This window comes from Styela clava, chromosome 2, assembly GCF_964204865.1.
Source record: "Styela clava chromosome 2, kaStyClav1.hap1.2, whole genome shotgun sequence".
NCBI lineage: Eukaryota > Metazoa > Chordata > Ascidiacea > Stolidobranchia > Styelidae > Styela > Styela clava.
The window spans coordinates 10,631,289-10,697,566 of NC_135251.1; the positions used below are offsets into that span (position 1 = coordinate 10,631,289).

The 66,278-nt window shown below is 36.0% G+C and overlaps 4 protein-coding genes across 5 annotated transcripts in view; 2 read left to right on the forward strand and 2 right to left on the reverse strand.

Moving 5' to 3' along the window:
* Positions 1-5,158, forward strand: part of LOC120336867 (V-type proton ATPase subunit H-like) — a 12,021-nt gene extending 6,863 nt beyond the window's left edge. For both annotated transcript variants that reach the window (XM_078110081.1, XM_078110082.1), the window contains 7 exons: positions 960-1,152; positions 1,945-2,040; positions 2,433-2,515; positions 2,927-3,052; positions 3,448-3,549; positions 3,896-4,009; positions 4,554-5,158. In XM_078110081.1, the coding sequence (XP_077966207.1) occupies positions 960-1,152; positions 1,945-2,040; positions 2,433-2,515; positions 2,927-3,052; positions 3,448-3,549; positions 3,896-4,009; positions 4,554-4,587 (748 nt within the window). In that variant the 3' untranslated portion in view covers positions 4,588-5,158. The remainder of the gene's footprint in view (positions 1-959; positions 1,153-1,944; positions 2,041-2,432; positions 2,516-2,926; positions 3,053-3,447; positions 3,550-3,895; positions 4,010-4,553) is intronic.
* Positions 5,159-5,288: 130 nt separating this feature from the next.
* On the reverse strand, positions 5,289-18,482 carry LOC120336866 (uncharacterized). The gene is made up of 2 exons (XM_039404632.2): positions 17,610-18,482; positions 5,289-8,158 (listed from the first exon to the last, which is right to left on the reverse strand). Exons 1-2 carry the CDS (start codon positions 18,394-18,396, stop codon positions 6,915-6,917), a joined length of 2,031 nt encoding a protein of 676 aa, XP_039260566.2. The 5' UTR covers positions 18,397-18,482; the 3' UTR covers positions 5,289-6,914.
* A 19,445-nt stretch (positions 18,483-37,927) lies between these two features.
* On the reverse strand, positions 37,928-52,134 carry LOC120336021 (uncharacterized). The gene is made up of 8 exons (XM_039403628.2): positions 51,979-52,134; positions 45,484-45,724; positions 44,645-44,794; positions 44,066-44,230; positions 41,767-42,431; positions 41,096-41,259; positions 40,093-40,659; positions 37,928-39,702 (listed from the first exon to the last, which is right to left on the reverse strand). Exons 1-8 carry the CDS (start codon positions 52,095-52,097, stop codon positions 38,690-38,692), a joined length of 3,084 nt encoding a protein of 1,027 aa, XP_039259562.2. The 5' UTR covers positions 52,098-52,134; the 3' UTR covers positions 37,928-38,689.
* A 6,062-nt stretch (positions 52,135-58,196) lies between these two features.
* LOC120336351 (thioredoxin-like protein 4A) lies at positions 58,197-60,674 on the forward strand. The gene has a single exon (XM_039404021.2). It carries the CDS (start codon positions 58,323-58,325, stop codon positions 58,749-58,751), a length of 429 nt encoding a protein of 142 aa, XP_039259955.1. The 5' UTR covers positions 58,197-58,322; the 3' UTR covers positions 58,752-60,674.
* The last annotated feature ends 5,604 nt before the right edge of the window (positions 60,675-66,278 follow it).

Here is a 66,278-nt window from a genome sequence, read left to right on the forward strand (position 1 = left end):
ATATGTACCAGGTTAGGGTTAGGCCATAATTTCAGGTACAAATACTACGGGAGTCATTTGGCTAGTCACCAAACTCGTAATAGAACTAAAATAAGGAATAAAATTATGGCCTAACCCCAACCTGGTACAGTGCTACACATACTACGTTCCGGTGTCCACCATCTTGGTGCACATACTACTGGAACGCAATTTTATTTTGGGTAACTAGAACTTTGGTGTTCTAGAATATTGAACTTTAATTATATAGACATCCCTAATCTCAGTTTTATCAACAACAATATGAGCTTTATAAGACTTTCCTGAGGACATGTATGAATTGATAAGGCAGATAATTTATTGTCTCAGCTTTTATTTTGGATTTGATTGATGTTTTTAAAATCAATAGACAAAAGGGTTTGACTGTAAAGAAAAGTAATTGTTCTGAAATAACTGTCATTTAGACTGAAGGTCATCTGATAGTAAGCAGCTGTTGCATCGAGCACCTACATCAATATAGTTTGTCATTTGTCAAAGTCAAAGTCAAAGTGGTTCTGAATGCAATTCCCCATCGATATACGATGTCTGCTTGTACTAAACCCAACTTTCATGGCCTAGTCGGGTGAAAGTTCTGAATGATCTTAGATAAGCTGAAGTTTGATTGTGATATCTGAATGTAATACTGGTGTTGCGGCTCGATAACCAGTATTTGTTTCCTGCGTCTCCCTTCACCCTGAAATGCTATTTTTACTCCTTTTTGCGTTACGATATTTAATCACAAAGTGTATTTTATGTTTGGTGGAAAAATACTCGATACTGGCTAAATCAATGTAGGGAAATTTGACAGTGGTATTAATATGGATATAATGACCAATTTTTAGCCAAAGTTCATTGGAATGTACCAAATTAATAAAGCGTCCCACCATATGATATCTATCTACACTAACCAAACATAAACTGATAATATAATATTTTTTTCTCAGACTAATGCATGTTCTACATTCTAAATGTGGATTCCAAGTTCAATATCAAGCAATATTTTGTGTATGGTTGATGGCATTCACTCCTGAAATTGCAACCAATATAAACCGGTATAATCCAGTTCCAGTACTTGCTGATATATTGGGTGAAGCAGCAAAAGAAAAAGTTACACGAATTGTACTTGCTACATTTAGAGTGAGTTGATTTGTTCTTGATTTCTATTTTTGAACTGTTGAATTGTTCACATTCCCATATTTTATGATATTAATTTATTCCAATTCATAGCTGAGTTTTAATCATAGGATAAGATGTTAGTTAGTTATTTCTTTTCGGATTCAGAAACATGGACTTGCTGGCGGAGGAAGCCGTAACCGACCTGTGGTTATGTGAACCACCCTACATACATTAATCATAATGAGGATAGGGGGAATCTTATTATGACAGTTATTTCTAAAAAGTTTGATTATGCGCTTTCCACTACCTCATAGCTGTTTTTCCGACAGCTTTGTCTTGTTACTGCTTCATACTCGCTTCAAGTAATAGCAAGTAATGCACCACTATAAATCAGTATAGTTTCAGTAGCACCGGGCTTTTTAGTAGTCCTTGTTGCTCTGCTCAAAGATCCGTCTCCCTTGCTTCTCAGCAAGGTGACGCTTGACCTTGCTTTGAAAAAATTCCTCAAAAGTATGGTAGCACCGTAGCAGTATCAAGATATTTTTCAATCTAATTATTCTGTAATGCATCTTGAATATCCAGTAGTTGGTAGAGCACCAGCATACCATTCCTTCGCACTTATTACATTGGTACAATATTTTTAAGAATAGATTAGAAATATCCTACCTTATTTAGATTTTGAAAAATATGTTAGTGAATCATCTATCTACATTAAATTTATGTGTCAATAATAATAACACAATTCCAGCCTTGATTAGTTCTAGTTCAGCTGTTCACGTCTAACTTATGATATCAAAACAATAAATTTTCCAGAATTTCATTGAAAAAGCTGAAGATCCAGATGTTGTTAAAATTATGTCACTCGCTATGATTCACTGTAAAGTTCTAAAGAATCTGGAAATATTGCAGGTATTGTAGTATATTGTATAATAATATCTATCTAACAGAGTTCGAATTAGATTATCAATATTTGAAACATGGTGTCATACTCACTGTCATACCAATATTGGAATTTTTGTTCGTTTAGAGTGAAAATAGCCCATTAGAGCAGTGGTTCTCAAACGATGGGGCACGCCTCACAAGCGGGCCGTAGACAATTTTTTAAAAGGGCGCGAGACTAAATAATTCATTGAAATTCGTTAAAATATTCGTTAGATTTGATCTTGCCCGCCATATTTCCAAAACTTTTTCATTCATTTCATTATTTACATTTCATCCACATATTTTCAACGTGTTTTTTTGAATAAAACATACTTTTGTCTTACTTTCAGCCCCAATTCCTATTTCTTTTCTTTTCTCAGGACAAGCAGTTTGTTGATGAAGACCTTGAGGATGACATTGAATACTTAGCTGAACATTTAGCATCTTGTTTACAAGATTTGAGGTAGAATATTTCACTATTAAAAGTTTTGAATCAGTTTTTAGAGTGAAGAAACTTAAAATTTATTTATATGTTTGCGCAAAGCAAATCCTTGGACCTGTACTTTTATTCAAGTGGAAAAAATATTGCTGGAAAATCGCAAATAATTGCTGCTTCACTGTGTTTTGTTTTTGGCATAGGGACAACAGCTAGAAATGTAATTGTTACTAATTTTATTGAAGGAAAGTTTTAAATCAGACGTTTCTGGCTTATCCCTCTGGCAGGGGGGTAAATAGAATGGGGTGAAATTGTCTAGAAATGAACTGGCATGATTATTTCTATAAATATCGATTCCCCATTGTAATGCATCAATATAGGATTACGGTGGTCCATTACACGACTTTTGCTGATTTAATAAACTTTTTCCTATTTTAGCTCATTTGATGAATATTCAAGCGAAATAAAATCTGGAAGATTGGAGTGGAGTCCTGTTCATAAATCTGAGAAATTCTGGAGAGAAAATGCAATCAGACTCAATGAGAAAAATCATGAGTTATTGAAGTAAGACTTCCTATATCGGAGGAAGTTTATTTGTAGTTAATCATTTAGAAGTTCTCAAATAGTAAATTTGAATAACAGTATTCCTTTGAACATTTTTTTTTGCGAGTTACATGAGACCTTGGTGCTGTGTTGAGAGTATTCTGTGTATCTAATAGGCGACATTCCTCTGCACCAATTAATCTTTAGTCAATTTCAAAATGGCTACACAATTTGCTAGGCAGCAGGGACCAGTTTTATTGTTATATATTACCTATTGGCCTCTGATATAAATTTCTAAATGACACCTACACTAGTATTTTCAAAATTTCCATATCACTATTAATTTTCATAACCGATTTTGCAAAGCCTATAAATTCTGGATCTCTGTCATTTAAATAACTGTTCAATTGTTTCAGAATTCTTACGAACTTGATGGAAACCTCACAAGAAGCTCAAATCTTAGCTGTTGCTACTCATGATATTGGAGAATATGTTAGACATTATCCAAGAGGAAAAAAGTAGGTTTAAGTCGATGATTGAACAGTATGATGTTGTGGGTGTATTCAAGAAATGGTGCTCGCGTAATGTGTGTACCAGGTTACAGTCAGGGCATAATGTTATTCCGGTTTTTCTCATTTTAGTTCTGTTACGAGTTTGGGGACTGTCTGTGTTAGCCAAGTGAATATACGCCCTGCCTATAGTTTCAGTCCCTTTACACAACTTGATGTAAAGTAGGCGAACAAAATTAGTTACCTCGCGCGCCCAATAAATAGTACTTTATGGTAATAAAATTCCCCCCCCCCCCCGCTAATACATTTCCTAAGAGGGTTGATCGGAGGGTTGATGACATTTCTTATTTTCTAGGATTATTGATCAACTTGGTATCAAGCAGATGGTGATGCAACTTCTAGGCCATGAAGATTCACAAGTCAAATACAACGCTCTTATTGCAGTTCAAAAACTAATGGTCCACAATTGGTAAGTTTATTACTTGATTTATAATTGCTGTATTGGTTGGTTATACTGGTACCTTTGGCTGTTTAGTGAAGAAATAAAAAATATCGTTTCGCATGTTATTAGATATAAGTTTATATCAAGTTGCATGTTCCATTTTTTAGTTCATAACAGATTAGACATAATCATGGTATGCTATTCAAAGACTCTTACATATAAAGCATTTGGATATGAATTGTTGAAATCATTGTTTGAGGACAAAATAGGACCAAAAATAGTGAATTGTAATCTTAATTTTCCTAATTGTTTACTTCTTTAACCACATTTAAAAATCGCTGTCTCATTTTTATATAAATATTTAGAGTTTGGTTTGAATTTGCCTTCCTACCATAGTATCATTCACATATTGGAGTTCCATTTTCTTCCCTTATCTGCGTAATAGTATAGTATGTATTATCTTTGATCGCATGTCTCATGCTAAAATTCACTATCTATCCGCAGAGCTCAATTGTTTTATATTTCACTATGCTTCAAGCTAACTTTAATGATCCTTCTTTAATTTTCTAAGGGAATATCTTGGAAAGCAACTTGTTTCTGTCTGAAGAAGGATATTTCCATTTTGTTTTGTCATAATAGTTCCTATGAATCGTGTCAGTGTACAGATATATTATTTATTACTGGTATTATTATTGTTATATGGAATTTTGTCACTTCCAATTGGCTTCAGCTCACCAGATTTTTCCCATGAATGCCATTTCAAATATTATTTTAACTATGGTAGGAAAAAATATGTTCTCGACTCTTGCGTCAAGAGAATAATGAACCCGCTCAATAATGAATTCTACATTATTCCAAGTTGAGGGTAATATATATCTTTATGCAAATACGATGCATCACGATGGTCGCCTGAGTCTCCTTTGTATAGTGCGCCGCGATCTTGTTTTGAATAATATAAATGTTGTTTTAAGCTTGTCGAAATGTATTAGCAATAATTGCATATACTAGTTCAACTTATTCTATTAACCGACCCATGTATTAAATGCTCACTGCTTAATTTTGTCTCCACAAATGGCATTTCCTATAAATATCAAACACTACTAACATTTGTCATCCTAAAGATATCTGATTGTGTATATTCCATTTATTTGTGCAATAAATGTCTTTACCAAGTGGCGTGATGCTTCCCTGTGGCACACATTATATTATCGTCTTTAATATAGAAAGATAAGTACCTAGTTTTAATTACCGACGAGAGAAAGTTTATCGTGGGCCTCGGCCGAATGCAACTGATTCGATCTTCGACGTATGTCCCCAATCGTCATGCTTCGATGTGCGCTATTGGGCTGCCAAATAGACGGCATATGTGATTATTGCCCTGCACTGCTCACTAAGTGCATTGTTTTATATAAATACTTGTACTTTATTAAATAATTCAAAATAACCTGAATGATGTTGCACTAAGACGCCAAGAGTTAGTCGCACCACATGTGAAGCAGACACCCCATTCAAATAATGAAATAAATTATTTATATCAATTCAATATAATTAAGTTCATCTACAAATAGAATGCAACAAATAGGATGCAAAAACTTTATAGTAATAATAAACATATGACTCTTATATAAAACACTTCATTTATCCGCCAATGCCTATTTATACTAGCAAGATCTTTCCAAGTTTGTAAATGAATAATGAAACAAGATCGATAAAAGTCCTGCTTCATATATTTCTATTGAATCTTCGGCCTCAAACCAAGATGTAATAAATTCTGTAGACAAGTGGCAACTTGAACTTTATGAGATTACGTATTCAAGTGACAGCTTCTTCGGATCTATTTATAACGCTGACTCGCGTTTTTCACTATGAACCGGGTCCTGTACAAGCGGCCATTGATATCTGTCGATAGGTAAGCAGTTACAAATTCTAAATAAAATTCCAAACAACCGATATATAAAATATCTCAAGTTGATATTCAAAATAATAATCTGCTTTTCGATTAGTCCGCCAATTTCGAATATTTAAAGTGTGCACGGATTAAGAACATTAACGAAAAAATGCTTGAAGTGTAGAGTTTTTACGTTCATATTTATCCTAGGGGCGAAAAAAGTCGTTAAGGAAGTCTAATGACATAGCGAACCAAGGCCTATCGTCCAGTAACATTTCCATATCGTGTGTTGGAATTGGTCGCCAGATATTTATTAGTTTCAGTTCAGATGCATGGACTTGATAAGTTAGTTAATCGGCCAAGTTGACCAAAATATTGATCGAAACCTGCTAATTGCACTTAAATGAGCATGACGACACAAGACTATGTAAGCACCCATTTAAAACCTCAGCCGACATTATGGAAAGAAACATACAATGTCAAATTCATCACGGAACTGCAGGATACTACTTACGTTAACGGATTTTGAGAATATGAACATCGAGTAAAAAAACATATTACCCAAATACAGTGAAAATAAAGAATTTTAGCACGTAGCTAATCTGTGTAAATTTTGAATTCCCGTTGTGACATGAAGACCTTTTTCGAATCAGGTCAGGTATAACACTTTGTGAAAAAAGCAGAGAGTATTAAATAAATAATCGTAAATTTGTCTCATTATCGTTGACAATTTGTCCTCTGTAGACGAGCGAGCCGGCAGATCACGGGCAATTGAAAATACTTTTTCGCAAGAGAATAACTCAGCCTCCACCATACAAATAACATATATCAATTCTTTCGCTGCCAAATACATGATATCTCTAGTAAACAGCATATCAAGAACGCTTGTGTTGTATCCCTTCAGAGCAAATCCATCTCACGTATACGGCCTCCAACGCCACTTCACTTGGCGAATCGTCTCAACACCAAGATCCACCCTATATATTGCCATCGAACGTGCTTCAAACGAGCATGCACTTTTATTGGTACATTTTGCCTTGTACACTACACCACCTCCTCGACATAAAACGACCGGCGTGATTTCGTTTCAACTTGCTGTACCACAAGACAAAATCTATCATTGTTAAACGGTTTCCGATCTTCTTTCCATAGCCCGCTCCTCGGTTTATTATTGTTATTATTATTTGTAGACAAAGCGCCTCCACCGAATTTACCACCGGCGACCATTCCCCCACCTGAAGTAGGCACCACAGTCCGGTTGCAATCTGGACATAAGGTTAAAAGTATCGGGGTACAGAACACAATGACAATTCCTATGACAGTGACGTGGTTTTCAGTGAGTTGGCCGCCAGTGTCGTCGTTTTCGTCTTTGCAAATTTCACCGAATGTTTCATCCTGATTCATAATTTTTTTGACCGATTCGCTACTTTTGATAAGTTGGCAACACGTTTTTTCGATATTAATTTGCTGTTTAGGGGTTAGTCTTCCTAAATCGTAGCCGCTGAATTCATCATTCGAGTCACAAGGCAATGTAAAATACCACTTGACGTACTGGGGAACTGCTGCATTTGTGATATTTTCCGATGTATCTCTCTTTACAGGTTTCAAATCGCCTGATGTTTCGTTGATTTCGTTGTAGCGAAAGATTTCAAATACCTTATTGTCGTTTTCATCAAATTCTGACGTCATGATTGATCTGTACAAACGCAAAAATTGAACAAGGCAAAACTGTGAGTCGCACTTACATGACCAAGGATTGTGTGTTGCTCGGAGAATACGAACAGGCGATTGTTCTACGATCGGGCCCTCTTCGCTTGCTTCAGAATCCGCCGCCAGTTCGCCTTCTGGCTTTATTTTATTATCTATGGAAAAACCGGGCGAATTGGGAACAGATTTTTCATCTCTTTTCGAGTGTTTCGTAAAAGTTCTGATTTTCCCATCTTTTTCCTTCGCTTTTTCGCACAGCGGATCGTTTTCCAACTTAGTTGGTGCTCGTAGAAGCCATTCCTTTTTAGGAATCCTGAGTTTGTTATGTCCCAGTTCAATAGATAATGTGTAAGCTGATCTGAAATGCCGCAACGCATGTGGTCCTACATCATCAATTTCATTGTAGGATAAGTCAAGAGTTAAAATGGATTTGAGTCCGCAAAACATGGAGTTTTGTACGTAAGATATTTCGTTGTGATGTAGGTGAAGTACTTCAAGATTACTTAGGTAGTTGAATGTAAGACTCGGTATTGCTTGGACTCGATTGTACGATAAATCCAATTCACGAAGTTCGGAAAGGCCTGCAAGAGAAACATAAATATATTTAGGCAGAAGCACGTGATGTAATATGTAGTTCTTTGGTACCTCCACAGGTGGCACATCGTGTATAGCAGGGATGTGCAACCTTTAATTCAGGAAGGCCAGATATAAATAACTGGGTGAAACCGCGGGCCGCATTTTGTTCAATGTAGAATTTCTGGTAATTGCAGGCACAAACATTTTAGTTATTGATTTTATGACATGCGTTTTTCGCTTCGAACAAACTAGCTGTTAGGGCAGGGGTCGGGAACCCATGGCTCGCGAGCCATATATGGCTCTTTTGCTGACGGCATATGGCTCCCAGAAAAATCTAATATTCTAAGACTAAGCTTACGAGATCCCAAACTCTTTTATAGCCGAATTTGGCAGGAAATTCCCAATACGTTTCAAAACACGCGTCCAGCACATGTCTATGTTATGTAAGATATTTACTAGACAGGCATTGTGACAAACAAGGGGATTCCGGAACATATATTGTGACATCACAAAGCGATATAGTTTTAGAGAACTACGGAGATGTCTAAACGAAAAGGGGTGATGAGTATCGTAGATTTCCACATTGGGCTGCAGGTGAGCAACCGTTCAAGGTCCGCAGCGCTTACATGCAGCATCAGAAATCACATTAAATGTATAATGACATTGTATGTGTTGACTTTCGAGTAAACATTTCAGGTCTGATTAATTGAAGAAATGTTATATGGCTCGCACGGAAATGCAATTGAAAATATGTATATTTTATGGCTCTCTTGACCAAAAAGGTTCCCGACCCCTGTGTTAGGGCATTGTTACGGCATAGATGTTAAATTGGACTCCGGTATACGCTTTGCGACGCAAAGGATTGGAATTACTCGCACATACCAGATTAAACTAAATTAAAAACTCGTTTTGTGGGTCGCACATCATTCACAATTTTTCCTTGAGGGCCGATCAAATGACGAAAACAAGTTGATATTTACATTGTTATGATGCTGGCTAAAATATTATTGGTTACACGAAAATCGATTAGCAAAGATATTTTCACCATCGCCTTTCTTGCTTTGATACATGAAAAGATAAGATAGCATAATGATAACATTCACAAAACATAAACACCTTTAAAACATATCAAATGGCGTCGTATCTGACACTGGATAACGATACACACAAACATAACGATGCATATATAAACAATTTAATGAACTATATCATCAATGTCTGACATGAAATATGATTCCAGATTCTTCGATAAGGATGATTCATGATAGTCCAACAGCGAGTTTCTTGCATCTATCGAATTATCATATAAATCTGGTTCTAAACATCCAAGTGTTTTTGAGATGTGACCCATGAAAACTTTTTTCTATACCTTATCGCTGTGAATTTTCTATGCTTACTTTAAGCAAAAGGACACATACTTCTAAAATCATTACTCCTCGTCATATTTTAATTACAGCAATTTGATTAAATAAATTTTGGGAACATCAATCAAAATTGTCAAAAAAAACGCAAAATAACAAAATCGATTCGATGTTTGCAACCGTGCCAGAAAACTCTGCCTACGTGAGAGAGATGTCAACTGTTACGTCACTGTAAACACATTACTGATTAGTCATTGTTGCGGAAGTCAACACAGAAGTTCATCCTAAGGGAAACATCCATTGATAGAAACTGATATGTTTTTATGAAACAAAAGATTGTGGGGTCGTATGACGAACTGCCTATCTGCGTTTCTGGATCTATATGTGGCGTGTGTCTCAATTCACAGAATGCTTGGAGTAAGATGAGTCAAGAATTTAAGTAACTGTGTCTAAATTTAAATGAATATGAAACTTACATATCCTTATATATTTCACCACAACTTTAAGTTTATAAGAAAAGCACAATCTATTTTCAATTTTAAATAAAAACAAATATATTATCTCAGTGAACGGCGATACTCGAACACTATCAAAGGCCCACCATCCATAGGCGCTTATATGCCTTGGATAACTTCGACAGCTAAGTGCGGCTGTAGAGCGATTACTTAAGATATTGTTAGATGTCAGTGGCTCCTTATACCTGGCTTTGTTTGGAGCAAAAGGCACGAGTGAGTATACAAAAAAAATTTGCAACCCCCATTTTGCTACGCTCTTGCCGCCACCAGGACATTATATTTATACCAAAGTTTCTCCATAATCTCCATATATTTTTACACAAACGTAGCGATTATAATTTATTTTTATTTAGTTCATCTGTTTTTTATGAATTTTGTCAAATTTATAATTAATGCTAAGGTTACAGAATCTTGGAAGTAATCGATATTAAGACGAAAAACTTGAATTTTTCGCTTTTTAAGTCGATAATACACTCAATAACGTTTATATGCAGTCGATATAATACATGCATATAGTTACTGTTCGATTTTTGATATCCAAAGCTCATTTTCAATATTAATTCTATGCTTTTAAATAATGATCCCAATTGCTTTTAAATGTTAAAATAGCTGGTTAATTAAGTTTTATAAATGTGTACATAGATGTGAAAACACAATTTTTAAATTTGATTATTTTTACACTAATTTGAATTACCATCAAACTCATATAAATTTTACAGTGATTTGTAACAGCAAAGCATCTTCAAGTTCACAGACGCACGAATTTAATCGATCTATATTGAGGTAATCATCCCAGACCAAAACAATAAGAAAATAAATTGGTAAACCCGGCACGAAAATCAGACAAAGCCAATTATCCGAGACAACGAATCCGTTTCGTTTAAAAAAATTTGCAAAATTGCAAGATTTTTGATGCTTATTTTGAAAATGTTTCTGCTGTATGTCCTTTGGTCCTATAGATACAGGCAGGTGACCGCAGGTACTGATAGCTAATATTAACCGCAGCCAATTTTTAATTATCGCAACTAAACTGAAGATCCTCGGAAGACATACACACAATATTTGGATTAAACTCTTTCAACATCACCACAATCGGATTTATTCGGTGAAAATAAGAGAGAACCGCGCGACACTAAGTAACTTAAATCAAAAATCCACCTAAAACAAGCACAGGCGCGTATGTGCTGTAATATGGATAAACCAGAGAATCAATTTATTATACATGAGAGATTCAAATGTATTCTTGTAGGCAAAGTTTGTGTCGCATCTATAGAAAAAAAAAAATACTGTAATCTGTTCTTGTACATTGCCTAGGATTATTTTTTTTTATCATATACCTAATATCAGTAACCGACATTTTAACTTTTCTGCTCATGGTTATAATCAGGTACAAATATGTAATATGGTTCAAATTCGACAAGTAAACAAATTGACTATACCCACCAATAATATATACTCCCATAGCCAATCAAAGTTTATATCGCATTTGTAGAGTATAATTAAAGGCACTCTAGAAGTGTGTGTGCCAGGAGGTGACTAATTTTGTTCGCCTATTCTATCTACATCAAGTTGTGTAAAGGGACGGACGCCATGGGCAGGGGGTATATTCACTTGGCTTACACAGACAGTCCCTGAACCTGGCACACACACAACGGGAGTGCCTAATTAATTAATAATGAAGATTAATAATCATGATCTGGTCTTGTACAAGCTGGGATGATTGATTTATTTAAAATGCCACTGGTCGATCATTTCTTTTAGGTATTTGAAAATGAGCTACAAAAAGCATTTGAAAAATGTCGGAGAGGTTTACTTAATTGTTACACTAAGCTAGTCGAATTACTTGGTATAGGAATTGCTTGAGTAATAATAGTACACTAGACAACATTTACGGTCGTCTCATATAATCTCTATGTCGAGTCACTCCAGTCTAGTGGATGCTATTAGTGGCTCAGCTGCCAACACCATTTTCACTTATAATAACGGTATTCTAAAAACTTAATTTCCGACCTTGGAAATTAAATTAGATATTGAATCTTGGGTGTCGCTGCTCGATAACCAATCTTGGTTCCCCGCGACTTCCCTTCCCCTGTAGAATGTGTGTTTAATTTTATTTTTTGACAATTTCGTATGTTTTTTTTTTTACTGGATGGAAAAAATAATTTTGACTATGACTATGACTAGAAAATAAATGACTAAATTTCGAGGATCAGATAATTATGAATAAAAATTAATTAAAAGCACCAAAAATAACAAGGAATCACTCTTCAATATTGTAAAAAAAATTATTTGATTTTTAGTTCAATTTTTTAGGTTTTCAGATTTTAATTTACCTCCTATTTAGCCTCATATAATTGAGTGGTGTCAAGATACTCTAAAAAGGTAACGTTTTGCCAATATTGTTTCGCTAAAGCACCATCTGCTATGCAGCCAGAGCCAACCACTTTGACCATACTAAATCATTCCTCAAGATTTTATTCACAATATGAAATTAAATTGAATTAAAACGAAATTTCAAACAATTCTGTCGTTTTATTTTTTTGCCAACCTTCTAATTTGTGATGAATTAGTGGAACACTTCCATCTTCCATCTTCCACACCAGTTCGAAGATTAATGATTTTTTTTAAATTTTCATGATTTTCGGATTAAAGATTTCGACTTTATAGGCTCATATTGGGTTAAATCAGGGACGAGGAAACTACGGCCCATGGGCCATAATATGGGGCTCATTAAAGCATTTTGTGCTGTCCCCAGGTCTTAGAGAAAATTGTGAAAAGTTTTTTAGCTAAATACAAATTTTAGATTTATTTTCAAACTTTATTTAAAATAACTAAACTGTGAATTGTTATTAAAATAATATTAATTTTGTTTATCTCCGGCGCAACAACGTCGGCACTTTTGAATTCGACACTAAAGGTAATTAACGTATATTGCATATAAGCCGAGTTTAATATTAGAAAAAAAATTGCCAGACTGAGGGGTCGTCTCGTACGCGCATAACCGTGATCACACTCAAACGAAATGATATTATGCTAATTTAATTCCAACAGCTATATGCGGGGATATAAGTGTGGCGATACAAAATTGAGAAGTGAGGATATGGCGATATATGATTAGGTACTTTTCCGAATGCGGGCATTGCAAAAATCTTTGCCCACTCATGGTTTAAATCATTGTATTCTGAAAAAGTAATGGAATGTTTCGCTGATACAAAGTACATTTTGGGATGGTCTTTTTTTGAATAATGCTGGCTTCTTTTATTTTAACCAAATGAAACGTTATATTTATCAAAATTGAAAGTGGCATCACAAGAAAAAGGCGAATTTGTCGTAGGAATCATCCATCGCTCCCAATTAACTTAACGTAAAGTAAATTTTGAATTTTTTTTCCGTAATTAAATTACTTAGTAGCAAACTCATTCACGTTCACAAAAAAGTTCACTCAACGCAAAGAAACACCAAGAAAGAATAACGAAACCCGCGAATACACGCGACATATTCAATTACTGGAAGTACCCTAAGTTTACTCAACACGGACCGTGTGCTCGTATATTCAATTTCGGATTCTTGTTATTTCTTGACATCTCTAGTGTTTTTCTAATCTTGGACGCAATCTCATAACATAATAGAAGTCCTAAATACATAATTCATGTGTGACTTTTCGACGCAAGGGTTGACTTTTACTGTTAGCAAAAATAAGTAAAAATCATCAAATATTACTGTAATTTCTATGTAAAAAGAATGTACTTGTCAAGCCTTAGATGTTTAAAAACCACATCGGACATTGTATCGTGAATTTTGAGAAATTCCCAGTATTATGGTGAAATCCCGTTAATTTTGGTATTTTTTCACAGTATTTCGTTTTTACCCCATTTCTTGAGTTGTACAAGTCGTATTTCAGAAAAAGGAATCAATATATTGTGAACAACGTCTTATTTTCAGAGATGCAATGTCAATTGAATCTCCCGTTTCTTATGTCAAGACACTCTGCGAATTTCAAAGATATTCGACGAGTTTACCTAATTCATCAAATTTCAGAGGCTATTTTTGGTTTTTACCTATCCTGTCACGTGAATCATATGTCACAAATGTATATAGCATCACCATTTCATATTCTTTTTAATCTCAAACACCCAATTTCATATCAAGCTGTTTCCGTTAAGTATGAATATCAGCAAATTTGGGGGTGAAATACCTAGAACTCAAAACTGACAAAATGTAAATTTAATAGCTATCTAGCACTCCAGCCATTTTTGTACTGAACATGTAAAATCGATTTATCCACTTTTGTGTATATAAAAAGTCAAATGAAGATGTGTCGGTGAATTATAATCAAGCGAAATTTTATTATGAATTATCGCATTCCAGTATTTATCAACCTATGGGTCGCGACTCAAAACAGGTTGCCTGAAAATTCACTTGAGTCGCTAGTTTTTTTTTGTTTTGTGAAATCCCAAAAGTGCTGATTTTACTTTCTAGTGATTTTCTTTGATAATTTATTATTTGGTATTGATGCATTGCTCAGTATATGTGGGAAGCAGTGCGGAAAGGTTGGGGACCACTGCCATATACTACTCATGGGGAAGTCGAATAAAAAACCAACGTATTAGCTTTTTAACGCTTCCTCCATTTCGAAATTACTGAAAATTGATTGCTTACGAAGAAAAGCGATTTTTCTCATAATAACAACAAATCACCGCCAACAACGACAGAATGATCCAAAATGATCCAAAAGTACACTTCGCGTCCATTAATATCACAACAATATAAAGGTTCAGTTGGTGTCTGGTATGGCAACATGTAACTCGCATTCCTGCGATAACGAGAGTCCAGAAATATAATGATCATTAATTACTCCTGGCAATCCACGATAAATCCGCCGCAAATCTGTATACAAATATAGCAATACACATTGACAAAAATATTAATAACAAGACGTATCTAAGCAGTGAAATCCCGATACATGGTCTGGTCACTCAGCAATATTTAGGGTTTTAGGAAAAATTTGGATAATAAATTGCAAAGTAAACTACAGTTTACATTTTGGTTTTCCAGTAAATTAGTGTTCCCATTTTCAGTAAAAGAAACCTGTTTTTGATCATGTCATTGGACCACTGTAATACATTATTTATGCAACGCACTACAGGATGAATTCGTCTGAAATCTTGACGTCTTTTAAGATTTATTACCCTCAATTGTTTGCCAAGGATAATTTGTCGAATAATCAGAAACGGGAAACTTCAGTAATTTTAAATGATTACATCAACTATATAAAATGTTATTCAGATTGGGGTTTAATTTAATTTCAATCGAAGACTGCGTATTATTAATAATGCCGTAAACAATATCGGTAATTCAGTAAGACACATCACTTATTAGTTAATTGTATGAACGTTTGAGATGCAAAATCGACATCTTTATGATGTAAATAATAATAAGGAAAATAGTCTAATGAAAGGGAGCTGTAATTTGGACTAAGCAAAAATCAAAAAAAGTTCCCGACTTTTAGACCGAATAGTAATTTGTGGCGATGATGACCGGCTTTGATTCAATTAATGGCGTCTTAGCAAAAAATACATTTTTTTCACTGAGAATTTCAGAGCAATTGGTCCAGTATTTAAAAGCAATTTCTTCATGACACTCATTCAGAAATTGGATAGCATGATATTTGAGCAAAGCTACTGACACTTTAACGAAAAATAGTGTGGAGTTGAGCGTTCGTAAATACCGATAGGCGATTGGCTTGGTTACACAGTTTTTCAGTTTAAAGTGATTAAAGAAGTCAGACGAAACTTTGTGTGCAGCAAGAATCTTTAATCACTTAGGATAGTTATTACTTATCGATCTTGATCGGTAAGTATGTTGATAGGTATTCGTCTGTTTGTCTGTCTGTCTGTCTGTTAGATGCACGCGATATCTCACGAAAGCAAGATTGAATCTGCTCCAAATTTTGCATGTGCACTCATCATATCTCGGACCAGAAGCCTATCGATTTTGGATGTATCATGTCGTAGAATTAGCGAGTTATTAATCAATTAGTGATGGGACACGCGGTGTCACTATAGAGTTTCGATCGATAAGTCTTCGGTCTCCGACCGATATTCTCGTCTTTACTCTTGCTACAGCATCCTTGCATTATATGCATACGTCTCCACCGGCACAAAAGCTTGATCACATTGTATTGTCAATTTAAATTGCGAATTTCCTAATGCTTCCTAAATATTGATTTTCAATGCGCTCCTGCTCACCCATGTCAAATCAAATTAAATAGATCAAATTTGTTGTGATATTTAAATAATTTAATTTCCCATCGACAATCTCAGCAAGCAGATTAGACAAACGATAAATCGATTTCAGGGTTGACAAAATCCGGAAGACTTTTCTTTAATCTCGTGGGATTAGAAAATTTTGCTTATTAGCGGAACGTAAACAATGAGTGACTGAAATCGTGACAAAGTCTTGTACGCCTTTTCGAACTGTTTTTTTTGTTGATTTGGTAACTAAGGAATAATCAATTTTTACAATATCATAAATTTTCATAGGAATTCTAGCTCATTATAATAGACTACGGTATGTAATTCACTATGGTAAGTACCAGGGTACTTTTGAGCCTGGACAAGCTTTTTCAGAAAACCGTTGAATTAAACATAACTCATGCATAATATTCTTGTGATACATTGGTAAATATGGAGTAATACGAGACCATATGCCTATCTATGTTTACAACACCAGCCAAAGCTTTCGGAAATATTGCCTGCCCCTCGATGGCCTATAAATATTTTAAAAAGCCAGATTTATTTTTTTTTGGAAAAATTCCTACCGTGTCTTGAATTTCAACCACGAATTAACCTCTACGTACTGATCAAACAGAATAAATCTGAATATATTAGAATAATCGTTTTCAAATGATCGAAAAATCAAATTTTCACCATTATCAACTTGAAATTTACTTGTGTGATATGTCTCACTTGCAATACCAACATGGAAAACCAGAAAACCGTGTTTTAGTTTGTAAAAAAGTGCTTCCGCTTCAACTCTGGCACAAAATTCAATTTTGTGACCACAGTTACAAGTTACACTACATGAAATGAGCTTGCTAGACCGCGAAATATAAACATTCAAAATTTTCATCATCTTGAAATTTTCATGGAAGATATTCAGACCGCAGCGTATTATCAGCAGAATGCCCGAGAGCCTATGACTCCCCTACCACATCAATATGAATAGACAAGGCAATTAGTTAGCTAATGTACCATGTCCCTGGACAAAACAAGGATTGGCTTACTTATATGAAAATTACACACATATGAAGGTCTTTTTTATTTAATTCAAAAGTCTTGTGCATGACATTGCGTTTCTTGTCACAGTTGTAAAATGCTTGTCTGAAGAAGTCTGACCGAGGTCAGAAATACATTTGTTTTAGTGTGCAGCAAGAATTTTGAATTAAATAAAGTTGTCATTTTTACTGTTGCCACAGCATCCTTGCGTTATACGCATACGGATCCACCTGCGCAAAGGCATATAGCAAGGAAAAGTTGTTAGTTTCACGTAACCCCAACTGTTAGTAATAAAGATCTTACCTCGAAATGCATCGATAGAGAGGTAGGAAATTTGATTATGTTGGAGATTGAGTACTTTCAATTTATTCAGTCGATGAAAAGATGATCCTTCTATGGATACAATCCCTTGAAACCACATTCTCAACTCAGTGACATCATCGGGTACGTCAAATTGCGTTATGACGTCACGAAGAGCATACATGTTAGTTGGGCTGAGAGTTGTAGTGTTCGGAGTCATAGAACCTCCGGATACCACTTGTGAAGTTGGTTCCACTACTAATACTGTCGGCGTAGAATGAGAAAGATCAACAACCACCGGATTTAGTATCTGTGGCACGCATTCATAGATAACCGGCAGTTTGGGAATGCGTGGGGTAATAACACGGCAAGTATGTGGCCAAGTATTAATTTCATTTACAGTAGGACTTGGGTTGTTGGCAATGTTTCTTCGCAGTCTTGACCTTGCTGTTTTTAACCTTTCAATTAAGTTATTTTTCCATTTGTTTCGATTTATATATAAATTATTTCCGTTTTGTGTCCATGGTGAAACTCTTTGCATAGAATCATTGGCTACCGGCCTGTATGTTTGCTTGACTAGTCCAATGTCGTTTAAATACACTTTGTCAAGAATTGCCATTCCACTCGCCAAGCCTAACGTCAAGGTGATTATATAATGAATAAACATAAATTGAAGCAGTATTATCCAAAGTCTTGTATTTCCACAGTTTAAAAGAAATATTTTGCTTGAATGACTTCGACAAAATTTAGAAATAACTTTCCAGGTGACGGAAATGTTATGAAATTGCATTATTTCATCATCTTTGACTGACGTCACATGCCGTTTACACAATGATGGCGTTTTAGACAATCTTAGAAAACAGTGACTATAAGTATAAACCTGGAACAATATTGAAATACATGAAAGTATATATTATTTGGTTTAATTAAGAGTCGTCACAGAAAATTGTTTTAGTGTGCAACAATCAAATAGAACAGTCATCTTTACTCTTGCAACAGCATCCTTACATTAACGCATATGGATCCACGGGTACAACTACAAGCCATAGAGCAGGGGTCGGCAAACTTTTGTCGTTCGCGGGCCAAATTTAAAGGTTGCAAGTCATTGGCGGGCCGCACATATTTTTAGAAAGTTAAAAACCGAGGGAATGACCAATGAATAACATTTTTTCACATAGATTTCAGTTAAATTTCAAGCAGCGCGCGAAGACTGATTCTTTGAATATTTTCTGCGCCATTAAACCATTTGCACTCAGCATCAATTTTGTCACGTTATGTTGCCATTTGTCTAAATATATCAATTTATCGGCTCAATATAATTTAGTGTCTCAAAACAAATTCTGTTACGTAAAGAATATAATCGTGTCAATACAGTTGTTTTGTTAATATAATTCAGTGAAGCGTCTGGGGCCGGATCTGGCCCGCGGGTCGTAGTTTGCCGACGCCTGCCACAGAGCAAAGAAAGCAGTTAGTCCCGAGTAATCTCATTTGATAATTCAGTAAATAAATTATATAAAATGGAAATACACACTCACCGATCCTTCTCAAAATGCTATTTATCACACCATGGATATATAATTATGTCATCGAAATAAAGTTTTATAAAATAGCATCCCGTTTCAACTGTCTCTCTTTCTAAACCAATCTAATATCAATCGGCAACTGTCTCCATCTAAACGAATTTCTTGAGCGAAAAGTCACAAAAATCATCAAAAATTCCGAGGCTATATAAACCCGCCAATGGCTAGAAAACCGTAACTACGTAAAACTTAAAAGTATATTAAATAAACATAGAAAACTCCGCTTACCGGTGCTTATCAATATTCAACATTTTACAACATAGATTGTTGAAGATAAGTTGCTGCGGTTGCACGGAACCAAATACTTTTCCTTGCTGTATACTTTTGCGCAAGTAGATCCGTATGCGTATGATGAAAAAAGGGCGCTCTGGAAGTATTCGTACCAAGATGACGCACAACCTGAACAACCCTAACCTGGTACACACACTATGTTCAGGCTATGCGCCATCTTGGTACGAATACTTTGGGAGCGCCGAAAAAAGGCTGTAATAATGATTATTCTATTTGATTAAAGAGTTTTGATAGTGTGCAGCGAGAGTTTTGATAGTGTGCAGCGAGACTTTTGAATCAAATAGAAAGATGAACGAATCACCAAAATCCCTACAAAACAACAAAATCACATCTGAACAATACTTATGAGCGACAAGTTCACCGCAAATATATGATCCAAAATTCTGAAACTATAAAACATGCCAAGGGCTATTTATCGTTTCTAGAATCCAGACATAAAACCGCACTAGACAACAACTATTTCGCATTACACAAGAATCTGGTACAATCTGGCTTCTATATATCGTTTAACATATTTAACTATTCTAAAATACATTTTGTTTTGTTATCGTAATGGAAATTAAATGACGTATTTATACGTCATTATCTCGGAACAAGTCTCTACACATGCAGAATGGACGTTTTCGCGACCCTTGACCCCTGGAAATAACACGTAAAACTACCAAAAAATGCAATGTTTACAACCACGCTTGAATATCTGTCTGAGCGAAAGAAGTGTTTTAGCGGCCGTATAAATTCCGACTGTTGCGTCATTGTCAACTTATTGCTGATTTGTAATTGTTACGGAAATAAATAAGGAAATTGATGCTCGGGAAAACATTCATTGCTAGGTTAGGAGATACTATAATTTCTATAGCTTAGCCGTACCAAATGTTTTTTACCCATTATAGGCCAATGCGTCAGCAACGAAAGTCGCAACAATTCTGTGTGAGTGCACTCCTTAAATATATCTACCAATACCACACAGGATTCAAACAACTATTTAATTTGCTATGTCTGGATTGGAAATTCTTGGAATGAAGAGTTATTGTGTTCATTGTCTCTACATTCAAGCTGGAATATAATATTTCCAAGAACATCTTGCAAGGCGTGGAATAAGACTTGATTTTGACATAGTACAAAATGAACGATCTAGGACAGGGTGGTCCAAACCCAGGCCCGCGGCCATATGTGGCCCGCCAGTTCATTATCTTTGGCCCGCGTCGCATTCGGAGAGGAATCGAAAAAACGCATTTCTTGTTGTTTCGTCATAAAATTAACCAAAAAATCTTGACATATTGTTGCATCACTAATGTCACTGAATTGACTAGTGTTATTGCTATAGGCTTGCTGAGGCAACTAGCGAAGTTAAACGAGCGAAGTTCTTGGCACTGTTGTGGCCCGCGAACAATGCAAAAGTAATTTTGTGGCCCGTGGAATGCCGTAAAAGTGAGGCATACTTTTCTGAAATGAGGCGACCTTCTGTTAGTATGTTCGAAACAGTGGCGCAGCCAGGATTTTCAAAAGGGTGTGGGGTTTAAAATCGAAAATTCTCATTCCCTTCTGGAACAGTCGCCGCGATTATGCGCTCGTAACTCGTGGTTACAAAAACTAGGTCTTAAAATTTCGAATCCCACCACAAATTGTACCTTGAACCCTATCTTGAACCCTATAGCTTCAGGTAATTAAAATCCGCGAGTGGAATGAATGAAATATATCCATATGTATTAGAAAAAACGGGGCTCCCGAAGTATGCGAACCAAGATGGCGGACATAGGAATGTAATATGTGTACTAGGTTAGTGTTAGGCCATAATTTTAGCTATAAATACTACGGGAGGCTCTTGGCTAGTCTTCGAACTGATAATAGGACCAAAATAAGGAAAATTGGAAAAAATTATCGCTCAACCCTAACCTGTTACCCATGTTACGTTCCGATGTCCGCCATCTTGGTTCGCATACTTCGGGAGCACCGAAAAAACTACAAATCATATAATACTGCAGTCCTCGCGCTAGTAATACCCATTAAATGATTCGAATCACAATTCAATCATGTTCGCGAGCAAGGACTATTTTATGTTTATAAACTATTTTACTGTTAAAAATATCATAGCTGCAGGGCCTTAATGCATATTTTCTCACTGCAAATCGAATAGAACGAAAAACCTAACTTCTATCACCTACTACCAGTCAAATGTATTAATAAAGCCTAATCATAAGCCTAGACATACACAGTGCATTTTCCTTTATTATGAAAAATGAACACAGACATGTTCCAGTATTGTTTCCCCCTGTAAATTGATATAGTATTTTTATAGTCGTTTATTCATGCTAAATGAAATACAAAGAAAGTATATATAGTTATAACCTAGTCATTCCGTACATGAAACTAAAAACTGACCTATATCATGACAAAACAAAGACATCTTCAATGACAATACGGAATGTTTCAAACATTCAGCTTCAGTATTATCCTGCCCGGTAACGAGATAACGTCCACTGAATGCCCTATATTCAAGCTATGTTCGAACACAAACAAACAAGATACCCCATAAAGGGTTTGTCATTTCACCATTTAAACTGAGAAGAGGTCAAATAGTTAGTGTCCGTTACGTCGATACAAAATGAATCTATTCCAACGAAACTTGGCTTGATGTAATGGTAAATGATTTATTTATTGGTATGTTACCTTAAAATAATCTTAGGTGTTGACATAGAGTTTAGCCGATGACCACAAAACAAAATACATACGAGTCTACACAAAAATTCAGCCAATATGAATGTCTATTTCCTGTGACAGTGAAGTCGTGAGTTAAACATTTGTGGCTAGCATTGAGCCAGGGCCAAATTTTTATATTCGCCAGAGTCTAGACTCTAGAGCTCGAGTTAAAATTTTAAATTTATTTTTTATTAAGTTTTGTCTTCTAAATGAATCACAATCAAAATTGAACCGTAAGGACCCCAAGTTAAGTTTTTTAAATCGGATTCAGACTTCTAAAGACCTCGGAGTTGCATTCTCTTTGCTAACTCCCCTATGGTGGCTATTACCGTTTCACTCTGAGAATTCTTGCATCGAAACCTCAATCATTTCACTGGGAGTCATACGTTCTTTGTAATCATAGAGCATTCCCATGTGGTGATTTCCATTATTTTCAATTCATGTCAATCATCAGCGAATAATGATACCCAGAGGATTTAATCAAACAAAAGTCGAGGAAACTTATTGCTGAAATCACGCTAATCATTATCATATTCCGTAATAACTATTGGTCGTTACACTTTTCTAATGGTTCTATGAACACTTACAATTCGCATTCCCACGCGATGCATACGACTGCGTTTTTTTTTTATTCGCGAGATGTTCACAGCTGTCTGCTCTACAATTACACAAATACTATTATTTGGCCCATACACCGTCATTAGGTTAACAAAGTGGTCGAAATACATTGTTCTGCGGAAATCTAAACCAAATTTTAACGTTCTTGGCCCAATAGAAGATATACATTGTCCGAAGGAACGGCTTTTCGATTTTCTGTTTTTTTCTCAAATTTACCGCACTTCTGTATTTGACTGTCAATTTTGAAGTCTTGGAAATCGGTCGATATTTAAACTACAATCCAAATCCTTTTCCTGAAAAAATATCTTGCAAACACGGATAATTTTTCATACGACGATAATTCGATACTTTCTCTCCGTACAATACCCTGTACAAGGGTAATGTTTCACTATTCAATTAACAACCAAATAGAATGAATATTCTGCGATGTCACGCAATGTACTGGCTATCCCTTGTTGTACTGGTGGATACGTAAGGTGACTTGTGTGACAAGGATAATCGAATAGGATGATGTGGGTAAATTATAGCAGAGGAGACCAACCTCATTTCGACTGAGATCGACTGAATTCTCCTAAATAGCTCGCGACCGACTGATCGATAATAAGGTCATACACAAAAACTGAATACGCAGATAACTGTACACACGCATACAAAAAATTCCACCGCTGACAATAAGGCTGACCCTGTGGGCTCATCATAATCAACCAAAGATCGAAATATCGTTTTCGTTTAGAATAATATATAATTTGTCAATATAGCTCCCTATAGCTTTCAGAGTTAGACTAAACGATGGCAAAAGATTGGCAAACACGAAATAGCTAAATCTATTCACTTAGATAAATTATCCCCTTTTTCAGATTTTTACGCCGTGATATTTTTTTCCTTTTCTCTGCTCCATCTATATACGATAGTGTGCTTTCCATATCATGCTCTATTAAAGTTGTTCTGAATAATAATTTGAAACGTCGGCATCACATCGTTTTTGTAGACATCAGTTGTTCTCTATTTATCTTAGACACATAATATAGGTAGGATAAGATTTTCCTCTTTCATTGTTATACAGAATATTTTACCGACTTTTTCCCTGTATGAACCACACGAACACAGACACATCCGTGTCTAATACAACCCAAGAAAAAGTTTACAGAGACTTACAACAGTCGTTACATTTAATGCTTAATTGATTTATTCCGATAAAATATTTATCCAAATTATTCATCAATGCCATAGAAAACGAGTTTTGCAATTTTACGCGCCATGATCTAGATCTGATGATGCAACAACGCCCATGGGAACAAGACATCGTTGCGTATTTTCATCAATTCTTCTACGCGGGTTCATGTTTTTTTCAAAAATGGGCGTTGATACGTTTTACTCAAAAACAACCGGTTAGCCTGACATGGGCAAACTACGGCCCGCGGGCCAAATCCGGCTCGTTGGCTAATCCAATATGGCCCGCCTGATGCTGCCACAACCAAACTAAAACCAAATTTTGATGTTTCAGCTGGAAAATAGATCTAAAATTTGTTGAGATTGCAGTTAAATTTAGATTCGGCACGAGGCTCATTGTTTTCCCCTTTTTTAACACTGTAAATAAAATTATGTTCATAAAATGTAACTTTTTACGTCACGCTTACATGGCCCGCCAGTCTAGGTGGGCACACTTTTTGGCCTCTGTTTCAAAAACCTTGCTCACCTTTGTGTTAGAGTTAGACCATGGGTGGGAAAATATTGTCTCACAGGCCGTATCAGGACCACTGAAGTGTTTTATCAGGCCCATTTGTGTCTGCTCAAATAACGACAATAATTTTATGGATATCGATGGAAATACCGGATCGTTCTCATTAATCATTGTGCCATTCGATACACTATAGCTGTTCGTTGTACATTATAGCTGTAACGCTTCACTACTATCTGTAAAAAACGCGAAAAAAAAAACAAGTCTATTATCTGTAACTAGTCTATATGTACGGAAAATGATTGCCCACCATTGGGTTAGTCAGACAAAGGTTGAGCAAACTGCTCTTGGAGAAACTAAAAGTTGTAAGCATTTCTTACATCTACATACAAAATTTAGATTTCGGTCTAATCCTATCTATTTCAAACTTGGGTTAATCAAGCATACTAATTAAAAGCTCCAAGTATCCATATAGTTACAGAAATCCACTTTTGCGACCAACAAAGCACATTTCTATTGTATTCAAGAGTCTTGCTGCACACTTACACAAATATATTTCTGTAACGTTTCGTCTGACCGAGGTCAGACTTCTTCAGACAAGCATTGAAGTATGACCTCGGTCAGACAAAACGTTACAGACATATATTTGTGTAAGTGTGCAGCAAGACTCTTGAATTAAATAGAATAGTCATTTACACTCTTGATACAGCCTCCTAGCGTTATACGCATACGGATCCATCTGCCCAAAGGCATGGAGCAAGGAAAGGTTGTTAGTTTCACGTAACCCCAACTGTTAGCAACAAAGCACATTCGCATTTTGCAAATAAACTAAACTTATATTCATATTGTGCTTATTGTGCGTTTATTACTAAAAATTACTAAAATATGAGTCTTGTTATATATATATAGTATATTACTGCTGTCTTATGTATATAGATACACAACAAACATATCGCGAGTATTAATTTAATACCAATCATTTCAAAAATAACGAAGAAATTGGTATTTTATATTTTAAACACCAAAATGGGAAGCGGAATAAGTTTTTGTTGCACCGCGAAACTTTGTAACAAATCGATTACTCGGAGAATTCTGTCCCGTTTTGATTTCAAAGCCATGTATTTTCGCAACATACGATGCGTGAAATGCTACTGGATTGCGGTGCCCGTTTTTTTTTTTAAATATTGCCATCCAACAGTCATGTATCATCTTTTATGCATAAGCTCCTGGACATGTAGACTGCAGTAATACTTCCCAGATAGTTCATTATTGTAAGAAGTCATGGTATACTTGGTAATTCCGTAGTGTATGTACCAGGTTGGGCCATAATTTTATTCCAATTTTCCTTATTTTAGTTCTATTACGAGTTCGGGGACTGTCTGTGTTAACCAAGTGAATATAACCGCTGCCCATAGGCTTCCGTCCCTGTACATAACTTGATATAAAGTAGGCGAATAAAAATGGTTACCTCCATATTAGTACACACACTTCTGGAGCGCCGTATATTTTATATCATTATATCAACTGATTCTGTTTCATAAACTACGACAACAGACCATTTTTTCAAGATTGCATGTTAGAATTTTCAATGCAACTTCTAATTTAGGCTTCTAACAGATATGATTTGCTATGTATCAAGCGTAACGGGAAAGACAATAAAACCGCTTAAATACAATTTCTTGTTCAGTTACTAGTGAAGACATAAGACAGCGGGGGAGTGTGCAACATTTTTTGTCGGTGAGCCATATAACCAACTTCAGATCCATGTGAGCGCCTTTCAAACATAAACTGTCGGATTGAAATTTTAAGCTTGGTGAAAAAAAAATCTGAGTGTTGACAAGGGCCACACTAAATCGCTTCGCGGGCCGGTCTGTGGCCCGCGGGCCGCCTGTAGCACACCCCTGCCATAAAGCCTCAAGCATAGCATATATATCATGTAAGGCGATGCTCTATTTAGAATATACAGTCATCAATAGCACTGCCTCTGATGTGATATTTTAGTATCAATTGTGCCACGCTTTCCCAGTTTCATTAGAAATTTATTAAGACTGGCATTTGAGAGAAACTTTACAAATCAAACCATATATTTTAATAGATCAAGGGAAATTCCAACCGTTGCTTAATTAACCTTACGTTTCGAGAACTTATCAATCATGTCAAATATTTTACAAGAAACATCGATTTGATTTTGCCGAATAAGTTATTAAAAGAAATGAGGACGCATGAAACGTGTACAATACGGTCTACGACACTATGCAACACGAAGAAAAGTTCTGCCTGCGTAAAAAACGACAGGTGGTATTGCTATTTCGCGAAAATTTGTGGAGTCACAACTCACAACCGGATACTACTCACTGCTTAAAGTAATAGTGGCTTAATGCCATCCATGTCCATTTCGTAAAATATTTTTCATCGAAGTTAATTACAAAAAGCGAGATTTTCATGCGAGTCAGACCGGTTCTTGGTTTATATTGTAGCAGTATTATGCTTAAAAGTCTGTACATAATACAGTTGTTCAATAAATTCGAATCATTGATATTGCGGTCTGCAACATTATACAACACGAAGCAAAATGCACCGAATTGTTATGGTGTATAGCGTAAAAAAACAGAGGTGTCGCATTGCAAAAAAAGTTATGTAGAACCCGTATACAGTAGCTCAATGCCTTAATAAGCTCATTTCGTAAACTGTTTCTCGAGTCAGATTTTCATGCGAGTGAAACTGATTATTGCTTGGTTAGTCGTATAACATTCAAACTGTTTTTACTACACATTCAAGTACTTTTGATATGAACATAAAATCCTAGCATTTTACAAAAATGATTTAATAACCTACAATGTCCATTCTGAATGACTCAAACGAAGTTGTATATGGCTGACCATTAGGACAAGAGCAAAAAAACATAAAGGATTAAAAATACATAAAATCGGTGACATTACGTAGCATACTACATTCTCGTTGTAAAATCAATAAAAGAAAAGTATGTTGTGGTTGTTTTTTGTTTAAAATGCCAATTTTTTCCAAATCTACTAAGATTCGATTTGACAGACAAACCTATTTCATAAAAATCCTATTTTGTCATCAGGTTTCCGAGGTCATAATTTGTTTATCTCGGAGGCGGACGAGTCTAATTATATTTGAATCGGCAGCAAAGATTTTTGTCAGTTTCAGTATGGCTCAAAGTCGGGATACGCAACTTATATTCATCAGTCTGTCTCTTTCCACCAATCCACCCACCTATGGTTGCAATTACTCTTTCATTCTAAGAATTCTTGCGTCGAATCCTTGCTCATTCTACTGACAAACTATTTTCTTTGGTAATCATGAAGGCCCTTTCATAATACATTTAGCTAGACAAAAAGAGTTGCAACTGCAATAATCGACCAGCTTTACTGAAATTTATTAACTTGGAGGCGCAAAATATTACTAAATTTAAAACCAAATTAAAACGCCGATTCTTTGAAACTGATTACAATTTTGGTGCCAAATCTAACGTTTGTAACACTAAACTACAAACGTCGTGTTAAAATTTCCTGTCCAATAATAACGTCACAATTGGTTTAAAATTGAACAGATTCCAAATTTGTCGAATATTTTATAAAACGTGTTGCAGTTTCGTGACTAAAGTATAGGCTACCGTGTAAAAAAATGAATTAATGCAGAAATTTAAATATATTACAACATTCTGTACAATTTAAAATGTTCAGTAAATTGATCATATTTATAGAAAGATCAGATTATAAATTAAATTCGAAACCAATATTATGGATGCTTTATTATTGCTCAACCTAGCCTGAAAAAAGTAAAGCAAAAAATACACTGCATCATAACTATAAAAAGGCAGAGAAAAGTGGGGCATGTACGGAACACCTCAACCTGCACCATTTTCCGTATACACATTTCTAGTTGTAAGGTGGCACAACAAAACAGTTTTATAAAAATCGCAAAGCTTACTGATGATAATACACATAGCATAATATACAAAAAGTAAACCATTCATTCACTGTCCGCAACGCTGTCCGGCCTTGTCGCATGTTTCTAAACGCAACTCGCTAAGCTACGGTAATCACTGCACAACACGGCTTAAAAGTCAGGAAGCTACAAAAACTGTAATAAATATTGATCATTTGAATATAGAATTTCGTCTCTGTTTCTATTACCAAAGCGCCATAATGTCGCAAAATATATATTATTTTGACCTCCGTCATACGACGCGGGTGGTCCTGTCGATTTGTTATGTCTTAGCAATGACGTTCTGCTTATCGTTTGTTACTTCACAAGGTCATTTACATGGGAACCAATAATGATTAGTTGTCGATAAATAAAAACAACATAAAGACGTTTCAATAACTCTGCTGTCCCTCGAGAACTGGCTTTAGATTCAAAATGAAGTACGTCAGATATATCCATATCCAACGTTTCAGATTGGTTTGAAGTTGGATACATAAATTCCTGTTGAATTGCAGCAGTTGTATCTCAAAATATACGTTTATATTTGTATTGCTTGCCGACTTGCGAGTAATCAAGAAAAATTCTGGTGCTTTCCATTAACATTAAAAATGTATCATTGAACGCTGAAATAAAAACCGTCGAGTCCATTTATCAAATAACTTGAAGAATATTCATAATGCACTAAATATTAGATTACCCAGTTAGTGCCGTACGCGAGTTCCGTACATTAGATATATTATTCATATTAATCTATCTCCCAGCTACTTTTTTACAGATCTATATTGGCAAGTAAGCCTTTGCGTCTTTCCTATACCACATTGACATATAACAATGATACCGTAAACTAATCCCGACTGCAAACTTCGATTGCTATATATATATATACTGTATATATTCGAGCTGACGTAAAATCACGTCAAGATCACAAGCTGTCATGGTTCAACGACAACATTTTCAATACGTCTACGTGTTCTGCTGCCAAAAATATGCAGAGTTTAATCGCGTTTCACGCACAAGTTTAGTGCAAATTACTGGCTATTTCGGGCGAAGCTATCGTGAATCCAGCAAATCTAGATTACATATTCCAGAACGCCCCAACCGAGTTAACGGTATACATTTGCTGTCTTAAAACAAACTAGGCTGATAAGACTAAAAGTTGTAAGGAATAGATCCTCCAATAAATTGATTTATCTCATTGTCTACGTTTAGTACGCTATACGCACTAAATAAACTAAACGACGTTTATAGATTTTACAAAGCAGGCATGTATTACTTTCACTTTTATATAAGCTTTCCCACGAGTTATTTTCTACACAATAGCTATATTTATGATATCACAATATCCGTAACTTGCGTCACGCGACTGGACGTACAGTATTTCATGGAAATACTTCAAATGAATTTGTACTCAAATAATCTTAAAATATAATTGTAATTCTAGATAAACTCATGCCACTTCTCATAATGTTTTTACTGTTACGGACTGGAACGTCATTTAAACTAGAAGGTTTGTGCCGGAATGCAGTCCCTAGGGGACAACGCTCCATTCCGCAAAACAACCCGAAAATAGGCGATGACGTACATGTCATATAGGATATATCCCCGCATCAATTAATATGAGGTAAACATATTCGAATTTCTTAATTTGATTAATTTTCCTTTGGGACTTCCTAATCAGATTAACACGATCTATGAACTGTCATTGATTTGCGGATAATTGATGGACAGTAGGCCTAATAGATGAAACGGTCTCTGTCATTCCTTGTCAGATATTATTTCGCTCAATTTGATAAATTAATAATGTCATTGAAGAAATCTAGGATTATTTGTATAAAGCCCCCGCCACCAATGCCAAAATGTGGAATTTGAGAAAACCACGCATGTCACGTTTCAAAATAACAAATTAGTAATCAGTCATTTGAGGTTATGATCATCATTGGGGTTTGGAATGATTTGAATTTCCAGCGCAAGCTTAATTCCTAACTCTAACCAAACCTCAACTATACAATCACTAACTTTCTTATTTTGAGCCTTAGCGATCCGAAATTCAGATTAATCAACAATGATTTGCCCGATTAAATAACTCAATTGTGCGCATTTTCCATCACTTCATCAAACAAGAATCAATATATTCTCCCCCGTAAATAAGTGTGGTCGCGATGGCTTAGTGGTTATGAAGCTTTAGGCTTTACCGTGACCGCATCGCAGGTTGAAGTTTCGGATTCAACTTCAATGCCCAACACCTCACCCAGGGTTTCGTAAATTGAGTAAGTTTCACAGTTCTGTCTTGTTCACTATGTTGAATGAATCAGAAGACTCAAGATCCCGGATTGGTTGTTTATTATACATCAACTTTAGACTTAAAACAGCAAATAATGCTCGCAAACACAACTAAAAAGCATCTGCCGTCCAGACTTCCCCGAAGAAAAGAGAGCGAAAAGTATTTTCTCTCACACTTCATCGGTGATCGGAGTTCAAACCAGGTCAAAACCGCCTAAATCAAGGGCCTGCGGAATATGCATGTATAGAAATATGAAATAATAGGAACCTAACCAAAAACACTGATATTAAGGTCCGTGACATAAGATATGCCAAACAGCAAAGGTTCCGGTAGCGCTCCTTTCCCCCCTCCTTCCTCTAGTGGCTGTTTGTATATACCGGTAGCTTTATTTAGAGCGAAAGTTTGTCTTATGAATTGTGACAGGGTACACCATGCAATTCATATGTAAATCGAAATTCAAATCCTATTAACGTTTTGACCAGATTACCGCGCCATATGCGACATTATGCTTGGGTTGATCTCCGTACAGTCGGCATGTCGACGCAGTATGTGCTTCAGTTTTCTTTTTATTTTAGGGGGGGGGGGGGTGTTTCCAAATTTAGGGGTGGTAGATATTTTGTTATTATGAGTGATAAAACTATTTGTGAAATGTAATTTACTGATCATATTCGCCGGCATAGGAGCCACTTGAAATACATTTTTTTACGTTAAGAATTAAAGTATGACGTCACATCTGAAAATTAGGGATGTGGGTTTGAAATCGTAGGGATGGGGGTGTTTACCTTCTGTATATGTAAAGAAAACGATGGGACGTCTACTAAAACTTAAGTAACGTCTGGAAATAGTGAACTTCTTATCACATCAGGGGATGAGGTCAGAAATCTAAAGCCGCGTAGTTGAATAATCCAGCTTTCTATCTAGCTAGATCAGCAAAAAGTTGAAAAGTATTTGAAATTGTCTAAAAAGGTGGTTTTGCAACGGAAGTTTACGGTCACAAAAGTCTAAACTTTAAGTTTAGTATTATAATACGATAAATATCGATCGAATTCGACTGGAAAATTCCATAATAGGCCTCAGTCCAAGTTTAAATCAATTACCTGGCAATGCTAAGACTCAATGTTGCAAAATGCCACAAATTTATCGTTATTTCTCTGACGTCTTCGTATGCAAATAATAAATACTCTTCGCGGAGGATATTTAGTCTCCTCAGCGTTCAGATTGTTAACATTGTTTACCGTGCTTTTTGCGCTGTTGTTATGCCTCCGTCTTTGCATAACAAATACAATTCCACGCGCACAAAAACAAAAATAAATAAAATACGGAATATCAAAGAAAAAATCGAAAGTAGGCTTCGAAAGGAGCGCTTACCCTACAAACATACCGATAGGATTTAAATCAATGATGAAACTCGAAAAATATTGGCTGTATCTTCGCAGTACAATATTACACATGTATGTATATATGTATATTATACACGTATGTGTACAATATTATACATGTATGTGCAGCTACAAGTTCCGCAAAAAATTGTGTCACTTCAATTATACGTAAAATCTGGCCCAGATTACGGGAGAAAATACCCAATTTTCTGAGGTGCAGATAATTGGATTAAAATACAAAAGCTTAGTCCAAGTAGTTTCACAAAGCATGTTTGAAATCAGTTTTAAACATTTTAGACCGGTGGTTCTCAAACGATGTGGCGCACCCCACAAGCTGAGCGAAGAAAATTTTTGAGAGGAAGTGAAGCTGATTAAAAACACAAATATTTGTTAAATTTGATCTGGCGCGCCTTATGTTGGATATTTACATTTCTTTATTTCATTATTTACGTTCCATCCACGTATTTCTAACGTTTTTTTTTATCTAATAAACATACGTTCGCCTTACTATCTTTATATGTCATTTGTAGTTTATTGTTAGCTAGTTATTTTTGAGGTGGGGCGCAAAACTTGACCTATTCTAAAAAGGGGGCGCGGCTTAAAAAGTTTTGAGAACCACTGTTTCAGACGGATATGATAGCTATAGCTGCTTCCAGTAGTGAGATTAGAGAGGCCCGCACGGTTTGACGCGAACTCGTTCTTAGAGTATATTGCTAGTCTGCGGACCCGTGTCCTAATCTAAGGGGTCGTTAGTGAGTTTGTTGCAGAAGAGAACTCCTCCTTGAAATTTCGAATCCTCTCATTCTGGTTACGTATACTCTCGGGTGTTTACAATCTTCGCTAGGAAAGTTGCATTCATATATTGGTATAAAAAAAAACAATTACCAAAGTCCTAAGCGAACATATAGTACCAAATTATGGCTGTTTTTTTTTATTAATAATAATATTTGGCAAATTTTTTCCAAAATTACTCCAAGCGTCATATATATGTGTCGTAAAAACGTTAAAATGTTGTGTCTATAGTTCACAGAACATAAAACTTTAATTGGTCTTAAATTATATTGCTTTTGTCATTTTATAAAATAATTTGGACGAAAAAAATACTTTAGCATTGATTGAAAAAATAGTAAAATAACGTCAAAGAGCTCACTTTATAATTAGAACGCGGAACATGAAATTGTCAATTTATAGTATTTTACGATATAAATGATTTCCATAATCGACCCAAAATTTAATCGATTTAATGGCATATTTTTAGTATTTTTACCAAATAATTTGGAAGCATCGGTATGTTGTTTATTGAACTGCAGGCCTTTTGAAATTGATTAAAAGGAAACATGAGCGATACTATAGTATATATATAATATAGTTTGTGCGAAATAGTGCATGTTAAACTTTAAAATACTTGCGCCGTGCGTTAAATCGCTAACTAGCATTTTAATGAAAAATATAAATTGCGCTCTTTCTTAAAGAGATATTCTGACAGTAGAGGGTATACATAAGGTCCCTTTACCATTTTGTTATAAAGTAAGTTCTCAATTTATCGCCAGGTTCGTTTTGTTTCAATCTGTAATTGTTCAAGTATTTTTAGTTTATTTAATACATCTGTGAGAGCCAAAACAATATATTGCATCGATAAATTCCCTTTGCAATTTTAAGTCTTTATGGACACGCAACTGCTGTTGGGTATATTTACATAATAACGTGCTTTGATGTAAACCGTGACAGGTACATATGACCTGAGGGATCCTAGTCGAGATGAGTAATGCTGGGGTACAAATGTTTTATTGATAATATATCACTTATAATACAAAAATATAGCAGACATAGTTTCATAAAAATCGTTAAATATTTAATTTTTGTCGTAATGGGGAGACGTCTTTGAATAAAAGGTATTTTGATGTAATAATTTTTCTTTATGTTCGGCCAGGCATTATAGGCGATTAAACTGTGAATTTACTATCAGCGATGATAGACAATGTTTCAATAAGCAAGTAAATCTCGATCCAACGACGAAAGCCACGCTCACAATGGCCGACTTAGGATAACAATTGGAAGAATTAAAAACTAACCCTTGGCACCGATTTATAGATTAAAGAATAATAAAGGCAAAATAATAAACCAAATGGATGTCAAATAATAAAGTCAAATGGAAACATTGACCATAAAATATCATTAAAACGCTAGTTTGATGAAATTTGCGTTATTTTCTCATCTATGTATGTCACGCAAATCTTCAATTAATCTTTTGAGGTGTTCAAAACGCGCTTACCCAAAACGTCGATGGGACCCTTATTGAAGTTCCGACCTTAAGTATATTGCCAAAGTAAATTGATAAGTATTGATGTATTACAAAAAAATAGTTACACCATAATAATAAAAAATCGGTACTCCCGTGTACCAGGTTAGGATTAGGGCATAATTTTATTCCGATTTCCTTTATTTTAGTTCTATTACGAGTTCAGAGACTGTCTGTGGTAGCCAAGTGAATGTACCCCATGTCCATAGATTACAGTCCCCTTACACAACTTGATGTAAAGTAGGCGAACAAAATTATTCACCCCCATATTGGTACACACTTCTGGAGCGCCCTAGTTACACTATGATAAATTAATCGGTCTTATCGCACTTTGAAATTCAAGGTATATATGATGCTAATCAAATATCCGACAAGTCCGGCTTAGGACACTCATCTTTGACTTGTACTTTCCCCAGTTTACACCGTGAAATATAATAAGCAGATGCGTATTACACGCTGTCCTTTAAATCCTGTGTTTTACTTGTAAGTTAAGATCTCAACAAAACAAAACAAAAAAACTAAGCAATACTCGTATGCATAATACATTAGCTCAGGACAAGGATTTGTAAAACAAAACTTAAATAGTTGTGAGAATGAAAATGGAAACCTTGTATTTGGCGGATTGAACGCGAGTCGCAGATTACCTAGAAAAAAATGTATGCTACAAGTTACAACTTTACAAGTAATTTAGACAAAGAAGTCAAAGCTCTTTTACTGTATAGAAACTGTTTATAAAAAAATCAGCCATTATCGTTACGAAATATACTTGCCACATCGCATTAAAGTTTAACAATATACATTGTTCAATAATTTCGTTTTTGACAGCGTTTAGTTTCTTTAAGAGAATATGAACCGTTGATGGTATAATGACTATCAATAATAAAACAATAATAAAGTAACGGAGGTATACTTGACAGCACAAATACATCATATGGAATATCAGAGACACGCTAATTCTCATAATCGCTTATTAATTTTTATGTGACGCCAAAACGTCATAAAATGATGAAGGTTAAAAGATCGCTATTTTGGTTAGGTAGAGACGAGTAGTAACTGAGAATTGCCCAAGGTTTCATATTTATTACCATTTGAAGAAATAAAAAATCATGATTAAAGTAATTATACTTCGCGAGTCTGCATAAATATAGTAATTTACGCTTTGAATCTGCGCGGGGCATTATAGAAGTGCAAGTCGTTGCGCCCATTGCGGTCGCGGTAGGTAGCAGTGGCCTTATGCCGACCCTGCGGCTAGGGAAGCACGGTGGTCGGTATCTTTGTCACTCAAACTAGGAAGCGAATGATAGAAATACCCATATTTTGAATACGGTTATAGATTCAACAAGCATTGCTTAAGGTTTTCATAGAACGAATGATGAATAATGACAAATAAATTATCAACTAATATTATACGATTCAATGGTTTGGAAAATTATCACCCAAAACAGATTTTATACGAATAATACGACCCTATTTTGATAGCGCCCAGAACGGTTGAAATTACTTAAAAGAATTCTCGTATCTTTACTGGGTTGCTTGTCAACACAAGTCGTACATTTCGAACAAATTTAACTGCTGAAAGCCTCGCGCTGCGTCTGCATTACAAAAACTGTACAAGACAAAAATCTTTTCCTCGACTATCACGATTTTGAAAATCAACTTCTCAATATCAATATATTAGCATGCAGACCACTAGTGAAAAGTCCTTCACCTACCGCATTCAACTCTCTAACGCTGATACATCCAGATTCCACTGTAATAAATAGATTCGATGTACTGAGGAGTTAGCCCCGCAAAAAAGGATTATTACTCGACGACACAGAGAACTCGCGACGAAGTTGAACAAAAAACTCTCTTTTCTATGTCTACCGCATTAAACTTTCGACCACATCATTCATCACTCAACTATCTCTCGCGGTTAATTCCGCTTTCTAATTTTATACTATTACATCTCGAACTCCAACACATCTTCGACTAACTGAAATATGCATGTGCACCTGAAAACTTCGCGAGATTTCGCCTTTGAGCGCTACTAAAAAGAACCGAAAATTTAACTAACATCTCAGTGCACTCACAATTGAGGATTGAAACATATGAACTTATCTGCTATAGATAGGAGGAAGATTAAAGGCACTGGGGTCACGGGGTTCGGGCCCCATAAAAAGGTCAACTCGACTAAATAGAGAAATCGCAGTGAATCGACAAAAAAATTCTTTAGATTTTATTTACATCGTAGACTTGTTTTTTCGCTCCCACTGTGTGTAATAGAGAATTAATAATTTATTTCGTTTCCCGCTATTGTGAGACTTCATTCAGAATATTATAATATATATTTGTGTTGGGGTTCTACATTTACTTTCAGTTTATTACATGTGGCTTTTACGCAACTTGGATGGTCGCATCGACTCGTATATGCAATAAAATGAACTGCAGGATCTTGGGTGTGAATGATTCTCTTATTTATGATAGTTGTATCAACCATAAATTGAAAATTAGACATATTGTAAGATTTTGTAAAATATGTCTTCGTTATTTGTCACTTTCATTTCAAAAACTCTTGCGCCGATCTATTCAAAAAGTGAACGTGCACAGGGAGATAGATACACGTAAGAATATGGAAAGTTACGTATTAGTAGCCTCCAATGGATGTTCATTGCGTTATTTCCTTCATACCAAAATTTCGTAAGCACAGCTCAAAACTGACAAGTATCTAACGACACCTATACGGAGTTATATATTAATCCCGGGGAAGAAAAAGGCCGCTAAGACGGCTTAACCATATGACGAACCATATTCAAAAAGTAAACTTGAACAGGTTAAAAAACTTGTCACTTTAAATTCTCACAGTACGTACTCAATTTTGACATTACATACCAGTAACATAGACACAAGTAAAAACAAATCTTCTAACGTTGCAAATTGCTCAAATCCAAACATAGTTTTGTCTTGAAGTATATATGTTGTATACATAGCAAGTGGGTGTGGTGTGGCGTTCGGCCTTTGTGAGCGTGACTTTCGTCGTTGGATCGAGATTAACTTGCTTATTGAAAGAGTCTCTATCATCGCTGATAGAAGATTCACAGTTTAATCTCCTATAATGCCTGGTCGTACATAAGAGGAAAATTTTGAAACAACATCCACTTTATGCAAACACGTCTCTTCATGGGTGATCGCATTTGCTTAAAAATGAACTGCATGAACGCATTTCGGATTCGAATAATCCCTTTATTTTTGATGGGTGTGATCAAATATATTTAATCTGTAGTGATCAAATCTCATTACACATTATTTGCTGATTGGTTGGTCTGATTTGCTGAGTCTGGCACGAGTTTTGACTGACAAGAGTTTTGTTCCAAGTTTTGAGAGCTCAAGTACATAATTTTTAACTGAAATCTAGTGGGTTGATGCTATATGTCAACGTCAACTTGAAAGGTATACTTGGAAATTACACATCGTGGAGAATAATTGTCTTTAATCTTTCTCTCAAAATCTCTGAGTGGATCTGTTCAGAAGTTAAACTTGGCATAGGCTAAATTAATCAAAAACAATAACTAAATCATAAATCAATTTATCATATAGTATTATCATGAAATATAATATATGTACAGCAAATTTATATTATAATATGTTATAAGCGCACAAAACAATGAAAACAAAATAATATGGCAAGAAAATACATGATCACTTTATGATAATTGAAAGTAAATATTCAATCTGTTGACTCTGGTTCAATGGTTCGGGCGAAGCCAGTGGGATTCCGCCCCTCAAACGCCCCCTTCCCCTTAAAATGATGAAACGCGCACTTTCCTGTGTCATACAAAGCACAGTTTTTGGTACGCGTTTTAGACCCTCAACATTCTTCAAAACTCATGTTTTCCGGCCACCGGCCAGACCTGATAGCTGTTACGGTCCAATTTGGAATTAGCAATTTCAGAAACCCCCCTTTGAAAATTCTTGGCTACGCCCTGATCAGAACGCTGTCATAACAGGCATTAACAAGATCGCTACATGTACTGCTTGGTAGTTGGACGCTTTTACATCGGTTTTCAATCGAGTTCAATCTCCATCTCAGCATCTCACTTCGGACGCAATAAATAGAAAAAGCAATATTGACCCTAAACGCTTCTAGTTCTTTGAGGAAACGACTATAGAAAATATAAAAAAAATCTTTCGTATTCCATATTAATAGTTAAGAAAGTTTGCGTGGAGTAGTAGCAAGACAATCAACATGTCTTCAAACTGCGATATAAAAAACCGTACAAGATATACGCAAGTTGTACGTGCACACCTGCAACGAGAAGGCAGATAGTTTTTACGTGGTAATCGCAACCTCTGCCGGAGTTTGTAGTTTTTCATTCATTTCATTGGCGGTTACTCCACCCGTCGGGACCATGAGGGTTACCAGATTCAAATTTTCGTCACTAGGGGCGCTGTCGTTATTTTGTGCATTTGTTACGTTCACGGTGATGACGTCAGCAAAGTCATTCAGACCGTCGTCACTTTCGGCGCTAGTAATTTCGTCTTCTCTGGATTGTATAAGGTACGCTGTGGGGGGAGGAGAACCAGCCAATGGGATGCCTGGAACTGAAAGCGTTGAAGACACGCCTGACGAAGAAGACGATTGTGACGTAACACTTCCTTTTTTCTCCGGCACGACTAAAGTTCGGATCTGTGGCTCGGCAGGTGTTGCTTCTTTATTAGCCTGCATCAGTTTTGGTGGTGGTGTGTTCGGTGGCGGTGACCTTTCGTTTGGCTGAAGCAATTTCGCGTTTTCTGTTACAGTTTTTTCAATTTCTGGAGATAGAGAGCTTTTCGTAGATGTCATTTTCGTTATATGAACGTCAGGTGGTGAGTTTTTACCAGGATGAGACGGTTGTTGAATTACGGGCTCGCCTTTTTTGGACTTGGCTTTGCTTATGGATTTGTATATTGTGCTCAGATGCGACTGCAGAACCCCATCCGTACCGGTAGCCGCAAAATCATCTTGAGAAACGTAGTAAGGAGTTTTGTTGCTGCCTGGACTAGGATTAACGGCACTTGAGCTCGTGATAGCTACAGGAGTAATGTTCAAAATGTCAAAAGCGCCTTTGAAAGGACTCGAACTTGCCTCCTTTACGACCGGGTCTTTGCTTCCCAATGCCAGACCTTTTCTTTGGATGCCGTTGTTTTTCTGAGGCATTGCGCTAGTGATGACTTTTACTTCGGTTGGAATTGTGACGTCATGAACTGAAAGTGATGACGTCACTGTAGGTGGTTCCGGCGAAGGTGCTTTCTCAGTTCGTTGATCAAGAGTGATTGCCAGGTAATCGGGGTCATGGCTTGGATCTGGAAATAGATGCATTACTATCAGCAGTCATAAGGTTTTTGCAAAGAAAGTGTAGAAATACTGGAGTAACAGCAGTATACATACATACTCCACTGAAAGCTGATCATAACTGTCTCTCTGCACGGTTAGGATCAGGTTGAAAGTACAAATGTCAACTTGATGAGATTGTATGAAATATTTTTGTCGAACAAAGTTCCAAACAGGTGTGTCGAAGGACAACTTAAAATTTCTAGGTATATTATATGGTAGTACCGCCCTTTTCATCACCTGAATGAGGGTTCTCATGGATGATTATAGATTTATTATAACCGACACTTTCCATTAGTGCTCTTCATAGATGAAGGCTGAGGAATTTACTCCTAAAAAATATATATAAAAGTCCTATTTACCTTCCCCCAATTTGTCATTTGCTTGTGTTACCGTTCTCTCCGGATCTCCTCCAGTGGGTTGAGCCGACCCATCGACCGCATAGTTGTAAGATGGGTAAGAGAAATTCAAACGTTTTTTGATCTCACGCGAATTTGGTAAAAGTTTCCCTGAGTTGCCTTTGTATAGTTCGTGACTAGGATTCATGTGTCTCGACATTCCTTGGGCGCTTACCATGTTTCCTGAACGGTCCATGCTTGTGTTAGGTGGGACGTGTGACCAGTTATAATTAAGCTTTTCATTTGGATGGGGCCGATGTGCATGGCGATATCTGTCCATATCCGTTCCTTGCAATCTTATGACGTCATCGTAGGTCAAATATTCGTCATTGCCTACGTCATACCCAGTATTGTAATGTTCGTACTGAGACTCAGATATGCCTTCTCCAATAGAAACCCGGCTCATGCGGAGTTGACTGTTCTTATAAGGGGAAGAGGTGTCGTACGGATTGTTGCTTTGTCCTCCAAATGAAGTTGATACTCCAGCACGGCTTTGCCCAACAGTGGACACGCGATGATAATCAGTTTTGTCTGTAAAAAGAGAAAATGTTTTGATTTTAGCAATCCTTCAACGACTGTATAGTGTGCTTAACTTTAAGAATTTAGATTATGAACTTACATGTAAAAATAACAAAATATTTTCTGTGTTAATTAAATTTAGTTTCATAATTATCTGAATGATGATTTATGTAAAATTTTGAAACATAATAAGGACATACTGCGAATCTTGGGTTAAGTAGTCTGGGCATCACCCAAGTATGTTTAGTGTAAAACAAAAATTTATACGAGCCAATCGAAAAATCGTGTCGCATCTCTCGCAAACGGTTTATTCATTTGGGCTATGTATGTGCCGAACCAAAAATATCCCGACGGTGTCAAAATGATGGCTCTTTACTCATCAGTAGTTGTTCGCCGTTATCAGTGGCGCACGAGTGATAGAAATCGTAAAATACATAAAAATCGTCACCTTTTTCAGAATTATCCGTCCATCTGTAAGAACGTTTATTTTTGTTGGATCTGGACAGCATTTTATCATGAGATGATGGAATGTTTTCATGTTCTGCTGAGACATTTTGTGACGGGTAGATATCTACACGAGCAAGTCGATGTTTCATTCCAGTTGAATCGTCTCTGAATGTATGAATAAACACGTTGACAGTTGCACGACATTTGAAACATCAAGCCTTCTATATACTAGATAACATTAAAACACAAAAAGATTCGCAAATTTGGATTTCCCTAGTTCAAATTCAGTTGAGGGATTCATTACTTATATATAAGCCTAATAAAAAAAAATGATTCCCCAAAAATGACGCATCACCTTACGATATGATCTCAAATTTAGACGTCTCGATTATAAGCTCAGTTGAGGCATACACAATTCGGAGCTCCAGAAGTATGTGTACCAATATGGAGGTAAATAATTTTGTTCGCCTATTTTACATCAAGTTGTATAAAAGGACTGAAACTTATGAGCATAATAACTTGGCTAACACAGACAGTTCCCGAACTCGTAATAGTACTAAAATAAGGAAGATTGAAATAAAATTATGGCCTTACCCTAACCTGGTAGAAACATTAAGGGAGTACCCAATTCATTGCTTTCTATTCTAACAAATCACGAAAAACAAGTCGCACCTTACTATATGATAATGCCTAAGTCCGCTGTTTCCCAGATCAATTTTGTGTAACGAAAGTTTGGACAATTTGTTGACATATTGCTCATAGTTTATAACTTTGTTTTGTAGTAACTTGCTATATTCAACGATCATGTCCATTTTATTCATTGGACCGATTAGATGAGCTTTTCCTGTCGGTGTAAGTTTTACTCCATTTGCTGTTCGACTGCCCACTTGTGGTTGCGGACGCCACACTCTCGGCCTCGTTGCTCTTTGTGGGCGCTTAGATTGGTTTTCTACAGGTTGTGTAAATATTTTCCGTTTTGCCACTCTTTTTTGTTCTTCAGTGGATAACGGTGGAGCTGATTCACCGTCTTGCATGTGTAAAGATATGAACGGCAAACTGAATTCAGTTTTTCGTCCATTTTCGCTGTCATTTTTTACTCCGCTAGAAGGCGATAAATTGTACTGCACTTGTGCTGATTCTCCACTTGGTGGCTGTGACGTTTTGGTGTGTAATCGGTCCTTTTCCCGCGTTTCCTTATTCGAGCGTAACTGTCGAAAAGTTGGAACTTTTGGAAAATTTGGATAACTTTGCTTTGAACTAGCACGGAAGGGAGAAGGGTTGAATGAGTGTGCGAAACGAGGGTCAGGGGTGTTAAAATGCTTTTGATTTGGAGGTACCTGTTAGATGAAATAAAAATAATGAGCACGAAAATCAAATTTATTTTACGTATATATATATCTATGAACATTTCTACATATATAAAACAACATATAGTGTGGGACATAAGAAAAGGCTCCAATGGTTGACGAAATATGCCGAGTTGTCAATCTATCGATAGGAAGATTGTCGTGAGGTTAATTACGACCGAAAGTCAATTCACTGATATGTTTAATTAAAGAATTGTACCGGATGCCATATAAAGGTGTGTCAGCAGGCTTGTCCATGGGAATGGGGTGGAACAGCACACATTTGTATTTCCCATGGGACACGAAAACCGTATGATTTTCGGGAAAATAATGGTTAAAAATAACGTATGGACTTCAATATATTTAAGCATAGCTCTCTTGTTAGTTATAAAGGGCAAAATATATTCAGCATTAAAAATATATTTCGTGAAAGGGCTGATGGACACATGTATAATAGTTATGAATATAAAGTTAACAAAGTCCGTAAATTTTGTTGTTTTGCATGTCTATTCGTACATGTAGTCCTATTTAGTAGACGCTAAGCCTAAATTCAACAATTTTTATGGGATTTTATTCCAATGGGAATCCCATGGGATGGGACAGGCATAATTGCTATGGGGGTGGGAATGGGACAGAAAAATATGTCCCATGGACAAGCCTGTGTGTCCGTGAATAATAAGAAAAAAGAAAAATTCGGTGTGAATTGTCGGGCCCATTAGGATAGAGGTAATAGCAACTTATATTCTGAGTACTTCTCGAACGCAGTGGATGTTTTCTCGAGTATCCGGGTTGAATTATTTTAATAAAAATGATGGTTTTGAACATGTAAACCGGTTTGTAAGCGACAACTCTCCAAAACACAGACACTTGAGTCTGGCGCCTCAGACCACACGGTCACCCGGAAAACTGCGGGTAGGAAGTTATTGTGAATTATCAGATCATATGTTTAGATTTAAATTAGGTACTCCTGTAGCATGTGAATCAAGATGACGGACAACGGAAAGTATAGTATGTGTACTAGGTTAGGGTTAGGCCATAATTTCAGGTACAAATACTACGGGAGTCACTTGGCTAGTCCCCGAACTCGTAATAGAACCAAAATAAGGAAAATTGGAATAAAATTACGGCCTTACAGAGATGTAAAACAATCTGATATACCAGAAGGAACGCGTTCCAAAAATTCGGAGCTTTTGGTGTTTCTGTCAAGAAAAATCAAATCGCCACGGAGTATTTAAAGCATTCTCGAGCGCTGTCGGATCGGCAGACGTCACCGATCAAGGAATTGGTTGAGAAAGAAGAAAATGCGGAGGCGGAAGAAATAATAATAGCGACATCAAACGACTTCCAGCTGTAGAAATATCAATCAAAAATTAAGGTAACATAGCCTACTATGAATTCTGCAGCGCCTTAGATTAAGCATAACATTTTTTTCAATAGTAAAGTGTTGGACGAATTTTTTGGGGTCAAGGGTCAGGGAAAACGTCCATTAGTTATAGGGAAAGGTTATTTTTACACAACCTCAGCAAAACGATTCACAGGTTCGTTTTAAATTTACAGCCATCAAAATATATAGCCTATCCGTATTATAAGCTTTTTTAATCTAAAAAAACAACAACAACTCTTACCGTAACATTCATTAATCGTATGTCTGAAGGAAATTCATTGTTTATTGCATAACCATTCACGGTTTTCAGGAACGGAGTTTTGCGTTGCTCTTTACCGGCACCAGGTTTCTCATTTCCGGCAAGAAATTGCTTCAACGGCTCGTAGGAAAATCGAGATTCTCTTAACTGTAAAAATATTTTTTTACCATAAAACGTGGATAGATATTGTTACTTCAGAGATTCTTTCTAAAATCAGCGTCGTCATCTTGGCGTCTATCTCAATTTAATTTTAAAAAGATCTTCCTTGTTTCGTAAAAATCTATGAGACAAGGAATTTCCCAATTAATTTTTGTATAAACGTTAAGCATGGATCATAGACTAGCAGTATCTGCATGCTGTCTACGTCTAGCTTCAAGCAACTCAGAGAAATAGTTGAGATGGTCTGCGTAAGGATTTATTGTTATACCCAATATATTTTAAAATATAAATTCCAAAATTTTCAGTTTTATCAATTAAATATCAATGTATAAACAACGAACATATGTTTCGCCTACCCCAGACCTTGAAAATAAGAAAATCAATTTTAAGTAACGTGGTCACCTTAGGATCACCAATGGCTTCCAGTATACTTTTCTCTCCTCTGTGGTCTCTCGTCTGAGTTCTCAAATCGTTTCGTAAATCCTCTAACACTTGTTTGTCAGACGATTCCAAAGTTTCTGTATTCACTGAATGTCTTATCATGATTCGCCGCTGGAAATAAAAACAAATAAACTCTGCAAAATTCATGAGAGGTTATACGCAGAATATAATGGATACATCAAAGTCGGACGATACTGACAAAAAGAAGTGTTAATTGATATTGCGTTTTGAACTGCAAGTCATTTCTCAAGCCTCAATAACCGATGCTGAAAGTCTTCGTGAATCTTGTCTTCACAACTACATCTTGTTGTTTCTGTGTTTTATTAAGTGAAAATAAAATCTGCGTATTTTAAGGTAAGCTCAAATATTCGAAACAGCAAACATCGCACTCTATTAATTCTTGAAAGAGCTCTTGCTATAGAACATTGACACTGACAACAAAGTAAAAAATATATTTCATTATATTTTATTACTGACAATCTTGCATTTGCTATGTGCAAAAAAGAGTGTTTTTATGTTATATTGAACCTCCGATTAACATGTTGATTCATTTATGCTCGTTTTTTTAACTCGATATAAACTGTAACGTGTTCTCTCAGAATTTGGCGAATTATGGAATTAACCGGATCATATGTCATAGTTAAAAGAGTAAAATTATGTTACGTGAATGTGTCATACATGTGTAATTTATTTCAGTTGATTTGCTTGTCTGGGATTTTATTTCATGGAATCGATGAAAAAAAAAGAATTATATATATAAGAGGGTTTATTGCTGCAGAATTCATAGTAGGCTATGTTACCTTAATTTTCTTTCTGATTGATATTTCTACTGCTGGAAGTCGCTTGATGTCGCTGCTATTATTTTCTTCCGCCTCCGCATTTTCCTCTTCCTCGACCAATTCCTTGATCGGTGAGGTTTGACGATCTGACGTCGCTCGAGTATGCTTTAAGTAATCCGTGGTGAGTTGATTTTTCTTGACAGAAACACCAAAAGCTCCGACTTTTTGCAATGCGTTTCCTTCGGGTTTATCAGACTGATCTCTATAAAACGAGAAAACAGATTTGTAATAAAACAAATGATGAATAGGGCTTTATTTTTCAAATCTCGAGCATGTGTCCTGACTCTCCAGCACTCATTTTCCCACATTATACTTTTTGTTGAGACAAACTTTAAACAGGGTGTCCATAAAGTCCTTTTACAATTTCAATTTTGTTGTGAAGTCAGTTCTCAATATATCTTGACTATCTATCTCTCTTATCTATATCTTAATTATCTCATTTTAGAGTACAATGTACAAGAAATATCATTTGCAATGTATCACTATAACATTGTTTTATGGACTTGGTTGAGTTGCAAGAATTGATTCAATAAAAATTGGATACTGCTGAAGTATGCGCACCAAGATGTCGCATAACCTGAACCCTAACCTGGTACACAACCTGAGTTCAGGTTGTGCGCCATCTTGGTGCGCATACTTCAGGAGGTCCAAGAATTGTTATACTTTTATCTCCCTTTCTATAAAAAACAAAGCGGCCAATGTTCTTATACATAATGTCTGATATACAATACAAAACTTGGAAAATTCCTACAAGTAATCATAAAAGTACGGTGATATAAACTAGTCAAAACCAATGATACTATGAAAATCCGCGTACAATAATTTGGTCAAAATATCTCCAATAAAATTATCAGTCGCTCAAGAGTCAATCAAGACTCAAACTTAGCAATTAGAAATTTCAGAAACCTCCTTCTTTGAAAAGTCATCGCTACCCCCTGTGGAGCACTCAAAATTCAATGTTTTATATATCTACGTACAGTTGCATAGGCAAACATGAATCTAACTGAAAAATATCTACAACTATTATTTCTCTCGTAAACATCTTTCTAGAAATCAATCAGAATGTGACGTCATTGCTTGTTTGAAATTGATACAGACAAACCCTAAATCTCACAAAACACTTGTTATAAAAAATTCGAACAACCTTAATTGTACTACACTATACCAATAGCAACATATTGGCACGATTGACAATTTTCTAAAGCAACAGACATATGTTTTTAGATCGTGAAACTCGAAACAATGAGTTGAAATCTGTTTAAACAAATACGATTTACTCGAAACCGAAGCTTTGACGTCATTTACATAAAAACCATGAAATTATGTCCCACCTTCTTTCATGAGAGTAGTAAAAACGGGAACTTGGCCATTGTACGCATAATATCCACCCAATAGTAAGTCAATACTAACAAGTTTCATTTAAGTATATATATGTAAGAAACGACTGACTTAATATTACAAGATAACGGAGTGGCAGTTACTGCATTTCCGAGTCATAAGTCAAAACCTGCTGTCCCGAGTTTGAGTCATAGTAACTACTCACGCTAAAACCCTCTTGTGTTAAAGCCAACTTTATTTTAAAGATCAAACTAGGCTATTTTGCAACTTGGTACATTTCGAGTTATTACTGCAACAAGCCTTCGTATTTTATTGACTTTTGCTTCTCAAATACTTGTTCAAAGTTATCATGAAGTCTTGTGTTAATTTTCTCGACTGTTGATCGAGTCTTAGTTTGATTCATTTTATTCACACGACTTGAATCACCTAAAGTCTTGAAAAAGGGTAATTCTATTATCCACGTTACTGACCTTTACCACGCAAGCTCAACGAAAAACAAACAAATGTAATCAATTATGAAAGCATTACAGACTCGGTGAAATTTGCTCCTTGATAACTGTTTGTTGCCATACAAAACAGTATCTTTACGTAGATTTACTGAGTTGCATGAACTACAAAATACAAACATTAGCAATCATAAAAGCAACGCAGACAGGATCGGACTTCCTACCCAATTACTGTGGAAAGGTATTTCCCTCCTGCCTTTTTTGCTACATTGTCTGCCTTTGAGACAAACCTTCAAATTTTAAGAGCTGAAGTAAAGTTTTTTAAAGCCGTGATCAACCCATCCTTTACAAGAGATTTCAAATTTTTAATGAGTTAATTTATTTCGTTCATTTACGAACCATCTTTGTTCCAAGCTTGGTGAACACAATGTCAGTGGTAACAATGGAAGAGTTTACGTTTTACGTAATCCTACTAACGCTCAACAGGGCTCAAGATTGACCCCAAAGGTCAAGTTGACGTGTACAATCGTGTTGAATAGCTCTTGTAATGTAATAAAGCGAGAATAGACTTTTTTATAACTTTTTGTCTCCATTGTTAACTAATAAAGGGGAATTCAAACGTAGAATCGTTTGTTTTTGTCTGCAATGCACGCTGAAATTTGTAAATGAAGCAACATATAACACGATTGCGTCTAAGGCTGGCACATATTTTTCTTTGGGTGGGCGGGGGTGCAATAAACAAATATTCATTTTTGTCGCAGAGTTGGGATCACGGTTCTTGACTAGCAAAGCAAAGATAGCAAAGATGATAATATTGTACAAAGACACGCAAGAAACGCATTTCGGCATTTCGGTTTTTGATTGACATCAGTAGGGAACTCTCCACCATAATAAGCACTCACGAGGTCCCTCGCAACACCTGTCACACAACTAAAGTTAGTATTTATGCTTGCCCTATATTTGCCATATTTTTCGTAATGTATAGATATTGTGTTGGAAAATAAATGATGATTGATTGGTTGATTTTCAAAAGCAAGACCCAATACGGAAATTTGCTAACACATTTCATCGAAAATCCATTGGATTTCACATAAAGTTTACATTTGTTTAACAGTACCCCTTTAAATCCCTTGGCAACAAAGGAGAATATAAAAAGATACTTTTAAAGTCTTTATAATAGGATTCGATTTCAGACAGCCGTATTGTTTCCTAGCTTCATCAAATTCCATTGTTTTGCTCAGAATCCGCCCAGTTCAATTCAAGTATCGGAGACTCACGCGAGTATTATGATCACACAATATGCTAAGGGTATCAATGGCGCCAAAATAGCCATTGTTTTGAAAAGGGCTTCTGATATCGATGGAATATATGAAAAATGTTGCGCTTATTTACTCATGAAAAAGATGGGGTGTCCATTAAGTCTTAAAAACAAAATGATCCTAGTGCCAAAATTGAATTTCTTAACAAATTCTTCGAGCTATTTCCAGCTAAAACATCAAAAATTGGTTTCAGTTTGGGTGTAGCAGCATCAGGCGGGCCCGATTGCATTACCCAACAAGTCGTGTTTGGCCCGCGGAACGTACTTTGCCAATGTCAGTTCGAGATTTTAATATTTCTCGTTATTTCAGTGGAATCCGGAACCTATTCTAACTATTTTAGAGATAATAAGTCCCGTCCACCATGTTGTTTCTCAAACTGCATTGTCTTGAATGCTTTCAAGTCTTGTTCCAATCTCTAACCATTTGCATCTCAGGCGCTACTTATACATGCAATACTCTCTCACTCATTCAAGTGAGGTCCATAGTTAAGCAAATTACTGTTGAATAACAGTTATTTTGCGTATATACTGTATATTTTATCAGTTACAATCGTGAAACGGTCAAGAACAATTCCATCAAAATTAATTCATCCGTTATTTTCGATCATAGCTATCCTATCAACTCGTCTAAAATATCTTTGGGGTGATGAGAAAAGCACAAATCTCTTCAATAAACAAACCGTGTACAGAAATAAGTCCTTGTTAAAACATGTTTACCAAAGTCAGATAAATGCGTGGCAACTTCACAATGTTATCGGACACGAAATAGACGTATGAATCGTTTTGTTATTATGTTGTTGTTATTCTTCTTCTTGTTACCTTTTGGAAAAATCACTTTTTTCATTCACTTATGGACCAAGTGCTTTGAAATTTTCAGTGGTTGATGATTGTATTTTGCGCTCGAATGCTATCATTTTTATTTGCTTCTAAATTTTTTGTGAGATCTGATATTTCATCTAGAATGTTTATATATGAGTCAGGTAACCCCATAATGAAGGCTTAATAATCGAGCTGTGGAAAGTATCATCAAAACAAAACGCACAAAAACATTTGCGCGTCTCCAGTTCTTACTTAAACTATGTTATTGATTATTTTTATAAATTATGAATTCTAAGTTACCCTTTTTTTACAATACGAATGGAATATTATGTTCATAATATAACCCGCTATATACAAACGAAATAATTTTTGAATCCATTGTAATAAACCAGTAGTTGAAGAGAAAGCGATTTTTCGACAACGACAACATAATATCATAACGATCCATAGATCCACTTCGCGTCCAACAAGAAACCCTTTCACCGTCGACACCGAATCTTCACTAAACTCTGACATTGACATGGAAAAACTACGACCCTCGGGTCTTCTGATGCTCCCACAACCAAGCTAAAACCAAATCCTAATATTTTATCTAAAAATTTAGTTTTGGCACGAGGCTTATTGTTTTCCACTTTTTCTTTTATAACACTGTAAATATTGCTCATAAATTTTAACTTTTTACGTCACACTTACAAGGCCCGCCAGTCTGGGTGGACAAAATTTTCGGCACCTGGTCCGACAAACTTGCCCACCCCCGCCTAACCTCTCTGGGTACGTGACAAACACGCATCTATAAATCAACACCCGATGTTAAAACCAGAACTTGAAGAGCAGAGTAAACTAACTCTCGTCACGCTGACACATCCATGTCCCCTTGTACAATTACAAATGAACGTCAGATATTAAATAAACTCAAGTCACGCTATTCAAGTTATTGCTAATATTATATATGGTCCAAGTATGGTGGAATTTAGACAAAGCTGATCATAGATTGCTTTAGCTAGTTAAATTTCGAAATACAAGAAAATATTTTTCGCTTCTCCAAAATGTGTAAATATTACTCGAATATTATAGTAATTTGTTTGAATCAAACGAATTCAAACACATATACAATTTCTATATAAACGAATCGGCTATCTAACAATCAATCTATGGCCATTCCACAAAATATTCTTAAGTGGGGTATAATTTACTTTGAAATGCTTGTGCAATTTACCGCTGTTTTACCAGTGTGGTATAGATTTGTCAGCAGCGCGTAATCTCATCCATCAATGTTTGTTAGTAAACTTTAAATTTTGATTCATGTCTGTAATTTGGTAAGTTTTAATATATATATGGGATGTGGCGTGGACACGAACGATTGTTAACCCGCTGTCCCAGTATTGATTGACAACGCAGCTTAGAGATATTCAGGGTGTTGAAGAATTCTTTTAATAGCATGTAAAGATTAATATTCCTAAAGTCCTAACTTTTTTAAAAATTGCAATCGATACTAAATGGTGACCGTACATTTGAACTCATGTGTATTTCCGCGGGTTCAATCTATATGCGGGTGTTAAAACCCATGGGTTAGGGTTAGTATGGGTTCAAATATCCGTGAAACAAAAAATTTTTCATAGGTGCAAAAGTATGCAGGTGCAATTGTCGTGGGTTCAAATGTACGGGAACCATACCAAATGTAGCTTGTTGGCCCCTACTGGTGCATTAATTCGAGTAAAAACTTGAATTGAAAAAATAAAACGAACCTGGTTAAGATATATCAAGGTCATTTCACAGCAAAATTGAAATTGCAAAACATAGGACGTTACAGTCAAATATTGGACACATTTGGTCATCTACTGAAATGCGTATTCAATAACCTATCCGTGTAGGAAAAAGTGCGATTTTTTTACTTGCTAAATTTACCAGCCTCGGTTCTCCGCGGCCGCCCCTTTCCCAGTAAAAATGAGTGCTAAATTTATTTTTAAATTTTGTATGTTAACTTTTTAATGGATGTAAAAAATAAACTTGACCTTGACAATTTTGCATACATTTCTCTGGCGTACCCGGTTTCTAGTGGGTTGTTTGCATAGAGAAGAGAAAAGCGATAAGTAAGAATAACTTATTTAATTCAGGCGTCTTGCTGCACAGTAACAGCAGCAAGAATATTGGTAATTACTTATCGATCTTAAGATCGGTAAGTATGTTGATAGGTATTTGTCTGTTAGACACTTTCGTATGTTACTCGATATCTTACGAAAGCGAAGTTGAATCTCCTCCAAATTTTGCATGTGCATTCAACATATCTCGGACCAGAAGCCTATTGATTTTGGATGAATTATCGTATAATTAGCGTGGTATAAATTAATTAGTGACGGGACACACGGTGTCACTATGGAGTAAGAGCGCATGAATCGATCGATATTCTCGTCTTTACTCTTGGTACATCATCATCGCGTTATACGCATACGCATCCACTTGCACGAAGGCATAGGGCAAAAAAAGTTGATTAGCTTCACGTAAGCCCAACTGATAGTTAAATAAAAATAACGTTACCTTTTCTCTTGTAGATTAGGTTGTTTCTTTGGTAATTTCATGACTTTCTTGTATCTTGGAACACGTGACATGGAACGCCCGTAACTGAGCAGAGGTGGCTCCATTGTTGTTGTCGCCATATTGTGTCCAATTTACTTGATAGCCTATTTTACCACTTTGTTATATCTACATAAAATAAAAGTATTTGAAATAAGATAACACTCATATGCTAGCGCTAGAATATTTGACGCCTAAAATTCATGTAAAAGCTACGTAAATAGGTTAGTTTAATGGGGCCGTTCACCGACAAGCTGCATTTTATCCTGGTCACTTGAGGTATCTATAGTATAAGGTACACATATAAAATTGTAATGTAGCGGGAAAGGTAGGATTAGGATTCACATAATATATATCCCGGAGGAGGAAAGTCGATGAGACGGCTTGATCATATGGCGAACCACGGCCTCTCATCTGGTTACCAGTCCATGTCGGGTATGAGATTAGTTAGCCAGTTATTTGTTTTCTGAAGCATGGGATGGAAACAGGTTTACCTTTCGGGTAATGCAGATTGATTTCATTATAATTCAGACTTCGTTACCGTAAACATCGGCCGGTTACCGTTTCTTCCACTATTGAAGTCCGTACATATGGAACAATCATCTGGTTAATTATTTCTATATCTTGCCTAGAATAGAAACCGTGGATTGCCACGCGATGAAGCAGTTCTATCGGCGCTCAGAAAGTATGTGCACCAAGATGGCGCACAACCTGAACCCTAACCTGGTACTCATACTATTTTCAGGTTGTGCACCATCTTGGTGCACATACTTCAGGAGCACCGTTCTATCAACTTTGCTCTCTACAGGGAATGATATGAAAAAAAGTATCATATCACGGAAATTCCCACGAATTTTCGTATAGCCAGTGGTAAGAGGGCTCAAGTCAAAAAATCGATTCAACTCGGACTTGAGTGACCATTCATCAGAGTAATCTAAATGAAATGACTCGTCGCCATCGCGACTTAACTCAGTTATTGACTCGAATTCGGGACGTGTATTTGCACTGCGCCTCATTAATTAATCAATCCTTTTAATTAAGAAATTTACAAAATGAAATACCAGAAGTCATTAAAGATAATCGCATATTGACCAGGTGCAAAAGATGAGCATTGTATGATAACACTGGCATTCCAGCTCAAATTAGGTAATAGCAACATAAGCCAAATTTGAAAAAGCAGAATTAAAATATAAAAATGATCCAATATATCTTTCACGCCGCAAGTAGGTTGATGTTCATCTGTTTATCGAGATGACCGTTATTCGAATTATTTTTATTTGTTTTCAAATCACTCAAGCAAACAATAATCCAACTTGCGAATCAGTATTAGCATTTAGTTACATTTCGGATAAAATTAAAACCTATGCTGGTTGCTGTTTTTCAATGAATTCTACCTGTTTCAACGTCGCCGAGTCTTGTTCTAACGTCGAGCAAGCTTTTCCATTGAGTTAGTGTCATTTATTTTTGCTTTATTCAATTTTATTCCGAGTATGTTTCTAATTTAATTGAGACCTCTAGATTCTAGAAGTATGTGCACCAAGATGGCGCACAACCTGAACGTTTTATGTGTACCAGGTTAAGGTTCAGGTTGTGCGCCATCTTGGTGCACATACTTCTAGAGATCTCAATTAAATTCAAAGAAACATACTCGGGATTAAATTAAACCAAGCACAAATAAATTACACTAGCGCCTTTAATTGAATACTTTCATATCTGCAACAATAAACCCCTAACCAATGTAGTTCAAATATACTGACCATAGGGCGTTTACCCCAGCTGAGAACCCGAGTATAATACACGATAGCAAATTTATATCCCCAAACGTAATATCCATTTTCTATCAACGAATATTTGACAGGCAGTCTATAGTACCTGCTGTGCCTCTAGCAAATCCTTTTCAGCTGGTCTCATCACTTTATGCCTCATATTTACACAAATATCAAATACTTGTCATCGGGCGTGGAATTGTTCGCGCCAAACAACGCTACTGCTGTCATCTACGTTTACACCATTCTTTTGTCATAGACATTTTATTGAATAGCGTTATGACCTAAACAATTGAGTTAATCAGTCTTTTGTTCAAGAACGTGTTTCATTTCATATTCGATAATTAAATATTGAGGTGGGCGTCCGCGTTATAATTTAGTCCAGCCTCGATTAATTAGATTGGGAAATGCACAAAAAGAAACGCTCCAGAAGCGTGTGTACCAATATGAAGATAATTAATTTTGTTCGCCTATTTTACATCAAGTTGTGTGAAGGGGCTGAAACCCATGGGTGGAGGTATATTCACTTTGCTAACACAGACAGTCCCCGAACTCGTAATAGAACTAAAGTAAGGAAAATCGGAATAAAAGTATGATCTAACCCTAACCTGGTACACACACTACGGGAGTACCTCCAAAAGAAACGCTATAAACCCCACCACACTTTATACACTAGTTAAATATTTCACTTTTGAAAAAGCCGAGTAGAATGATTATGTTGCATGGTTTCAATGAGGCTATGTTTCGCAAGTCTCATATAAACAGACAGTCAGCAGTAACGACTTGTTGCTTTGTGTTATTGGACATGAAGTGGATCTATGGATTGTTTTGTCGTTGTTACTATTCTTTTCCTTGTTATTGTGACAATTTCGATTTTCTCTTCAACTACTGGACCGATTGCTTTGAAATTTTCAGTGGTCAAAGATTGTTGTTGTCACTAAAACTCTATTACTTTTATTATTTAAAAAATGTCTGTGGGCTTTATGAATTTTTGTGTGATAACGCCATCAAAATTAAAACATTTTGTGGCGGTTCCGCTTTCGCGATCTGGTCATCACTGATCAGTCGAAGATGGAAAGCCTCTGTCCGGAACTGTGGAAGATTTGATTTTGGCCTCACTCTCTTGTTCTCTTTTAACGCCCATGGTCGCTCGAAAGTTCCCATTCTACGGTTCGAAAATTCCCCTACAACGGTTTTTAAAATAATTGCCAGGAATTCACCAGTAACTGAAAGATCTGTATTTTTCAGCAGCTGTTGATTTTTCTGTTGCGCAAATTATAAAACTTTTAGAAGTCGTAATAATTGCATTCAAAGTCAACGCGCGACTAGATTAATTTACAAAAGCTTCTCGACTACAATCCCGAAAAATACAATTTATTTGAGTAGAATGAAAATTTGATTGAACATACATCGGGTTTTTTAATCATGATCGTGAATAAATTTATTGCGCAAATTTTAATACGGTTCGTCTGAAATAGACAATCTATAAATGAGCACATTGCGCGCGCAATTAACTGTTTTTCATCTTTACGTGATATGTCGTTTCCGGTGGTAAACTGCGCATAATGCGTATCGTGAGCACGCGAAATTTTTGCATTGTCTAAAATAGCGTATAGGTATAAAAATTATTTTTAAATGTCGCGGGTAGCACAAAACAAAAGTTATGATCATTTTTCTCTTTTTGTTTTTAGTGTGCAAGATATCGTTTCTGTTGTTAAATGAGCATAACCCACAACGCCGCGCAAATTGAATTTTATTGGGGTCAAGTTTGTTTGTCTTTGACAGTCTTTATAGCAGAGCCCACTACCGAACTTCCACTATAAATCCACGAAAAATTAAAATGTTATTTTTTTCCAATCGCGTTGAAAGTCCAATGAAGCAGATGGTTAAGTACAGTTCCATCATCTTGTTAAGATCCGGATACATTTCAGTCAAGACTCACGGAACAGTCATAACCCTTTTAATTTAGTTGCTGTTAGCTGAAACGCGTAGGATAAGCGTACTATTGTTTATCCATTGTCTATCTTTTATTTCTGGTCAATATGTGAGATGTTGAGTAATTAGTTATACGACAATTCTTTTGCATTCTTTGTTTCGATTTTTTTTTTAAATATTTATCACGGTGGAGATGAAAACCGATGGAACGACTTGATCGTGTGACGAGTCAGGATACGAATCTAGGCCCGGTTTTTAAACCATTTTTCCGTATTTATGGTGCCTACGTGAACTTTTTTGCTTCTTTCGAGGAATTCTTCGATCGTCGAGTATTACAAGGCAAAACATTTGCATTACCAGACATTAGTGCTTTCTGTGGTTTCCCAATGTCTAATAATTTATTTTTACATAGTGTACAAAACTGCAAAACGTTTCATTTAAAAATTCAAATAAATATCATCATATTAACGGACTGTAATGTTATGAAGCGTTTGGTAATATTAAAATAACCATCGAACTAATCTTGAATCATTTTTACAAAGCCCCGGCCACTAATGCAAAAATGTGAGATTTGAGTAAATCCCCCGCAACGTGTGAATAATATGATATGGAGGTTGGGGTCAGAATTGATTCGAATATCTAAATTTCCTGGGTAATTTGCATTCCTAACCCAAACCCCCAGCGGATAATTACTAATTTCCTTATTTTAATCGTTGGTGGGGGTGATTTTTGTTGGGGTCTTTGTACAAAAGAAACCCAATTTTAACTTCTTTTGCCATAAAGATTGCGGTATCATTGGTATTTCGTCCATTAAATATTCAAAGAAACGGGCGACCAGGAGCTTTGGAGGTATGGTGGTCAGTGAATGCGCGCTGGCGCGGGACGCAGTTCAAGTCAACACGGTCAAGAAAATAGATAGGCGGTGTCGATTACTTTGTGGACTTCATTTAGGACGATCTTAACAATTACGATACAACGCTTCATTTTGTCTGGTAATTTGTCTAAAGTTGATGCTGACTGCTTGTTGAATAACTGAATCCGATAGTTAGAACAGCCTGAGATAAAACGGTAGGCAAAAACTCGGCTTCGAAAGTTCGATTTGTGTTGTTTTAATTCATGCCACGAGGATGAAATAAAATGATTGATCGTAAACTAGTGGTTAGTGCCCATGATTTTGTCGCAAAAGACATTAACTGCGCCTACACTACGGCTATTTCCAAAGAACTGGAAAGAACGAGAAAACCAAGATAGGCCCGGTCGAAAAGCGGCAGCTGGCGATCAAATTGAAATGCGACTAGATTACTTATGGTTAATGGAAATTCCTTCATAGTGAAAGCGGATTTTTTTTATAATCTCAGTCATGGTATACACGTACGAAGAATATTTCATTGAGAAGGCAACATATAAAAGATATGACGAAAAATATACCTAAAAATTATGACAACTTCCATGGCGAAGCAGGCAATTGCCAAACTTGACGAGTCACAATAGTGTTCGTTTTTTAATATAAGTTGTGGATTCAATTATACCAAATTTGTATAATCTCATTATTAAACATTGTGAAATAGTTTTTTTTATGATGTGTCTTAAATTTCACGAGTGGCTGATTCTGTACTCAGCATTGCCATATTCTAGCAATATTTTAATTACTGAAAAAACGGGTGAATGATTAACCATAAATTGTGTAATAGTATTTCCCTTTGTTTTATGGAAACCAAGATATCGGCTTGAACTAACATATTTCATTCTGAAAGCAACGCATAAAAAGTTATGTCGAAAATTAATCATGGAATAATATGGCAATAGTCGGAGCGAAAAATCAGTTATTGGCCGAATTTTACATGTCCCTATATGTGAACATTTATTCGAATACAAATAAAACTCAAACTTTGGTAGAAAAATACGTTAAAAAACGATGTGCCTAGAAGAATACTTGATTTCACAAGTTCTGGTTTTAGGATGACACCACAGAGAATAATGACACCAAAGAGAAAATACTGCGCTCGCCCGTATGAAACAAATGGCGACCCCGAGTGACGATATTGGATGGACTAAAAAATTCAGAACGTTTTAGATACGTCGTAACTTCTGCCTGTTATCTTTTGTGTACCGGTAAGGAAACTAATACTGGTGAACTGGTATGACTGTATGATAATTGATGAAATGTCTGCCTACTCTGCAATTTGTAATTTTAATCATTTTTTAGCTAGACAAGATTCTTGGTGCGATATTCTCTCTCATTTTGATAGGGTGTGGTTTGTATTTGGTTACCGGTAGTGCAAACTGCAGTACCGGTACGGTACTGTCATTGTTAAAAATTTTGATAAATTAAATTGGCATTATTCAATAGGCAGATATATCATGTTTTGCAGAACACAGATTCTATAATACAGGAGTAGGTACCGGTATCAGATTTGAAGCTTGAGACATTCTATGCGTTTCCGTTATTCCTTTTTTTAGGCAATGCATATTTTTGTTTCTTCCTAGGTTTTTCTAGTTTAATATCAATAAAAAGCAGAGCAAATATAAAGAAATTCATCATTTTTGTGTCTCTGAACTGCATAGTTAAATTTTCTGGACCTCCAAGCGTAAAAAACTTCGAGCAATATGTCTTATATGCTTCCTCATTTAACAAATGGTTGGCAAGTAGACCAGGCAATCTTGAGTGAACAAGAGAGAGTTGTTGTCATTAGATTCGGGCATGATTGGGATCCAGCCTGCATGAAGATGGATGAAACGTTATACAGCATCGCTGACAAAGTCAAAAACTTCGCCGTTTGTTATTTAGTGGATATCACAAAAGTACCGGACTTCAACAAAATGTATGAATTGTACGACCCTTGTACGACTATGTTTTTCTATAGAAATAAACACATTATGATTGATTTGGGAACCGGTAATAATAATAAAATTAATTGGCCTATGGAAGATAAACGAGAAATGATCGACATTTTGGAAACTGTTTACAGAGGAGCAAGGAAAGGCAGAGGTCTTGTCGTTTCTCCTAAAGATTATTCAACAAAATACAGATATTAATTTCTTTTAAATTGTTTCAAAGCGAGCTCAAGAATACTTATATGTGAACGGAATATATTAAAAAATAGCTTTGTTTTAATATGTGTGAGGGACTACACCAAAATCTATTTCTACATATTTCACAAAAGTATGGTTTTCTACCAGTGTCTCTTAGAGTAGGCTGCCACAAATTGCCTAATTTTGACAAATTATTTTCACATGGGACAGGAGTATTGTGTTTTGCCAAAGCATTCATGTTTTTTTAAGGCACTTTATTAAGGTACATGTTCTATTATTTTTTTTAATTTTTTTCCGCGCAAGTATTGTTTATTCCCAATAGCAAAGGGCGTAAAATCAGTCAAACTTACAGTAATCTGCGACGATAAGTTTGGCCTTTTGCCAGGTATTGAAAATGTCAAGAGTTGTCAAGACAAACTGTCAATATTATATCTGTTGTTCAAACATTATGTTTGTGTTCACCCCAGAAAAGGGTTCCAAATTTCGTTTTCAAATTTATTTAATTGATGTCTCTGGTATCTCTAAGATTCTACAAAAATAAACTGTGGCAAAATGTCTCAATAATATGTATATGAAATGTATGTTCAAAAAACTTAATTTTAAGAATGCAAATGAAGTAAAATCACATACCAGGTGAATGAATGAATATTTCTGCAAAGATATGTTTGGCATTTTGTGATTATTCTCATATTTCGGATTGTCGAAGTTGTCAGTATTAAAAAATCTGTCATCATGAATGTTCATATTTGAATTACTTGTAACTAAGTGATCGTCTATTCTGACAGATTTCAATATAATATTTATGATATTAAGGTAAATTCATCCATATTCAGAAACGTGGGCAGTGGGATAAACTATAAAAATGTTTATTAGTTTCAATTCTTTATTAGCAATTTGAATTGATTATGAAATAGCCATTCAGAATTTAAATTGGAGAATATTTTTAAGATAACTACTACCTACTCTGAACATATAAATTCTGAATTCATCGAATATTCACTTTTACTTAGTATAATTTAAAATGTGGCATCATCCTTGTTTCATCAGAAAGGTTTTGGGCGGTATATTTGATTACTGACTAGTTTATTTTCTGTTTCTGCTGAATTTCTGTGCTTATGAAACCCAATTTTTTCATATGTTTATATTTTAAATTTATGTAGAAACATTAGGTAAAGGCATAGGTTTCTGACTCTGGAATGACTCCTAGGGTAACAAACCGGACAGGGTAACAAACCGGTCGAAATGCCTAATCTCGAAAAAGTTATTTATTTGCATATGCTAATTAAGAACCTCACAGTAGAATTCGACTGAGTCAATGTGTGAATTATGTATGATGCGATTAAAATTTATTTCTTGTTTTGAATATGATGTCCATGCTATTTTTTTGGTTGGATATAAAGTTTATATATTGTCTCATTCAACACTGATATTTTGTTGAACACACACAACTCACTCTTACCACCAGTGTTGGAAGAAAGTCCCAAAACTTCGAGTTGCAGGTCATGGGTCATCTGAGTCGATCACTGAGCTATGTTTCACTGATGGTTAGTTGGAAGTTTGGGACGAATCATTTATTTCGAATGACTTTAATCACTGTTCAGGTGAAAGCTGACCTCTATGACCGTATGGGCATATCACTCCCTCCTGTCCATACCAAAACAATTTTATTGCTGTTGCTATCTTATTGATGACTGTATTTTTTGGACAAAATAATATTCTCTCTCTCGCTGTTATATGGTGACTTGAAACAGAACTGTGCCAATTGGGCCTCTATTTTTCGATTGACTAAATAATAAATCTCTCGCTCTTATAGGGTGACTCGAGTCAATGAATCGAGCTACTACAATACTGCTCTTTTCTATTTATGCATCATCCACTTGCAATTTTGTAAAATAAATACCACTTTACACCAGTCTATGTACTTGACATTGATGTTTTTTGTGATTTTTGTAACAAGTGGTCATTTAGTGGTGTCTGAAAATGTGGTGTTCCATTTTGCTACACCTATCTCACTGTCATGACTTAGGGTTAAGTGAGCAAATGAAATTCTGAGTGAGAACATATGTAATACTTAGGCAAAGCGTTAGAACAGTGGTTCAGAATTTGTCACATCTCGCGCCCCACCTCAAAAAATAGCTAGCTAACAATAAGCTACAAATAACAGATAGTAAGGCGAAAGTATGTTTTATTCAAAAAATACTTGGATGGAACTTAAATAATGAAATAAATGGAAAGTTTTGAAATTTAAATATACAAAATAAGGCGGGCAAGATCAAATCTAAGTAATATTTTTATTTGGCTTCACGTCCTCTCAAAAAATTGTCTACGTCCTCCTTGTGTGGCGCGCCCCACCGTTTGAGAATCACTGAGATAGAGTGTTTATATGCAGTGATATTCATACAATTAATATTGATAATTAATACAAGTCCTTGAAGGGACATTTTTGAGGCATGTAGTTGGGAGATTTGTGTGCGTCTAAAATCATACATAAATTGCACAAAAATCTGTGTTATTTACTATTACTAGTTGATTCATGTAGATCAGTGATTCCCAAACTGTGGTACGCGATGGTCTTACAGGTACATTCTTCACCAAATTTCTTTTTTCTGCATTTTTATTTGACCTAAAGGAGTCCTTAGTTGAGATGGGGTATATCTTTTTGTTGAAGCTGTCGTCATCGTGGTGAGGTATTCCGTGGTAAAAAACGTATTTTTTCTTATCACTGCGACGTCTTATAATGTTTAGGATAGATTCGCCCTCAGCGCTAAGGTTCTTCCATCGAAGTTGTTATCGTGCTTGAACTTAATTATCGAAATAGTAAATTTCGTTCGTAAACTTCAGCTCTAAATAGTTGGTTGTTCACGGTGATTTGTGAACAGCAAAAACAAAACACAAGGATTGTTCGCGCAGCGAGATTCTCATCCCTGGTGATTTTCAAGTCGAAGAAATAAAACCACACTTATTGCGCGCGCGCTTCAATTTTGATCTGCTGTGAGCTGATGCACCGATCAGCTACCGGTAGTGGAAAATAAACGAATAAATGCAAGCTAAACAAATTAACTTTTTTGGCAAATGAACCCTTAGAATCCTTCTGTACACACCCAGAATCTTTCGACACCTATTAACATGGCTCATCGTGCTAAGGCTAAGGCTTATGAATACGCTCGCCACCGCACCTCTGATTACTCTGCGTGGGTTCGCACGTTCGAATCCCATGCGAGGATAGTTATGTGCGAGAGGATAGCTGGACTCCTCGCCGCCGTAGGGTGGTTCACGTAACCGATGGTCGGTTTCGGCTTCCTCTACCATCAAGTTCATGCTTCCGAAAATAAATACCTAACTAATGATCCAGCGTTTCCCAACCTTTTTGGTCGCGGGCTATTTTCTCACGGGTGAAAATCGTTGCAGACTCATAATGCATTAATTGTAATCGAAATCTTTGTGAAAAAGCAATTAAACCAAACACAACAGAATTTTAACGAAGTCAGTTTATTAACCACATTTACAAATTTTAATGGGAGCCTTGTTTGTCCCTGAACTTGCACCACTAGTTTGTCGAAATCTGGGTATATTCGTCAATGCACATGCAAGGGCGCAGCCAGGATTTTCAAAAGAGGGGTTTAAAATTGGAAATTTCCATTTTCTAGAACAGTCGCCGCGATTACGCGTTTGTTAAAAGAGCCGACTTTTCAGCGTATAATGACTTTTCTGTCGCTTGAAATATTAAATTCTTGACAACAACAAGAATCTAAAATGTCTTGATATATTACCGTAATTTAATTGTGTTCAACGTAACTCGCAGATGCGTCTTCTTACGACAAAATAAAAACATTATTATTCTAAAATACCTCGGCAATCTGTGGATTAAAATAGGAGATAAACTGACTGATTGTATTTAGTTTTGATACGTATTTTTGCGATCTTGAATTCGTTATCGTCGTTAGGAAAATTTTCAAGATCTGATTTGAAATCCCGCAGAGTACAATTTAATTTAGTACAAGAAAAATACATATAAAGTATATTAGTAAATCAAAAATAAATATTCATCGCCTCGCTGAACGGCCTCTGAAAGAGTCGCGCAATTACGCCAGTTGTTAATTAGTAAAGCGTCTTTTTCAACGAATATTGATGCGTTGCGCAAAGTAATCAATCCATGACCGATACGGGCATTAGGCTTGCACGTAATTGACAAAAATCAATTCCGTAATTACGGCCAAATCGATTACGTAATGACCCCGTAATTGCGATATTTTTTTTCACACTTTTAAACCTATCATAACAACCAATTTAAACCACTTCTATTCCGAATGGGATATCGACAGTTGGGACAGTTTGGTTTTCATATTTCTGCCAGTACTACACGGCGGCGACAGATGCTAAAGACAAATATCGAGGAGTGAATTCAAATTAATTTTATTCTGATTTTTATTTTTTGTGTTAGCTTTGATTTTCCTTTATCAACTTTATCACCCAATTTTATGCGATCAATTTTATCATTACCAACACTGGTAAGTGGTAATATTTATGAAACAATAGTTGACTTTTTTTAAATCGTATTAACGTATTAATACGAGTTTCGTATTAAATAAAAATTCCGGGTTTCTAATTTATAAATCAACGACGAGCGTATTCTCTCGTTTGATTATACTTGCGCTTGCCTCGCGACGAAGACCTGTTATTGTACCGTTTTTTTTACATTATCCGACTTTACTACCTAGTTAGCATTTTATAATAATTATTGATGCCGACTTATTGACGATATTCCGATTACCATGCTTCTTTTTACATTAAATCATTTCGCGGCCTAAATGTTATAACATTATTTGCGATAAATTTAGATCAAATATTAGTTATTTGCGCATAATTTAAATACCGTACTTATATGACATGCCTTCTCCGAAAATACAAAGTTATATCGCAAAACAATGCATTTTGTGACATTTATTTTGCACTCACGAAAATATTAATTTACTTTTCTAACTCAAGTCGACAATCCTATCGGCTAAGATCGACACAAGTTTGGTCGAGTGCCGGTGGTATTTGAGTCGACGATAAATCAAAATAAGTTGCCGCATTTGGTAAAGACTCAAAGGTTTTGTAAAGACATATTTGGCCGAAATAGTGCGAGGCATTGTGAAAACAAGGCCAAGTACGGACAGATATATAACGATAAAACCGGTAACAGAACATCAGGATTTTGTAATAGAAAATGGATCTCGCGCAGAATAAACATGGGAAATCCCGTCTTTTTGTTGTTTCTCTGCCGTCTGAGTCGCTTTACCGATGCCGAAAAGACTAAGTTGCGTTGGTTCATTACGCAATTTCTCTTCCGTCGTCATATTGCTGTTTGATAATCGCGACATTAATTATCACGGCATTTACATATAGACCATGTTTGGTAAGTTGATCTCTTACATTCTTTAGTCATTTCACCCGAAGAAGTTGAAACCAGGTGTGTTGGCGTCCATCGGTCTCAACACAATTCTATGCCATATCTACGCTTAATATGTACATTTGCCATGCTAGATAAGTTGATAATAGGTTAGTAAATGGCAACGCGTTATGCCTTCTCCATCTGCGTAACAAGAGAGAGAAAAACGGCTGCGAACACCGGAACTCTAACAAACTATAATTTTTTACAATCGACGGAATTGACTGCTCTGAAGAGAGCTCGTTTCAATCGCGAAAGCGCTCGACCAATAATTACGAATTTACGTAATTCGTAACTTAGCTTCCGTAACTCGAAATAATTCCGTAATTCCGTAAATTACGTGCAAGCCTAACGGGCATATTTAAAATGTCTTGCTTTATTAATTTAATTGTCTTCAATTTCACCTGCGGCTGCGTCAACAAAATAAATGTATCCCCAATGCGGCAATGCCATGCATGTCATTTTGCAAATTCGACAAATCTGACCTGTACTTGCAGCACTGAATCCACTCTATCGCAAAGCTGCCGCTCGAATTATTTTTAAGATATAAACGTTAGAAAGATCCCTATGTCTGCTATAAAATCTCACGGCGTAAAATGTATTTTAGTAAAATACAAATTGATTTAATATACTTTAGATTAGATTGGTTATCTTATATATCAGGGGTGGCCAACCTGCTTCCGACCGCGATCGACGAAAATCTTCAAAATAACTTGCGATCGACTCAGTGGCGTAGCAAGACTCTCGTATTTCGTGGAAATGACCCCAAAAAACTCTCGGACATAAGCTAAAAAAAAAAAAATTTTTTTGTCAAAAAGCATAACATGTCGCTATAAAAAGGCTATGGTAAGTTTGGTAATCTAAAATTTGCGCTTTCGTGTTAGCAAACTCATCCACCATCTTCGTCATATCAATTATTTCAATTTGCTTCAAAAATCAGTAGCTTAACTGTGATATATAACTGTCGTGTAAGTTTTGGAAGAAAATTCATTCGCGCCGGCGCCATCACTTTTGAAGATTGAACACGCATCTGGTTTTCTACCGATACCACCGGTGCTAGGCTTGATTCCTCCTCAGTTACGTTCGGTATTCTCAAGTCTAATTGTTTCAATTTTGGTTTAAATATTTCGTTTATCTTGGTTGCTTTTTTTTTCATACGTTCTTCCTCTTCTGCCCCTTATTCTTCGTTTTTTTGCGCCACTGAGAGGTTTTGCTTTCGACATCAATTTGACAGCCTTCGTAATTGTGCCGGTGGCCGGTGCGATCAAACCACACGACGCCGAAAATTGACGACTCCGGCATTGTTACGTAACAAAACGATTTGAGCAGAACTAACATCAACATTTTAAGATGTGCATTACTGCTTTTGCAATGCAGCTTTTGGTTTTGCGGCTCAAATTTCTAAATTTTAACCGCTTGGGGCCCCTTTTCGCTGTGCTCCCCCGCGACCGCGGGGGTTGCGGGGGTGGATGCTACACCACTGGATCGACTGGTAATACGGTCCTACACAAAACGAATGAACTGTACAAAAATTCCACCGCTTTTAATAATCTCGGCTCTGCGGGCGCATTCTCGATGAAATTGCCCTTAAAATTTGCAATTTTTATACTCCGTTCAATTTGTTAGTTTGATTATATAATTGTACCGGAGTAAATGTTTCATCATTTATTTCAAATTTATTCAGATCTACGGCCTGTCTAATTTTTATTTTTCGATTTCTCAAAAAAACGTGAAAAGTATCCATGTGTTATCTAAACAGCGTATAATAAACATTCTCAAACCCTTGCATGACTGCTTAAACTTATCTAATTCATCTAATTCACAGTTTTTCCGATTCCGATTCTTTCCTCGCTTGGAACTAGAAAAAATTGGGCATTCTGATGCTACTGCTACCGTTGTGAATAAAATTTATCACACTACTACACTAACTTTTGCACAGAAATTACTGTCGGATCGTTTGCCAGCAATCCCTGAAGAAGCGTTTTTAATCTGTCGCGAGCCTCCTACAACAAAATTTATATACATTGTTTCGGTTTTATTTTCAGTATTTTATATTGTTGGTTTTCAATCGAAAAATGTGCATCGCGGATTCACACCTT

Excerpts from the sequence above, each read along its gene's own strand:
- LOC120336866 (XM_039404632.2), bottom strand. The coding sequence starts at position 18,396 with ATGCAATTTCATAACATTTCCGTCACCTGGAAAGTTATTTCTAAATTT. Across the intron at positions 8,159-17,609 it reads CTCTATCGATGCATTTCGAG|GCCTTTCCGAACTTCGTGAA; the intron begins GTAAGATCTTTA and ends TTTCTCTTGCAG.
- LOC120336021 (XM_039403628.2), bottom strand. The coding sequence starts at position 52,097 with ATGGCGACAACAACAATGGAGCCACCTCTGCTCAGTTACGGGCGTTCC. Across the intron at positions 45,725-51,978 it reads CCTAATCTACAAGAGAAAAG|AGATCAGTCTGATAAACCCG; the intron begins GTAACGTTATTT and ends CTCGTTTTATAG. Across the intron at positions 40,660-41,095 it reads GACGGATAATTCTGAAAAAG|ACAAAACTGATTATCATCGC; the intron begins GTGACGATTTTT and ends CTCTTTTTACAG.
- LOC120336351 (XM_039404021.2), top strand. The coding sequence starts at position 58,323 with ATGTCTTATATGCTTCCTCATTTAACAAATGGTTGGCAAGTAGACCAG.